Source organism: Nanorana parkeri, unplaced genomic scaffold (genome assembly GCF_000935625.1).
Source record: "Nanorana parkeri isolate BGI_ZX_2015 unplaced genomic scaffold, ASM93562v1 scaffold310, whole genome shotgun sequence".
Taxonomy (NCBI): Eukaryota; Metazoa; Chordata; class Amphibia; order Anura; family Dicroglossidae; genus Nanorana; species Nanorana parkeri.
In genome coordinates, this window is record NW_017306578.1 from 1,040,001 (window position 1) to 1,107,496 (window position 67,496).

Genomic DNA, 67,496 nt, shown 5'->3' on the forward strand with positions numbered 1-67,496 from the left:
CACAATGTGCCATGCGATCCCGTACAGGCGATCGCATTGCAGCTGCAGGGCATGGCTACGGTGCCATTCACTTCAATGGCCCGCCACGCCCCCTCCAGCCGGCAAAAAAGTGAGCGGGCAGCAATGCGGGCAGTGCTTTCCAGTCCGATTATGAACGTACTGCCCTATGGTGTGAACGTACCCTAAAGTACAAAAATGATACTCACCTGATCCTTGGAGCCGGCCAGCTGTCACAGCGCTCTCTCCAGCCTGTCCCCAAATACACAGCAGCAATGGTATGTATCTTGGAAAGTTAAAAGGACAGCATGCCAGGATACAGCGCTACACTTGAGGGGTTAAATTGGAGATATGTTGAGTTTCCTTGTACGGTTTGAGCAGCTTCAAAAGCGCATGGACCGGGGTGTCCAACCGAAGAGTAAGTTAAACAGAGAAGGGAAGTGAGAAGCGCTGCAAGCCGAGTAGGGAACAGGGCGATTTTTCGCTGAACCTTGTAAGGGGGGGGGGGGGCTGGAAAACTGGGAGCTAATATAAGTTCCCAAAATTCCGTGGTTAGTCCAATTAGTGGCGTCTTCAGGTCCAATACACAGTGGGGGGAATTTATCAAAACTGGAGCAGTTGCCTATGGCAACCAATCAGCTTCTCTCTTCAGTTTGTTCAGTTTGAAAATGAAGAGTGGATGCTGATCGGTTGCTATGGACAACAGCTCCAGGTTCTGTCTGCTCCAGTTTTGATAATTTCCCCTCCGTGTATAGGACGTGATGACTCTGGGACCTTAGATTGCTGCAGAGGAGGGTGAGACACTGGAAGGATCGGTCTAAGAAGAAGCCAGCTCAGAGGATTAGGTGAGTATAACTTTGGTATTTTAGTCCCTGGACGAAAACAAGCAGTTACCCCTGCACGGCGGAAGTAGCCCCGCTACAAGGGTTAGGCCAGGTTCACACTTGCGTGATCCGTGACCGCACGGCAATCATGCACAAAATCACGCAGATTGCCATGCAGTCACACACCAGCGCCGTTCACGCTGGTGGTGCCATTTTTTTCTAATGGCACCCCAGTCGTGCTGGGTGGATTGCAAAAAACAGGTACATGTACCTTTTTTCAGCTATTGCCGCGTGGATGTAACCCCATTTAAATCAGTGGGGCCGCGCGGCAACTGCTGTATGCAACTGCACACGATCGCGCATCCTGGATCACCCAGGTCTGCACCAGCCCTCAATAAAAAAAAGTTGCCCGGAGTTCTTCTTTAAACGTATGGCCAGCATAAGAGAGGAATTCCCCTCACTTTGGAAGATTCCTTCTAACTTCCTGCTGCATTTCTGGGACAGGAAGTGAAAGGAAATGCCCCCAATGGTACACTGACAGCAAGCTATATAACCAGACAGGGGTTTAACCCTTCACTACCCAAAACTAAAAAAAACAAAAGTTTATGGCTATACATTCATTTTATTTTACAAACAAGCATGCATAAAACTCGGTGCTGGGATACAGGCAAAAGGAGACAGTTCTCTCCCTCGTGTTGAACACACAAGAGCAAAGGAGAGTGACCAGCGGCCGTGTTCCCGCATCAAAGATGGCCGCGCCGGCCCCTCCCTCGCTCCATGGGGCAGCTCTATCCCTACTTCGTCACGGCCTCGCCTCTCTCCTGCTCCAAAGGGAGGAGGAGAGGCCGGGACGCGCTGCGGTCGCTGTGACGTCGGTGCGGCCGCTCGGTTGTGTTGCTTTGCAGGGCCGGAGAGACGCTCAGTCACATCCTGTGTCCGCGACGCGTCTGGACCGAGCCCGGATGTGCCGGAGCCGCGAAGCGACATGGCGGACAAACAACTAACGGCCCAAGAGGAACGGGTGAGCCGGGAGGAGGGGGGTCAGGGAGACGACGTTAGCGTGCGGGAACCTATCTGGCCAGATGTGCATAGGAGACCAACATTGCATGTCAGCTGGAGCTGCACTATATATGTGTGTTTTGTGTGTGCAGCAGCCATGATTACCAAGTTCAGGATGCCAATCAATGTGTCCCCTGCACAGAATACAATTGTCACATTGCTGCTTGTGGATGGCTCCAGCATCTCTCCTGGTCAATGTCTTCTATGTGCAACATGGGTCATATTCTGGAGTCATCCCCTCCCTGGGTGCTGCCCTCATTATGGACCTGTCACTGGGCTCTTTTAATGAGTCAGGACATATTGATTGAACTGCTCTGCAGGCTTTTATCAATGGATTGCTCCACCGTTTAGATTTTCCTGTGTGCTACCAACGCAGGCACGCTATTTGTCTATGTATACATGTATTTGTGTGTAATATATATCATTTCGATATGTAAACATGTTGCTTCTAGGCATCGAATACAGATGTTTGCCCAGTGACTGAACTTTCCTCTGGCATATTTTGCTTTTCATGCTTACACCTTTCCGCCCTCTTTAACATACTAATGACATTTATAAATCCTTTTTGGTTTTACTATATACCGCTTCTTTTTTTTTTTTTTTAATCCTATTGATTTCACCACTGAGTCTCTGTGCCTCTCTATGCAATGCAGGATGATCATAGCTGGTGGGAGGGGCAGCAGGTTGCTCTACATACACTTTAATACCAAATGTTTTGGGATGCCTGCCTTTACACGCACATGAACTTTAATGGCATCCCAGTCTCCGCCCGTAGGGTTCAATATTGAGTTGGCCCGCCCTTTGCACCTATAACAGCTTCAACTCTTCTGGGAAAGCTGTCCACAAGGTTTAGGAGTGTGTCTATGGGAATGTTTAACCATTCTTCTAGAAGCGCATTTGTGAGGTCAGGTACTGATGTTGGACGAGAAGGCCGGGCTCGCAGTCTCCGCTCTAATTCATCCCAAAGGTGCTCTGTCGGGTTGAGGTCAGGACTGTGCAAGCCAGTCAAGTTCCTTCACCCCACACTCGCTCATCCATGTCTTTATGGACCTTGCTTTGTGCACTGGTGCGCAGTCATGTTGGAACAGGAAGGGGCCATCCCCAAACTGTTCCCACAAAGTTGGGACCATAAAATTGTCCAAAATGTCTTGGTATGCTGATGCCTTAAGAGTTCCCTTCACTGTGGGGCCAAGCCTAACCCCTGATAACCCCACAGCATAATCCCCCCTCCACCAAACTTTACACTTGGCACAATGCAGTCAGGCAAGTACCGTTCTCCTGGCAACCGCCAAACCCAGACACGTCCATCGGATTGCCAGACAGAGAAGCGGTGATTCATCAGTCCAGAGAACACGTCTCCACTTCTCTAGAGTCCTGTGGCGGCGTGCTTTACACCACTGCATCCGACGCTTTGCATTGCACTTGGTGATGTAAGGCTTGGATGCAGCTGCTCGGCCATGGAAACCCATTCCATGAAGCTCTCTACACACTGTTGTTGTGCCAATCTGAAGGCCACACGAAGTTTGGAGGTCTGTAGCTATTGACTCTGCAGACAGTTGGCGACTTCTGCGCACTGTGCGCTTCAGCATGCACTAACCCCGCTCTCTCATTTTACGTGGCCTACCACTTCGTGGCTGAGTTGCTGTTCCCAGTTGCTTCGACTTTGTTATAATACCACATACAGTTGACCGTGGAATACTTAGTAGCAAGGAAATTTCACGGAACACCTGAATCCCAATACTTTTGCTAATATAGTGTAGCTTCCTGGAAACCTCACCTAATGTAAGCAGCGGGCTGGCTTTTTGGAGGAGTTGTGTCACTATCAAAATCCTCCTTGATGGGTGGATGTTGGTCCCGGCAAACTCTGACCCTCCTGCTGTGGTGAAACTACAAATGCCATCATGTTTCTGTCTCTGGTAGTCATGCCTGTGGCTGTGAGAATCTTGCAATACCTCATGGGATTTGTGGTTCCACCCCTGGTGCGGAGGAGTGGGTGTTCCTAGGCAGGCTGTGTTGGCAAGCAGACCGCCCTAGGCAATTTTTACATGTTTGAAAGAATCCAGTGAGTGAAAGTGGTGAGCCAGTTAGGCTGAGGAGGAAAGAGTTGGGTGATTGTGGATGTTCTCTAGCCAGGAAACGAGGTGGGCTCTGTCTGATTTGCTGCAGATTCCAACGCACAATGTGCGAAGTGAAATCAGAGTCAATGTTTTTAGTACAAGAGAGGAGCCGGTGTGAATGTCAGGCCAGAGTTCAGCTTTAAGTCTCCATTCAGTGATCAGAAGCACTTCCACACTTGACCATTGCTCAACACGCGACAAGTACAAGAGCTTCTTTGGGGCATGATTACATGTTTTTGGCTCCAATAGACTTCAGTGAGAGCACCTGGAAAATTTCCATTTCATGCCTAACAGCCGTCTCTTCCTAGTATCTAGCATTCTAGCGACCTAAAACAAAAACACACAGGCCGGAAAGCACCTTAAAAAATAAATAAAACCCTACACGTACAAATGTACAAATTACCAAGCATGCCGCTGCAGACGTGTACCTGGGGGGCTAACTTAAAGAGGAACTCTATGATGTCAAAATAGACCCTTGCAGAGGGGTTCCCCACACACTGCAAGGGTTAGCTGCTAATCATTCTCTATACCAGGGGTGGCAAACACAAGGCCCGCGGGCCGAATCCGGCCCGCCGGACCTTGTAATGTGGCCCGCACAGCGCTGTCTGCTGTCAGGATGGAGGAGCGGTGAGGGGGAGAGAAGCCGTGCCAGCAGCTGTCAGGATGGCCGAGCGGGGAGGAGATCGGAGCCGCTGTCATCCTGTCAGTTTCAGGATGACATTTTGAGGGTAACCATACTGCTGATGTGGCCACCGATGAATTTGAGTTTGCCACCCCTGCTCTATACACTCACCCGATCCTCAATCCCTAGACCTGTCCCCGCAGCCTCTTCTCCCCTGGGCTCTGGTGGTCTAAGCCCTGCCGATGTCACATATAATTCAGTCCATTTACTAGATGTGAGGACACCAAGGGACTTCCAGAGCAAACTGGAGTTCTTCTTTAAACCAGTTTGCAAAAGGATGTCACCAGCACATCATTGAAGTGAAATCAAGGTGGGTTTCCTGATGGAGACTATGGCGGACCATGCTTATATAATGTGTGTTGAAATGACAACTTCATCAGAAGCCAGGGTGACAATGCACAAGTACAATTGGGATACGTGGACAGAACGTTGTCACCCCATAACAAGAAGTACCTGAATAGGATCCTTAATGGAAGGATCGCCAGGTCTGATTTTAATGAAAACGGCAGATTTCAAATGGAACAAAATGACTATTGAAACTACGTTGACATATTAAAGCTCCTGTGTGATATATATATATATATATATATAACACGAAGACTCTTGCTATAAACTAGTTATGTAATGTTCCAATGTGCACATTTTTCTGCCATTCATTGCAATGCCTTGAAGAATCCTATGCATTTAAATATACCACATGAGTTGTTAGTGGGCGGTTTATTAACAGAGCTGAATTCCAGGCACCCTGCTAAAGAAATAGTACAAATGCATATACAGGAGCTGTGAGTTGTAATTGTGTGATGCAGTCCCCCTTCAGATAGCATAGGCAGCTCCTTGACCTGTACTGCAGCCACGTGGCTTGGTCTAAAACACATCCTCAATGTGCTGATTGGACAATGAAGGAGCAGCAATGCACCGATGAGGTCTTTCCTTTTGTCCGCATCTTCCCTGTAAGCACATATGCATTTAATAGAGCTTAAGGCTGAACGCCAGGATAAATATGGTTTAAATAAAAGAGCATCATGCATTCTTATTTGAACCTTAACTTGACTTTGGTATGATTTTGGCCCCTTGGACTTTAATGGAATCATATATAAAAAAAATGTGTGTGTATGCCATAACAGCGTTCTTCTGCTCTACACAAGCTGCAAAAGAGATAGAGAATGGCCTTCACCTGCATGCTCAGTCTCTCTTCTCTATTTGCTATCACCGGATGGACCCAGTATGTTTTCTTGCTCTTCTCTGCCTCGTCGTCCACCAAAATTGCGGCAGTAACTGTGGCGGCTGCTGGCATAGTCTCATAGTGGTCATGAGACAAGATTGAAGCACAACTACTCAAGCAAACAGAGGAAGCGTGATTCTTAAAGGAAGGCTGTGCCTAATGATGTCACAAGAGAACTTGCTTGTCATTAGTCAAGACATGCATTATGAAAAAGGCACCACAAAAGGCAGACACACAAGTGGTAACCTGGCCTTAGGCCTTGTTCACACCAAGCGCGGAGCAGGTGCAGAGCAGTTGGAGACCGAATCAAAACTGCGTCCAATGTATTGCAATGGTATTTTTTTGCTCCAGTTCACATCGCAGCGTGCAGTTCCAGAGCAGGTGAAAAAACTGCAGCAAGCCCTATTTTACCTGCTCTGGAACACATGCAAACGCATTAAAAACACCTGGAACGCACTGAAAGCCCATTTAAAACTAAAAAAAAAAAGTTTAAACTGCCCGCAACGCATCAAAAAACGCGGCGCAACCCACTGCACTGCGTGTGCAGAAACCTGAGCGGATCTGCTCTGCATTTGGTGTGAACAAGGCCTTAATACATTTAATTATTTTGTTTATAAATACACAACTGTATTGTCTTTATTAAGATTCAGCTCGTTTACACAGCGAGCTGGAGGAAACTATGTGATCCTCCACCATGTATAGAGGAGCTCTCTTTGACATAATAAACAAGGGCAGCAGAACTAGCATCCGATAGAGATTCACACCCCCTCGTCTACAAGACATTATTCAAGTGTAAACAGGACAGTAAAACTACCTTAGGAAATGACAATAGGAATATAGAGCATATGAATGGATTTTGGCATTCTAAGTGTATCGGCACACATACTGTATATTGTAGCACTTTATGATCATGGAGATCTTCATTTTTAAGCCCATTCACAGTAGCTCTTGATGTGCTTAAAGTGACACTGAACTCCTCTTCCGCCTCCTCTCCTTCCCCTCATCCTCCTCTTCAAGCTCCACCTCTCTCTCTACTCCTCAAGGATATTGGTCCTTAAAGTAGTATTAATGTCTGGGCATTTCTTACCTTGATGCATTCTCTGCATTAGGGTAAAAACGACCCAGAGGGGTGTGGCCTGCCACAGGGCTGTGTCTGTCTATGGATGCACACAGCCACTGCGGGCATGAGCATGTACGGGTGCCTCATTTAGCCGATGCAGGCACCCGTGCAGGGGGCGGGGGGAAGATTGCTGTGGGGACCCACTTGAAAATGATGAATTCAAAACTTTAAAAGAAAAACGGCAACAGCCTCAATCAAAGCTGGGTCTCCTTGTAGGAAATATTTTGGCTTTAATATCATTTTAAAGTGAAACTAATATCAGGAGTTAAGAGCTTGTTCACACCTTGTCCAGACCAGAACAGTTTATTCCAGGACCAAAAAATTATCCCTATGGCATTTCTGGGCTGTGTTCACTCCAATGCAGTCCTTTCTGGTCCAGATGAAAACAAATACTGCTTGTCACATTTTTTTCTGGTCTGGAATGTACTGGAAACGCATCAAAAACGCAATTAAATGCGGCAAAATCACTGTAAAAATCCACTGCGTTTGCAGATCTGCTGTAGCTGTGGTCCGGACATGGTGTGAACAATAAGCCCAAGTCTTAATAGATTCAAGTACCTTAACCAGTAAGGGCTTGTTCCCACCGAAAGCAGTGCGTTCCATAGCGGTAGCTGCTGCGAACGAAACTTCCCCTCGCGTTCTGGGGCGGGATGTGGCAGTGCATTGAGTTCAATAGCACCACTTCCACGCGATCGGACGCGTGGCAAAACTTTGCCAGCTTGTTCCGTTCCACTGCAAACGCAAAAAATAGAGCAAGGCCTGACAGAAATGTATCTTATTTGTGTATGAAGAGGCAGAAAAACAATGGATGAAAAAAGGTGAATATAGTATTTTATGAAAGCAAAAACATGGTCATGGTGCTTTAGAAAATGTCATCCAGTTACAGTTCACAACTACTTCTCAGGTTCTTAGACCTGAAACAGGTTTTCTAACTTCACTAGAACTTGATTTTCTGTCCAGGTCAGTAGCCTAGAATGAGTTAAAGTAACACTAAACTGAGGAGTTAAATCCTAAAAATACATTCAAGTACCTTATTTGTGTATCACTCAGCGTTAGATCCTCAAATCATCTCTGAATTGGCACTGTCACTGTTCCTCCTGGAGGGTGGCTACTTTTGTTCTCTGTGGTCCCTGTGTGTGTTTAAAAGTAGTCGCCGCTCCAAGCTCACTCCTGTGATGGACTACAATCTCAATACAAATTGGTAAACTAAATGTGAGATTGTAGTCCATCACAGGAGTGAGCTTGGAGCAGCGACTACATTACAACACACACGGGGACCATGGGGAACAAAAGTAGCCACCCTCCAGGAGGAACAGTGACAGTGCCAATTCAGAGATGATTTGAGGATCTACAGCCGGGTGATACACAAATAAGATACATTTTTGTTAATAGTTTAGGGTACTTGAATGTGTTTTTTAAGATTTTAACTCCTGAGTTTAGTGTCAATTTAAGTGTTCTTGATATTTCTATGGCCACGTTTTTGTGCGCATATTTCACCATCGATTATTGTACCTTTTATAGTGAGCATGGGTGTTATTGCTCATTGTTGGTGACCACTGCATGCACCTATATGCCAGGACTGGAAAATTTGAGAGATAAAAATAGGCTCCACTCATACTTGGTAAACATGCCCAAAATTGTGTGTTGTGGTGCCTACTTATCCTAATGGTAACCCAAATGTAGCACGTAAGACCTGCTTTTGTTTTGTTTTTTTAACTCGCTGCTAAAAGTGCTGCATGAGCTTCTTTGGCACATGTAGGACAGTCTATTAAAATGAATGGGCTGCATCTATGTGGACATGTAACAAGCATGCAAAAAGGTTGCGGGTGTTCATGCATGCCAATCTGAATGGTACCTTTATATTTAATTCTTGGCACCCAAATTTTGCTGGACTAGTATCTCATTTTCTGATTTCCTTACTGGTAAATTCTGGTATTACATGACAAGTATTGTGTTTTCTTGGTTGGCAGAGTTCCAGATAGAATATATTCCATATGCTGATTTTTTTTTTTCCCCCCTCCATTTATACCTTCATGTTTTTGGCACCTTGGATTAAAGTGACATTAAACCCTCAGATTTTTTTTAACATAAACCAATACTGTAATGCGCGCATTACTGTAATCCATGGTTGTTTCCCTTCTATTTGCTGCTCTTCCTTTTAAATCCTTATCTCTTATCATGCTTGGGGAGAACTTCCCTTTGCAGCTGAGTGCCTCTTCCTGTAGTGCTGGCTCAGGTTGTGAACCTACACACAGACACCATGTATCCATTCCAGAGACAAGGCAGTCTGCTGCAAAACAGAAGTTCTGCCCAGCATGAGAACAGATACAGATTTTAAAGGAAGAGCAGCAAAGAGAAGGGAAACTACTATGAATTACAGTAAGGTACACATTACAGTATTGTGTTATGTTAAAAAATCTGAGGGTTTAATGTCACTTTTAAGGTAGTCTGTTTAAAAGAATGGGCTGTAAATGTCCAGGAATAACCAACAGAACAGATTTGCACCATTTCCTTGCTGTAGCGCACTGCAGCAAATCAGAGGTTTGTTGTCATTGCTTTACCACAACAGAGGTGTTAATAGGCCCTCCTAGTTTTTAAAGTTGCATGTATTAATGTATATTCTTTGATATATTTGCCCTCATGTGTTGCCTTTTTAGCATTGCTGTAATTTAATATGGCCACAGTGGAGGCGAGTATAATGTGAATGCTAATTTATGTCGTCTTTTTGAGATCACCATTGTGAAATCGGATGAATCTACAAGGCAAGATCATCTATGCACGTCCCTGTAGTAGACCCAAGCTTAACTTTTGTAGCATGCTCTGTGGGTCAGTGACGATACCAGTAATGGGAATTGTTTGCACGGTGTCAACAGCTGGATGACTCGGAGTATGTTTTTCAGTCACCAGGCACAGCTGTTCAGTGAGGCTAAATCCGAACACCTTTTACTTCTGCATCTGTTTCTATATTTTCTTGTTCAGTATATGTAATGGGTGTTCAACAAAAAAGTGCACAAACAGTATATGAAGCTATATTTTTCCTCCTCCTTGCATACCTTTTTATTGTCGTCTGTGCTTCTTTATGCAATGCAGGCAGATCATGGCTGGTGGCTGACAGGGTGCTATACATAGCTTCCTGAAAACATCACAGCACCATGCCTCATACTCCTCTCAAAAGCCCTTACCCTTGATGTAAGCAGTGGACTGGCTCTTGGAAAGAGTTCTGCAAATATCCACAGGCCTGGCCTTGGGCGTTTCAATACTGCTAATGGGTTAGAACTTCGGTAAGTTTTAAAAAGCAGAAGGGTTAGAACTTCTGGGAGATATAAAATGCTGTATGTGACGCCACTGTACAGTCCTGGCCAAAGGTTTTGAGAATGACACATATATGAATTTTCACAAAGTCTGCTGCTTCATTGTTGTAAGATCTTCTTGTCGGATGTTACTCTGATATACTGAAGTATAATTACAAGCATTTCAGAAGTGTCAAATGCTTTTATTGACAATGACATTAAGTTTATGCAAAGAGTCAATATTTGCGGTGTTGACCCTTCTTATTTAAGACCTCTGCAATTCCCCCTGGCATGCTGTCAGTCAACTTCTGGGCCACATCCTGACTGATGGCAGCCCATTCTTGCATAATCAGTGCTTGGAGTTTGTCAGAATTTGTGCAGGGTTTGAGGATTGACCAAGTTCTCAATGGGATTAAGGTCTGGGGAGTTTCCTGGGCATGCACCCAAAATTCCCATGTTTTGTTCCTCAAGCCACTTAGTTATGACTTTTGTCTTATGGCAAGGTTCTCCATCATGCTGGAAAAGGCATTGTTCATCACCAAAACTGTTCTGAATGGTTGGGAGAAGTTGCTCTTGGAGGATGTTTTTGTACCATTCTTTATTCATGGCTGTGTTGTTAGGTAAAGTTCTGAGTGAGCCCGCTCCCTTGGCTGAGAAGGAACCCCACACATGAATGGTCTCAGATGCTTTACTGTTGGCATGACACAGGACTGATGGTAGCGCTCACCTTTTCTTCTCCGGAAGCTCCAAACAATCGGAAAGGGGATTCATCAGAGAAAATGACTTTACCCCAGAACTTAGCAGTCCAAACACTGACACCTGGTTTACAGATAGAACCACTGACATGATATCACCTGGTCCTTTTTGTAGCAGGGCTGAAACGGTAGTGGAAATGTTTTTTTTGGGGGGATGAAGTTCATTTTCATGGCAAAGAGGGACTATGCAATTAATTGCAATTGATCTGATCATTCGTCATAACATTCTGGAGTGTATGCAAATTGCCATCATACAAACTGAAACAGCAGACCTTGTGAAAATTAATATTTGTGTCATTCTCAAAACCTTTGGCCACGACTGTAGATGCTTTATCTCACCTTTTTTTTATTCCTATGATCCCAGAGCAGGAAATGAACGAAACGGGTCACCAGGGCAGGAAGTCACAGACTGCAATAAAAAGCTGTCCAATTTTAATTGAGGTGTTCCAAGTGGAGAGCTTTCGGTTGTAGTTACAGGGGAAGTAAGTGATGGGAAATCCAATGAGACAGAAGTGAAACTTTTTTTTTTTTTTTTTTTAAATAAGCCTGATGCTTATGAGAAGGGCGTAATGAAATTCAGTGAATAGGCTGCCATGAGTAACACCAGGGTGTCATGGGGCTAGTGTTACAGCTTTAGCAGCAGTGTTAAAGGAGAACTCTGGGAAACAAATTATTAACTCCTGCAGGCCCCAGCTGTCAGAATATAATAGCCTGGCAGGGTGATTCCCCCATCCATGCTGTTTAGTGTGGATGGGGGACTCGAGTGTCAAGTGTATGACCAGCTTCATTTTGTAAGGCAGTGCAAGGAGCAGCTGAAGTGTAGATCTATTTTATTTTGCTCTAGTTGGGTTGCAGACCGGTGAATTGGGATTGAGTGCTATGGGTTACTGTGCTTTTTGCCTTCAGTAAACCTTTGCTTCTCTGTGTGTGCATGTTTAGTGCACGTTTTCGGTTAGTTGTATTACAGCTTCTCAGTGATGTATAAGATTTACAATATCAATTTACTTCAGCCACAATGAAGTGTATTCTGGAATGTGGCCTACCTTCTCTTTACCTCATTAGGCTTTAATGAGGATTTGTTCATTCTCATACTTATTATTCCCATATCATTAGGGAGTGGTTGTAAAAATGGATTATCAGTTAAAATTATAATCCCTATAGATAACAATGGAAGGAACTAAGTGGAAGTTCTGGCTCGGATAATTCCTTAAAGCAATGGTTCTCAACCTGTGTAACCTCATAACCCACATCTCCTTCGTTGGTCATTAAGTCGCAGCCCAAGTTACACCTCACTGGAATGCACTGCATTGCGGTACTGCAGGTTCTGGTGCAGGCAATCGGACTGTGGGTGGGAGGTGCATTTGGGGTGCCGTTCAAATGGCAAAACAACGCACCTCCCACACCAGAATGCATGGTAGGTGCAATTCCATGGTACAGTGCGTTAATCGCACAGGACTGTGTGATTAACGCACTGTACTAGTTAGAACGGGCCCTCAAACACACTGACAGAGACACACAACCACTGACACATTCTCACACACTCAGACATACCCTTATGTATGAATGAGTAACTTTTTGTTTTGTGAATGTGTATGTGTTTTATACACATTCCAAAAAAAATGTAATTTTCTTTTTTTGAAGATCCACCCAGTCTCCCTACCTTATGAGAACTGGAGTGGATCCTCAGCCTAGGGTCCAGTGTGGGCTGCTGTGATGTGACGGAGCTCCATCCATACGTGCATTGCTTGTACATCTCCCTTGCACTCCCTGTAAGAGCCAGAATGTGACATCACTCCGGTCCGGGCACCTCTCTACAGGACACGTGAGGGAGCTGTAAGCAATGCAAGTATGGATGGCGCTTCCTCATGGCCATACTTCCAGCCCACCCCACCTCAAGCTGACACTCGGCACTGGGCAGCATATTTTGAATGGCTGTTCGGTGGCAGAACGGACAGTGTTGTTTTGGGGAGAGGCTGAGGAGCCTCTTACCTAGTGCGGTGGTAGGCACGCGGCGACCCACTGAACACGGGGTTGCGACTCACTTTTGGGACGGGGCTCACCAGTTAAGAGCCATGGCTTTAAAGTATATGCATAGCAAAAACTTATTACGTTCATTGATATGTCCTTCCTTCAGTGAACACAAAGAAAAGGATTTCACAATGAGTAATACAAATTCTATTTTTTGCTTAAGTTTTGGATACAGTAACAAATAATAAACAGTTTTTTGTCTTTTATTGCTGCCAGTACTCCTGCTGAGTAGATTCACACTCTATCACTGGAACAGAAAGTGATGAGAAATCCAAAATGTTACAGTAGTCACGAGAACAAGAGATGAGGGTAAATCCTTCCAATTAGGGACACCTCCCTAACCCAATACCAAAATCAGCTTATATAATTTGTTCATGCAATACAAGGCTGTATTAATAAAGGGGCATCACCCTTATCCTTAGAATGACAAAGGCGCCTTTAGAAATGTTTAGTAATGACAATCTACAAACACATACTTCTAGATCATTGCTGACTTTTTATTCTTTACATACCTTTTTATTTCTTTTCCTCCCCTTTCTTCTCACAGTGACCATTTTCACTAAGGGCGGATGACTCCATCTAGGGCTGCAACAACTAATCGACATAATCGATTATTGACATCCCCCTATACTTCCTGGAACATGTGACAGCGCACATCACCCCAGGGGGGAAAATGGTTTCCCAGAGATTTTGCAAACTTTTGTAGTTTAGATTTCCCAAGAAGGCACTGGTGATATAGCCTTCCCAGCGTGCACATGTGATGTCAGGGCTACATTACCAGTGCCACCAGAGCTACATGTTGTTATTTTTTTAATTGAAAGAGGCTAATGGTCAGCTTTAAGAATGGATAGTAGGTTTAGTGTTCTTTTTTATTTATTGGAAGGATTGAAAAATGACGTTACTGTGAGAACCAAACAAAAGACTTGGCAGAAAATGCATTGGGGTTGTTAGCTTTTAATGGGTAGAATAAACCCTTCCTTTCATCCAAGTCATCAGGCCAGGACAAGGAGTACCTCCACAACAGGGACCTGCCATACACATTTAGATCCTGTCCATTCCTACATCCACTCTAAAGTTGGCCATACACCTATAGATTATCTGCAGATTTTCTATGGTCAGATGGGAAAAAGTGCAATAGATTCCTCCATCTACGCTAAACTGTCAGCCGACTAGCAAGATACTGAAGCTTGGCCCAGTGGGAGATTCCTCCATCCACACAGTTTAGCGTAGATGGAGGAATCTTTTGCACTTTTTCCCATCTGTCCATAGAAAAATCTAAAGGTGTATGGCCAGCTTAAGCTGCATGGAAGCTGGAATTTGCCCTGCCGACTATCCTATTCAGACAGTCGGCACCAGCGGCTCATTGAATACCCAAACAATAATCTGCATCTGATTGGATGCAGTTGCTTTTTTAGCTGACAATTTTCCTCCTGGCTGTTTTTCGATTTTTTTTTTTTTTTTTTCTTTTTTTTTTTCAATGGACTCTTTTCAAGCACGGTGATCCACGATTTGAAAGTTTCTGCTGAATCATTCGAAATGCTAGCCCTGTGGTAGGTTCAAACAGTTCTCTACTCCAGGCAAACCTTCTTGGTTTTAGATAGAGTTCCACTTTAGCACTTCAGGGCCCTTGGTTGTAGCACAGCAACCTTTTATTTGTTAAACTGGGTAAGGTTTCGGTCATGTTGGCAGTTATGAGTTCTAAAAACTCCTCGTATATGAATTTCCATTGAGCACAGAATTCAGAAAGAGAAATCTGGCAGGGTTTCCTTGATTTTTGGAGACAAAGCAGGCAGACCGTGAGCGTGCAAGTACAGGAAGGCTAGCTGTACACTAGAAGAATCCGCCTATTTTGACCTCCAGGTTAAGAATTTGAGTTTATTCCAGTTGGCCACCCACATCGGTATCGACTCCAGGTGTTTTGTGACTGGTCTTTGGCTGGCCATATTCAGCCATGATTATTGCTAGCAATGCAACCAGTGTAAGTAAAAATCAAGTGCTGCTGTGTGACGAAGGACAATTGTCAAGCTTGCATTTCCCTTTCACTTGGGAAAGATTTTCTCCCATGACTCTGGAACAGGATGCAGGGTAAAGTAGGGACTTGGCAATTAAAACCAGGCACAAGTTTTACCTGTATGGTTTGATTTATAATCATTTAGAGAAGAGTATTCGGTACAATATTTAGTTCTTGTGCTGGAAAACACCAATGTTCACGGTCATGGGGTTTATGGACTACTCTGTTCATATCATGCTGTTTATTTGTCAAGTCACGTAGTCCATACTGTTTGCCTGCTGCCATGGCAGCACTTCAACTACTAGAAGCTAGTTATCTATAATAAAGGACTATATATCACACCCAAGCATAAATGTTGATTGTGTACCATTCTCATGGCGACAACCTGGCCCCCACTTACCGGAACCTCTGCTGCTTCAAAAACTAAGGTTTTCATAGTTTTATTAATTCCACAGGTACCATTTAACTGATACAGGGATATGACCTAATATTACCTATAGGAAACATACCATTAACTAGGCCTGGACAAATCTAATCCAGAATTAGGAGGCAGCCTAAAAAACCTAGGAAACTCCATTACACAACCTGACTAAAGCAATGACTAAAACTAGCATATACACATAGATTTCTCTTGTTCATGTCGTGGACTGGACAAGGGGAGCCTAATTGATTCCACCACCCACCCACTCATGGTTGAAGGAATCTCCTGTGATTGCCTGTATTCAGACAGCTGCCACCTGCGGCTGTCTAAACATTCAAACAGTAATGGCGTTTGATACGGTCACGCCGCGACCAACAATTTTCCACCAAGCTCTATTCAGTTTTTGGAGCCGGGGAATGCTGATAGGATTCAAAATTCTGTCTTATCAGCTGGCCAGCTGCTTAGGAGACACCCATGTGTACACATTTCCGCACACACAGTATGTGTCAAGCCACACCCAGAAATTTGTAGCGAACAATGGAAAACACAGAAATGTGGCAAAAGGAACTTAAGCGAACAATCCAGCCGGTATTCAACAGTGAAAGATCAAAGGCCTGCCTAATATGCCCCCCAAAGTTCTATAATTTTGGTAGGCAGCTTGGAACCTGTTTGCTAGTGTTGTTAATATATTACTTTTATTATCAATTGAATTTCAGATATGAATGATAACTTATTACAAATGCATTAAAAACATGCCTTGCTTAATCTCATCTGCAGGTTCTTAAATGAAGTAAGATAATTCACTTAAGCATACTTGCTTAGCTGTATTTCAGCAAGTTAGTGGGTTGGAGTTATGATTCTTTTTTTTTTAATTCGTTATATAAAAAACACTTTTTTTTTCCCCTTTTCTGTCTCCTTTTATTTTTTTACTTTACCTAAATAATAGAATTATGTGCCTTTTAAACAGAAGTAAGAGTAATTACGTTTTTTTTGCGCTGTGTGTTTGGCAAGATGTGCAGAAGTTAAGTAATTGAGGTTTGAATGACTAATGGAAGATGCTGCTCTCTCTTCCAGTTTCTGGTTGATTAAATAGATTTTGTAAGGCAGCTATGTATTATGATGTTTGCTTACTTGGGTGTAAATGTGTGTGTAAAAAGCGGCAGTGAAAATTTTTCTTAATGGTCACGTAACATTTGGCCTCAAGCAAGTGGTCAAGTAGAGTGTACTGTACATAGGTTGCCTTTTATCTGGTTATTTCATTGGGATGCTAGCTGATGTGATTTTACTGATGACCTTGTGTGCACAAGGGTGCGGTTCCACCGTCGGCATCAATCCCTACTTGTTCCAGATTTATAGATATAGTAGGCTAAAAAGCTACTCTTGCCCTACATACCAAAGTCAAATAAGTTGACACATTAAGGGCACCGATTTAATTCTTCTGTACGTTGTTACATTTTAGACTTCTGGCTTGCTACACCCAAGTGCTAACTGCATTTATGTGAAGATAATTGTTTAGTGATCCACGACTACTGTATTATAAAAGGAGGTTAATGTGAGTTATTGGGTGTGTAAAGGCTAGATACTATCAGTAAAGCTCAGTTTGAGGCTGAAGATTCCCACGAATCATCCATATTCGAAGGTGTTAATGCAGTTAGTAACGAGTAATGCCTTTTCTAGAAGGTGGAGTAGGTGTCTCGAATATAATTTTTTTTAAAAAAACCTTAAAACAATTGTGCGCAGAAACGGTCTTTATGGGAGAAGAGAGATGCTATGTCTATGACTTGCCTACCTTTTCACAATCTTTTATTGAACATGTGCTTTTGTGCTGATGTGACCGAACTCCAGTGTACATGTGCAGGAGTTGCATTATCAAGATGACTGAACACATGAAGGAGCTTGCTTACATCTTTGGAGCAGAGGTGAAGTATTTTGAGACTTTAGTTCTGCTTTAGGAATTCCAGGAATGACAGATCTGTAATTTGGGGAGATGGGTTGTTATACTTCCATGCCCCAATCCTTTGACTTTGATTCTTAAAGCTGCAGTGCTGCCACACTTGGCTTCCTGTACTCCATTTTATAGCTGGCTAAGATAAGTCATCCACCCTTAAGTCCACAGGGATCTTCTTGTCAACCAGTAGTCATTTATAGCCAAATCTTAGTTTAATCTGTCTCCTGGTTTACTTAAAGGAGACCTATGAGGTGAGCGAGTTTCGCTCATCCTCATAGTTCGAGCCGATGTGTGACAATGAAACTGTCACGCGTCGGCTCAATAGATTGGGAAGTGAGCGAACACATACTGTCGCTTGCTCACTTCTCGATCATCTCCCTGCAGAGAGCGGTGACTGTCAAGTCACTGCTCCCTGCAGGGATTCCCCCCCTCCCCTGCTCCGATCCTCCAGCACTGACTGGCGGGAACGGGAGGGGGCGGGTACAGCTGGATCTGCCTCTGGATAGGCAGAGTCAGCTGTCACACACGCAGCTGGGTGGATCTCAACAGCATTGTCGGGATCCGTCCCCGGCTGCGGCGGTCTCAGTATACCGCAAGCTGTAGCTCGCGATATACTGAGCTTTGAGTCACGGTAGGAGGTTAGTATATGTCCTCCTGTGACCCTTAAGAGAACTATGGAGAGAAACACTTACCCCATAGTTCTCTTTTTACTGCAAGGCTTAAACTTTATTCTGGCCAGAATTCTTTAAATTGTATTTTCACCTGTGCAGCCAAATTTGCCCCTCCCCTACCCCCCCATTATGTTTTGTGTTTCCATTTACACAGCATAACTAATTAAAAATAAGACCGTATTTAATGGCTGCATTTTTCTGCAACTCGCCACAACCCACCTCATGTCATCACTGCAGTGTGAACAGGGCACGTGGCTTGAGGGTGACCTGGATTGTTCAAAGGGTAGACATAGTTGCAAATATATGTTTTACTTTTTTGCTCTATTTTCCTCAGTCATGTTGAATGTGAGTCATATTTTTTTTACCTGCTCTCTTAGGGCTTGTTCACACCAAGCGCGTTCCAGGAGCAGAGCAGTTAGACAGGATCAAAACTGCGTCCAATGTATTCCAATGGTATTTTGGGCTCTAGTTCACACTGCAGCCTTCAGTTCCAGAGCATGTAAAAAAAAAACTTGCGCAAGCCGTATTTTTCCTGCTCTGAAACGCATGCAAATGCATAAAAAATGCATGCAAACGCACTGAAAGCCCATTTTAAACTAAAAATAAATCTAAGAATTTTAAAACCAAAAACGGCCTGGAACGCAGCAAAAACACGGTATATAACGCACTGATCTGGTCTGCATTTGGTGTGAACAAGCCCTTAGATCTTGTGCCGCCCCAATAGGGGCATAGAATATGAGATGCATAGCCTCAGTTAATATTAGCATTGTTATATAGGTTAGAATTTATATAGTGTGATTTGCCTAACTATTTTCTCATAGCTAAATTCATGTGTTATCCTATGCTGCCATCTAGTGGCCTTTTGTTGTAATATACATGTTTTTCTGTAATTATTCCTCATGTGACGACGTATTTCCCCCTAGTGTACGCCCCTTCCTTCTTCCTGTGTGCAGTACTTCCTGTGTCATGGCCACAGTGAACAGCCACATGTAACAAGGACACATATGTAATCTGCACAGTACGTAGGAAAGGCATCATCTTTTGACCGCACAATACTATAACTGTTCATCTGCTGTTCCTATCATCTGCTGTAACCTGATGTTAAAGAATAAACACCTCTTTTGAATGAATCGGTATTGACGAGTTCAGCTATCTGACGAGGATTGTCCGCAGTGAGTATATCTGCTTATACAGGCCAGGCATAGAGCAAGGGATATATTTCGCTATCACAACGATCGGAGTCAGAATAGATCTAATTTGACAACTGTAACGATTTGTAGATTAGCCACTACAAGTATGATTTGGCTACCAATGATGGCTTTGGCTGTTAACTGCGGAGATAAGATATCTGCCACAGATAGTGTACAGATCTGTTGGCCAACTCATAAAATTGCAATGTGAGAATGAGCAGTAATACTATGTAGCAGAAAGCAGAGGCTGCATATGTAAGAAGCTAGCATGGTTGCCCCATGTACATATGTTTGCCAACGATACATGGAAACAGTTTTTTTGTTTTGTTTTTGTGGTTTGTTTGTTTTTTACTGATCTTGCTAGCCACCCACGGAGTGAATGGTTTGCATTTTATTACCTATATAGCACATCTATTGTGTTGTACTACAAAGTAGGAGCCAGACCCTGTGCATGTAATTTGACTGCCTCCAAGTCCATATGGAGTTGCAAACTATGCGTAGCTTTTTTAATGAATATACGTTGATAAAAAGGTTTTACAGCACGCTGAGCTTTTTACATCTATATAAAAATTGTGAAAAAAATACATTGGCTTTTAGCATGATTTTGATGTACAAATGTTTGGTGGTGATGGCGACATCTGCAATAAACTTTTTTAAAGTCAACCCCATAACAAGGACTAGAGGCCACCACCGAAAAATGGTGGAGAAAAGATTGAACCACAAGGGGCGTAGGGGCTTTTTTTTTTTTCTTTTTCAGTGAGATCGGTTAAAGTCTGGAACTCACTGCCACAAGCAGTGGTATCAGCAGAGAGCATTGAATCATTCAAAAAGCAATTGTATACTTTCCTCAGAGACCACAACATACAGGGATACAGGTACTCTTAAAAACTAGACCACACAGGGACTCGTACATACACATGTACAATCACATACACACATGCAATAGGTTGAACTTGATGGACCTGTGTCTTTATTCAACCTTAAATACTATGTAACGATGTAGGTAATGACTTTTACATTTTTAAATACGTCTCCATATTTTTGTTACTGCTGTTTCCATAAATATTGCAGTAGGGGGAGTGAGACTTTGGATTGAGGAAGAAGCAGGCTGTCACAGGCACACCGAAAGGAACGTCTTTTATTGACACATATTGTCACAATGAAAGTGACGTTTCGGGGCCATGCAGGGTCCCCTTCATCAGGCCTAGTATGACCTAGTTCAGCACCCACCTTTTGAAAGGTTTCCGTTGTGGTGGGATACCTATTGGACTTTGTAGGTTGAGGTGTACAAAATGTAGAACTTTTCAGTGTCTTTTGGTAACACTTAGCACTTTGGTTTTGTGCCAGCGCCCAGATATATCATAGATCAGGGCTCAAAATTTCCACTCGCTCCCTCGCAATTTGCGAGTGAAAATTGCGTGGGGGCGAGTGGAAATGAAGCCTCCTCGGGGCGGCTTCTCTCCTGTTCACCGACCTGATGACAGCGCTCCCTCGTCCGTCCGTCTAAGCAGGGGGGCGCAGGAGGGAGCGCTGCCTGCTGTCAGGATGGCTGAGCGGTGAGGGGGAGAGAAGCCGCGCCCGCAGCTGTCAGGATGGCTGAGCGGGTTGGAGATCGGAGCCGCTGTCATCCTGTCAGTTTCAGGATGACCGGCTCTGTGCGTGGCAGAGCGGGGGATCGGTAAATATCAGTGATATTTACCGATCCTCCATGTGAGAAGGACAAACACTGGAGCGATCGTCTGATCACTCCAGTGTTTGTAAATAGCTGGGGACACATAGTATTATGTGTCCCCAGTTATGAATGAACAGGCATCACAGCCTGTTCATTCATGAATTTCTCAATGGGGAGAAACACTCAGTGCAGAGGCTCCTCCCCATTCAGAAACAGCTGAAAAATAGTAAATATTTTACTATCAGTGTCTGAATGGGGAGGAGCCTCTGTGCTGAGAGCTTCCCATTCACTGAGTGCTGAGGCTGCTGAAAAAGAAATTGAGGATTTGGTGTCCTCAATTTCTTTTCTATTTTAAAAGGCAATATTTCCCGAAAGCGCCCCCACAGTAAAAAAATAAATAAATCATAAAATAAAAAATTATAATAAAAAAATTTTAAAATGTTAAAAATTATTTTAAAAAAGTGAAAACTGCTCCCCCCCACATGCATATTATTAGACATGTGCGAAGACTAAAAATTAATTTCAGATGAAATGTGTATGTGTAATGCCCTGTGCGTTGTGCTGTGGCTGTATGTGTAATGCCCTGTGCGTTGTGCTGTGGCTGTATGTGTGTTGTGCTGTGTGCGCGTTGTGCCCTGTGTGTGTTTTGTTTGTGTTATGCAGGGCAACTGGTGGCGAGTAACTTTGAAGGCCTGGCTAGTAGCTCAGGACCTGAAATTTTGAGCCCTGTCATAGATATTTAACAAAAGGCTGTGGTCTGTATTTGGGCATCGGGAAGTTTTGCCACAATGCACAATATAATAAAGTATTATAATAGGCATGATGAAAACCGTTGGTATTGATTTTTCTTCTGTTTTAAAGCTTCTGCCATTTCTAGCTGACTTCCCCTTTCTATTGGCAATTCTCATCTGTCTCTCTTGGTGCCTGCGTATTGAAATACTTGCAAGCAACTCTCTTGTGTATACAAATTACCTATTAAATAGATTTTTATTCATTTTACTGTTAGCATGACTTCCATGGTTATGGAATATTGCTTTATTTTAACTCTTTGGGAGGATATAGTAATACTACTCCACTTATCAATTTTATTCCAGTTGTTTGGGGTACTTAGCGAACCTGTCAGGTTGCAAAACAAATCAAAGGACCAGTTTCCTGCAATGCGGGTGATATCCACACACTGGCTTCTCCAGTGATCTGTGTGTCTTGCATCCTCTATCATCCTCTAAGGCCTGGTTCACACCTGAACGTTTTGTAGCGCGTTCAACGCTCGACGAACGCTCTACAAAACGCTCAAACATCTAAATCCCATTGTATTCAATGGGTCTGGTTCACACCTTGCCGTATTTCCGCCCGCCCGAACGCGATACAGAACGGCCTACACCCAAAAAAGTACAAGTACTTCTTTGGGGCGTTTTGGTCTTGCGTTTCCATTGGGATACAGCCAAGAAGCCCTCGGAAACGGGCGTTTGTCGCACGTTTTTTTTACCACGAATCGCGGTAAAAACGCGTGACGCACGCGCATATTCAATACGCCTAGGTGTGAACCCAGCCTTACTCTTCCCCCTGACTCCCTATGTATTACAGGACTCAGCAGGCAGAATAAGCACAGGCATCCAAAGCTTACAGAAGTGTTGAATGCCTAAGAAGGAGGGTAGGAAGGGAGGCAATGGGCCACCAAAGTATTTAGTATGAGAGCTGTCTCTTCTATTACAGGTGACTGGTCTTTTAACTCATTTTCGGATTTACGGGGTCCCTTTCAGCTGATAGTGGTTAGGTTAGGCTTAGGGAGTGAGTTGCATTCAAGCTCAAATGGACAGGTGTTTTCTGAAGGTTTTTCGAAAACAATACAGACTAATGATTTCAGGACAGTGGTTGAGAGCCAGAGCTAGGTCCCAGCTGCAACCACTACGACCCTTACACCACAGCTTGTTTCCTGTGCTACTACAGGTTGCTGTGCCTTTATTCAGACCTGCCCACATTCCCTGCACTCTGGTACCCCCATCTTAGTAAGTACTTGGCCCCACAAGGTTATTGCCTTTTTAGTATTCTCAGGAATTTTGTATCCTCCTGATAATGATTCTCAGTATTCCCTCTCCCCAAAGGGACTTTCTGAGTTAGTCAATTGAAACCAGTTTCCACTGCTCCCTCCTCTAGTGGTGTCCTCCGCATTCTCTGTGTTCTTCAAAGGCCTCAACTCCTGCAAATTTCCGCTGGTGGGAGCTTTTAAAGGTGTCCAGTGTTGATAACGATTGGTTAATGACCAGCAAGGTTGACCAGCTTAGATCCTCGCTAGAAGCATTGTGCACCCTCTAGGTTAGTGGAGGGATGTCGTCCCCCCTTGTCCCATCAGAAAACACCCAGGATTTGAGAATACTACTAGGCATCCTTTGAATGGCCAATATAATCAGCTGAGTGACTCTTTAGTTTTAACAGCGCAGGGAAGTCATTCAACATAGTGGCTTTATCAAAACCTGGAAGATGCTGTAATACACTGTAGTAGCCGCAGCTACCACAATGTATTACAGGATCCCCGTGGTCCTGCCAGGAAGTGTGTGTGTTCATACTGGGGAATTTCACAATTCTACTGCTTATTACTGATTTCTATCACCATTAAACAATTTGTCCATTACGACCATATCCCCTCTTAATTGCCTCTTGTCCAGAGTGAATAAGTGTAATTTGTGTTATCTTTCCTTATAGCTTAGGTCCTCCAGCCCCTTTTATTATTTCCATTGCCCTTCTCTGGACTCTCCTCTGCTCAAGGACACCCTTTCTGTGCATTGTTAGAAGTATTAAACAGGTTAAACAGCACTGGCCCAAAGTCAGATCCCTGGGACAGGCCACTCACAACGGTAGACAATTTAGAAAATTAGCCATTTGTCAATACCTTCCGGGCATGCTTCCATAGCCAGTTCTCTAAATACAGACTATTTCATCAGTGGCTGTAGACGATAGTTTGTATATCAAGCAATCATTTTTATTTACATTGTGCCAAGCTGGACCAATGTAAATGATTATTAAAGCTGGAGCTCTGCTTTAAATCTGCACATGCCAGTCAGTCATATCACTAAACATTTTGGGACTGCAGTTACCACTTTAGCTACTGGTAAGAAAGTGTTAAATTACTTTCTTACCAGCAGCTCAGTTGGTCATTGAGCCAAAAAATTGTAGAAGGGAACAAGCATAATTTTATTGCATCCTAAACACTTTTCCTACCTTTTCCCACAGTCTTGAGTGCTTGCTGGAATTGGAGAGGGTACACTCACGCTGGCTGTGGTCTTTGCTGCACATGCACCCGTTGTAACTAATGTGGAATGAAGCCACTGTTTGGGGTTGAAGGAGTTGCTGTGTACACTGACTGGGTACCGGTCCCTGCAAGGAAGAAGCACTGCCAGCAAAGACATCAGAGCGGCTGGCTTGGACAGTGTTGAACACAGCCAGAGGAGTGGCAGGAATTCCCCAAAAGCTTAGCAGTGCAGAAGGGAGTCTGCAGTTGTAGTGAGTGCCAGGTTTACCTAACAATAGCCCTGGCATTTTGGCACTGGCCTCTCCACTGGCAATAGCTCGGTCGCCAGAGAGGTTATTTTCAGTCACCCTAGTAATTGAGAATAGTCGAGCCCTACTTTAACGGGATTTGACGTGCTGAAATTTGCCCCCAAAGAGAATTTTTGTAATCCACTAAAGCATTTGTACAATATACACTTTTGTACAGTTGTACTAGTTTAGAGAAAATATTCTTCTGCATGTGAAATACAAAACTTAAAATGTATGTTCTAAATAAATTAACTCTTGCCTTGATAGGTCTTTCTTTTTCATTTCTATTTTTCATGTCATTTTCTGCATTTCCTCAGGGAAGGAATGGGCTTAAAAAGGTATTTAAAAAAATAAAACTGCAAGAAATTTCTGTAATTTGACTTGTATCTCTGTCGGTGTATGCAATTTTCTAGGAAACCTGTGAGTTAAACATTCAATTATATTTGTTTTGTAACCATATAGTGTACAAAATGTCCCCAAGCTGCCGCATGACATGCGATGTGAAATTTTCTATTTTTGACAGTTTTTGGAAATCCAGCAGCTGCAATTTTAAGTAGAAATTTAAATGGGTAATAACCTACAATTACAACATGGCTTGTATAGGTAATATACTGTATGTAGCTTTTTATTTCAGGTATTTACAATAATATAAATGTAGCAGCCTTCTTCTAGGTCAGCCTCATTTTCACATGAACCAGTACCATTTCAGAGATATGCTTCTTTATATTTTCATATGTCCCCTGCCCCAGCGCTGTACAATCCTATTCAGATGAGCTGCCATTCCCAGCGGCTGAGCATTGGGAGATCGGTCGCCGCACTGCCCCTAGAAAGTCTCGAAATTGAGGTGGAGTCCCTTTTCACAGAACCCCACCTCTTCCCTCCCAGCTCTGTCTCTTGCTGATCTGTGTCCTGCAACTCTTATTTGCCTAGGACAGGGGTAGTCAACCGTGGCACTCCAGCTGAGATGAAATTACAAATCCCATCATGCCTTTGGCATTTATGCATGTGGTTGTCAGTCTTGCAATCCCTCATGGGACTTGGTTCCACAACAGCTGGAGTGCCACGGTTGCCTACCCCCTCGACCTTGGAGCCTAGGAAACTGACAGGGCGGTAGGCAAATAAACCATCAGCTTTGCAGGAACTGATTTAAATAAAAAACTGCTCGGCGGCCTTTTTTTTCTTTTTTTTTCTCGCTAGTTTAAACTCTACTGAACACTGTCCTGTTTCTGGCACCTCCTAATTGCCTCAAGTGCAGGACACTGACAGGGAGGTGTATATTATCAGTTGTACAGGTTTTATGTAAAGAAAAAAGAGCTGATCAGCCTCTCTGTTAGCTCTTCAGTACAGTGTTCTCTAGCTCCTAAATGCCAAGGAGCCCTAATAATGTATGAGCTAGTCAGGCTTTCCCAGAGCTTTTTCTCTACCCAATCTTCTTGTCCCTCATGTCAATCTACGTACTTGTCATGGTACAAAATGTAATCTTAACCAAAACTGACTTTAACAGTGCTTATTTGCAAGTGAAATACATGGCAAAGGGCAGCACTGGATGGCAGTATGGGGTACAGATAGTGGACCGAAAATGTTGTGTTACTTTTTTTTTTTTTTAAACAACTTTATTTTATTTATTGCTATCACACAGGAGCTAACAAGTCCCTACGTGATGGCATTTGGAGGAGACAGGTTCTCTTTATTGCACCGGTCACCTACAATACAGGAGTTCTAGCACAGTACTGTGCTGGAACTACTGTAACAGCTGAGATGGCAAGGCTGCGAATGCAGCTCTCCTGCTGTTTACATGGAGTGGAGAACGGTCGTGCTCTGCTCCCCACTTACCAACCTGATCTAATTTGCTGTGGTCCAGTGTCCCCCAAAGACCACAGCGGGGAGGGAGCTGGCGGGCGGTGACACAGTGGGAGGTGACCAAGACGGCTGCCGGGGAGAGCGGCGGTTTGGGACAAATCAGGCTGCTTACAAGTGAACTTGAGTGGCTGTACAGCCGCTCGAGATCATTTGTACAAAACGGCTCCCCCTCTACATTTAGCCCTGCTGCTTGCCCGAAGCAGGGCTAAATGTAGGGAAAAAAAACTACACCCGGAACTGCTTGTCCATGTGGGCGATATCAATTTCACATCCCTGTGGAGGAATCTGTTCTAATTTTTCATTCAGCCCATGGGTTGAATGAAAAATAGAACAGTGAAAGGACAGATATTTACTCTCTAGAGCCAGCCCAACAGGCTGAGGTATCGTGGGATTTGCAATTTTGCAAGGTGCATATGTACATCAACCAGAAGTGATGTATAAAGCCCTGCATATCCTACAAAACTTGTGGCATGCAAGACAGTTGACAAATATGTATTTTGCGGCTTTCCTACACTTTGCATATTTCAGTAAGTGAACTTTGTTATCTTATGCAGTTGTTTTGTTTTTTCTCTTGACAGGCAATTGAAGAATTTCTGGCTGAGTTAAAGAACCGGGAACAACCACAAGTGGTTACCGTGCCGCCAGACACTGCTGTGAAATTTTTAATGGCTCGGAAGTTTGATGTTTCTAGAGCAATTGATTTGTTTCAAGCTTACAGAGTGAGTATACATTTGTCCCACATTCCTGGGCTAAATAAACTGATTCCCAAACTTCAGTGCTAACATACCTTTATTTTCTGCGCATCTATTATATTTGTGTCAACAGCCAGTACTTTTGGCTTTCAAAATGCTATTCAGTAGGGGTTGGTATGTATTTTTAAACGGAATCTGACCTATCCTAAAAAGGCACCTTATAGTGCTTGCAGGTATGTGTTAAGGTCACCGTACACTGCCCAATCTGTCTAATCTCCTTTTGGATTTATCATAGTGTATGTAGTACAAAGGCCTTTCTGATTGGATACAAATTGAAAGTATTGTTTAGGTCTGTCCTTATATTACATAGTTTTGGTTAATCTGATGGTAAACGTACTGAAATTGTACTGTCTGGTAGTGTATGGCCAGCTTTAGACCAATGTCACATTTGATAGTTTAATAACTGGCTTATTGTCAGGAAGAGGTGGAGCTTAATCTAGCCTTGGGTGGAAGTTGGTCTTCCTGTGCAGCCTGGATCTAGGAAGACTCTAAAGGGATTAAAGGTGCCCGCAAGTACCCATGGTTTAGGTTATGTCGGGCTCTCTTTAATATAGTACTTATGGTCACCCGTTGACTTTCTACTAAGTTCCAGTCTGATGCAGCTGATAAGGGCAGTTGTATCCATAGCTATTGAGCATTGCTGCTATTGTACCTGTTGCCAGTCTAGCAATGTAGATGGACAAATGCTTAAAACTCTGAACAGAAGGCAATGAATCTTATTAAACAAGAAGTCTTCAAGAAGAGCTAGTTTTTCCTATTTATTGTCTTAAGTACAGATCATGTAACTTGAAGGCTAAATCAAAAAGTTTAAGACGATGCAGAAATCTTCTTTCAGATAATTATACGTAAAGGCTACGTTAACTGCTGTTTGTCATGCTTTGCAGTCGCAGTGTGGTGCTTAACCACTTCAAGACCAGGTGTTTAGACCCCCTTCCTGGCCAGGCCATTTTTACCTCATTTTAAAGTGGACCTTTACCCCCTTTCACTAAAAATCACATCAGCATGCAGCTCTGCATGCTGATTTAAAATCATTTTACATTCATTAGTTAAACAAACATGTTTTTGATTCTCTTACAAATAGTTTATCTACTTCCGGGTCCACTTCTGGCACAAATAATGTAATGTGGCAAAGCATTGCGTCCTGGGAAGGTTACATCAGGAGAGCATTGCTGGGAAATCTCCTCTGTAATCTCATGCAGATTTGTAATTATGTTAGCATTAAACAATGTTTAAATCCTTCTGGTTTATAAAAACAAAATCTGTCTTTTATATTACATTCTCCTGATTCCCTGTTCATCTGACACTAGGAAGTTATTTACTGTGAGTCAGTCACTGGCAGGTGATCTAGGCACTTGTCTTCTCTCTGTATAATGTTGGTATCTATTGTGGGTAGTAAAAGAAGCATCCTGTAGCATGCAGATGAGTTAAGATATACAGGGGGTTATCTGATGGCTTACTTGTATTGTATATTTCTGTTACTCTAATATGTTTTAATGGGCTTACATGAAGGGGAGAGCTTAGCAAGAAATCTGTCAGTATATTATTCAATTAGGCAGCAGTTTGCCAGTCTCTGAATTATGGTGTCACCCACTCTTCAGGATATAACTATTGCTTAACTATTCAGTGTGGCACGTGTGTGAATCACAAAGGGTTACAAATTTTGTTCGTGTTTAGTAAGGGGAACACAGGAGTTCAGAGTTTTTGGGTTAATTTAGAATGTTGGGTTGGTGAGATTGGGAGAGCCCCGGGAAACTGTTCAACCCTTCCCTAATAGCTTCAAGCCTGTACCCGTTTGGGCAGGCCTTTGTTAAAAAGTGGGCTGCCCCTGCTGTGTATTCAGGCAGTATCCCATCTTAAGAAAGACAGTCAGTCTTTAAGACCCCTAATGTCACCTAGGGACCCCCAGAAAAGCTGATGAAGCAAACACCTGCTTGACCAGCTTCTCTCCGGTTTCTGTACCGGAGAGTGACACTGAATGCAGGCAGTGATGTAGTACACATCACTGCCTGCCTTCCGAAGAGGAGGAGGAGATCAAAGGGAGCTTGTGTTCTGAGCTCTGTTTGTTATCCGGCCGCAGAGCTGCTGTGCTGGTCCCGGGCTAACACCGGGCACAGCGGAGCTCGGGATCGCCGGCGGAGGGGGGGCGCACGCATATTACAAGAGATCGTGCGTCTCTACAGACGCGCGAACGCTTGTATGTAAACAGCCATCGCCGGCTGTTTACTTTGCAGGCTGATTTCCCGCTCGTGCGTGCCGCCTAGCGGCGGGCACGAGCGGGGCGGAATGGGACATTTAAAAATGCCCACCCGCATTCAAAAAATGTTTTTATATTATGTGTAACTTTCCATATTTTTTTTAAACTTCTTTTTCCCCCTATTTTTTCCCCCTATTTTTTCCCCTATTTTTCCCCCCACTAAACTGTATTGCTATTACATATGGTTTTTTTTTCGTAGCCGCCTATGTGATAGCAAAGAGGATGTGACAGGTCCTCTTTATGGAGACATCAGGGATCTCCAAGACCCCTAATGTCACCTAGGACCACCCCAAAGAAGCTGATGAAGCAGAGATCTGCGTCATCACCTTCTCTCCAGCGTCTGAAGCTGGAGAGTGACACAAGAATGCGCAAGTGATGTAATATAAATCACTTGTGCATTCTGACAGCTGAGAGGAAACCGGAGGAAAATCGTGTACCGTTCTCCCTCTGATCCCCTGTCAGAGAGCCACTATGCTGCTCCTGGGCTCACCCCGGGCACAGCGGAGCCTGGGACCAGCGGGAGGAGGTGCCTCGGAGGGACACACAGACACCTGACTGCAAGAATACCCAACTGCACCAGCTGCAGAAGCCTAGGGCCTAAACCTGGGAGGTTCAGCCTGGACTCCTGAAACCCTGGACTTGTAAGTTCCCCAAAACTCTTAGATAACTTTTCTTCAGCTTGGATGGGTGTCTCCGCTTTCCAAAGTGTGTGGGGTGTTGACAATGTTAGACTTGCATATTTCCATTCTTCCAGTGGCCGGTTTGTGGCCCTGACAGTCAGCTTATCCTCGACAACTCCAGTGTTCACCAAGCTGATGGCACTTGTACCACCCTTGCTGCTTTTCCAGGGCATCCCTATTGTGGGATATCTGAGTGACCTTCTGCTCGACAATATAGCTCGAACAGTCCAGACTTTTCAAAGGTTTAGTTTGGTCCTGAACTTTCAGAAATAAATACTGGAGGCAAATAATTACCTGGGTCTAGTCCTAGACACGATCATGCCAGAGTTTTTCTTCCCTGTGAGAAACTTGCAACTCTTCACTCCCAGACTTGGACTTTTCAGTCCAGGAGCTACCAAACTCTTTGCTTCTGGACAGGTCTGATTTACTTGACACTGAAGACCAGATTGTGGCTCTGGAATCCTGCTCTTCATCAAGTCATTCCCTCCATTCTTTTGGGAGAACCCCATGACAGAGGCCAGCCTGTCTGGCTGGGGAGGAGTCCTGGACACCCTGTCGATGCAGGGGACTTGGCTGTCAGAGAAATCTTTTCTCCCAACCGATCAATAGTCTGCAAATTCTAATGATTTGGTTGTCTCTGCAATGCTGGACACGACAACCGGTAGGTCATCTGATCAGCATTCAATCTGACAACGCCACGGCAGTAGTGTACATCAACCATCAGTGAGGAACAAGCATTACCGTCGCTGCAAGAAAAGAAAGGATTCTGTACTAGGCATAGCTTCTTATTCTAGCCTTGTCCACATTTACATCCTAGGTGTGGACAACCGGCAGACAGACTACCTCAGCTGGCAGCGCTTGGTCCCATAAGAATGGTCTGTACACCTGGAGCTGTTCCACGACCTGTGTCACAGGTGTTGGACGCTGGATGTGGACCTGGACCTGGACCTTCTGGCCCCCATGTTCAACAACAAACTAGACGGGAAACAGGTGATGAGAGTGGTGGTGAGACCCAGAACTCGGGTAGTTATGGCTTTTCACCTCAACCAGAACATTCTGCTTTTGCAAGGCCACCACCTGGTTTTCTGTTTGCCAAGCCTTACCAGGTGAATATTCAGGCCTTTTAGTTGGCTCTCTGAGCTGCAAGCAGTCCCTTATTCTGTTGCTTTGTTAGCCTTTTTGTCTTTTGTTGCCATTACGCACCCCTCAGTTGGACTGCTCTTGGATGTCCCAACATTCTCTAAATTCCTGTGTTCCTTAATGAATGCTAAAGAAAGTGGGATTTTTGATTTTGCTGAAAATCCGTTTCTTGTAGCTCATTGAGGGACACAGGTCCCGTCACACTCTCTATGTTTTTGGCACTGCTTTTCTACAAAACTGAGACATGCTAGAAGTTGGAGGGGTTATTCAGGGCTGGCCACAATTTTTGTTTCTCTGTGTCCAAATCCTCATGTAAGCAGCAGTATAACCCAACAATCTCTGAAATCCGGATTCCCTCAATGAACTACAGGAAATTGATTTTATGGTAAGTACAAAAATCCCATCATTTTAGCAGGCACTGCAGTTTGTCATTACATTTAAAATTTCCCATTTGAACAAGAAATATTACTAATATGAACTTCCTGACTACTTTTCTCTGTAACAGAACACAAGACTGAAAGAAGGGATCTACAATATTAACCCAGATGAAGAACCTTTACGCTCTGAGTTATTGAGTGGTAAATTTACAGTTTTGGTACGTATTTTTTTTGCAAACATTTTCACATTTTGTCCACAAAAAATACTATTCAAAAAATTGACCAGATGGACTTTTTTTTCTTTTTCCCCCTCAAATTGGTTTCCTGATATACCCAGTCTTGTGCTTCCTAAATCTTCTTGTGCAGAAATAGTTAAAAACAGAGGGTGGCAGAGTTATGCTCTAATGCACAGATGGACCTGTCCACATCTGCAATTGTATACCTAGATACTGTTATCTAGAGGTGTTTGTTCTGCAACTTGAGGTGTTGGCATACCTACATTCTGCAGGCATCCGTAATTAGAAAAATGACAACCAGACAGCTGCAGAATGGGGTGTAGGTGGGCAGAAGTGTGCCATTATCACAAGATCTCTGTATCTTGGGATTGTAGGTAAGGGGAGTGCATATTAATAAAGTACATGTTCACCTTTTACAAAAATTTCCTCTACCCCACTGAATACACACAGGCTGCTCTCACTTTCTGCCTGTAGCCTGTCCAGTGAAAAATTAAGTTCCAGGTTACCTGGACATGGTCAGCCATTAAAATGGGTGGCAAAATGGGTACCTCAGGAACAACGTCTTATTTAAGTATATGGGAAGTTGGTGTGCCAATATTTTTACTAGCCCGTGTGCAGACAGAACAGGAGGTAAGTATGCACCTAAAGGGGGTGGGGTGCTGTGTCTATCGAGTGAGCTAAGGGAATTGTTTTAAAAGGTGGACATGTACATTAAGCTCCCTTCACCCAGATCGAAGAATACAAGCTTTCCAGGCTTGCTGCTTTAGATCTACCAGTATCCCCAAGATCGGTCTTTCAATACATTTTCCTAAGAAAAGGAAATTATACATAATTAATTTTTGTGTGTTGTCTTTAATTAATTTAACAACATAGTCAAATTTTTGGATTCAGTAGAATCTGTGAAATGGATAGCCCATATGTGAATTGTATTTTGTAATTTGTGACTTTGTTTCAGGCCATAAGAATGTTCACAATGTGCTTGTATGGACAGTGTTCCCATTTACTCCCAATGTAAAAGCCATATTTGTGCTTCTCAATTACAGCCCGGAAGAGATGCAAATGGGGCAGCGTTAGCCCTGTTTACTGCTCGGCTTCATCGGCCGGACGTGACCACGCACAAGGCTGTTCTACAGGCTATTATCTATCAGCTAGATAAAGCAATTGAGAGGTAATTTATTGATGAGCAAAATTAGCCTCTTCCTTCCCATCAGAAAAATCTGATCTGGATGGGAGATATTTTAAACACAGATGGGCGCATTTCTTTAATCTGTGTTGAATGGCTTTTATCAAATGTCCTTTTGAAGTGTATATTTCTAATGTTGTTTTTATGTTTGGGACATTATTGGGTTTTCACTGAACTATAGCTGTGGGATAATTTCTGGACATTTTTTTTTCTTCCTGCAGTTATTGATTTTCAAGTCATTGCTGTGATCTCATAATGTACTCTGGAAAAAGCTCATAACAGACTATTGTTGCCATAGTAAAGTGGAAATATATATTGTAATAGAATGTGGAAGAAATGCTGTAAAAAAGCGAACGGTTTCTAATTTTAGAAATTCCAGTTTATTTTCTGCCATTTCCATTCTCTATTTCTCTCTGATATTCTTAATTTTTTAAATTAAGAATGCGTTTTTATGTACTCAATAAACATTCCACAAAGCACTGGTTTTCATGTAAAGTGGAGAGAAACTCCAATGCAGTTTGAAGGGAAAAAAAATAAAATAAAAACACTTGCAAAGGTTTAACCTTTCCCAATGCTAACCAAAACAAATACATTTTGGCTATAATAATTTGCTCTATAGGGATATGCTTGTTTTTTTTGTGAAACAAAGAACATATGGTCATAGAAAGGTTTTTGTATTTTTATTGCTGTGTCTGTGTTGAGGAAATAATACTTCACTTACTGACTAAATAAGACAGCCGTAGTTCAAACAGCAATAAAAACCTGACAAAGGTTCCAATTCTTCTCTTTTGTACTTTAAAAAAAAATATTTCATGAATGTCTGTGACCATGTTGATACTGCACACTTGCTGACCACGCAGGAAGTAAGAAAAAAAAAATCTCCACAATTGTTTATAGAAGCAACAAAAAATACTTTAAGGAAACTCTAACCCTTTTCCACTGTTTCCAAAACCGCTCGAAAAAAGGGTCATGTAGGAGCTGCAAGCGATTATTGAGCTCCATTGAAATGGATTGGAGAAGCTACATAGAGCGATAACGCGTGGAAATATGAGCGATATCGCTGCAAAAATCGCTCGATAAATCGCTCAGTGTGAATGGGGCCTTACAGATTTGGGGCACTTCCCCCCCCTTAGCTGCTCATCGCAAAGGTGATCTGCTGTCATGGATTGGAATGTACACATATCTCTCCCCCCCCCCATGTAGACTTTGCAGCCAGTTACTATGCTGTTTTGTATTTTTTATTTATAATCCCCAAATCTATGGATACCAACCATACCGGAACTCTACAACAAATAAAAACACACCAAAAACAGATCATTCTCTTTTGGCTGTAGTGGATGTACTGAAAGTAGGATTAAAATCCCTGCTAGCTTGTAGATCTATAGGTCGCCACCACTATGAGCACAAGCGACCCTGGTCATTTAAATGTCTTAACGGTGCTGAATTGCACTTTCGTTTTAATAGTCATGATTTTGGGTAAATATTAGGCTGTCTCCCAAATTTGCTCTTGAAAGAGTTACCAATGTATCACTGTTTTTATACCTCCCCTACAATACCTCTACAGATGGGCTGGTCATAGTTTTGTAAAGATTTATGCTTGAATAATATCCTTTTGTTGTGATTTCACCTTACAAATGTAATCTTTTTGTTCTATAGGGTGGAGACTCAGCGCAATGGGCTCATATTCATCTACGATATGATTAATTCCACCTATGGAAATTTTGACTATGAACTCTGTGTGAAGATTTTGAACCTTTTGAAGGTTGGTTGTTTCATTTTTGTTTCTAATTTTACGGTAAAAAGGTATGCAAGGAGAGGTGTTTTTATAGAGCTGGTTCTTTACTGCAAGCCTTGTCTAGATGTTCATGTTTAGATGTGATTCTTTAAAAGGAAATTACTGTGGAACTTTTAGAAAGTACAAGTTTTAGGTTATAACTGCCTGGGAGTAGTTTTTAATGTTAGTTTTACACTTTACTTGCTGTTCCTATGAACAAATATATATGTATAAAATACAAATGCGTATAAGTGTAGGTTGAAAGTACTTGAAGTACGACTCATAACAAAACAATGGGAGCTGCAATTGCTTTGCTGCGTCCAGAAACTGTTCATTGCCTGGCAGTCTTTCTTCAGTACTTTTGAGTCACATTTCCGACTGACCAGTTCATCTGCTACAACCAGATTAAAACTAAAATTATTTAGATGTCTAAAATACAACTAAAATTAAAAATACATTTTCATCAAAAGACTAAAACTAAGAATAAAATAACATTTGCTGTCCAAATGAACACTGCACAGACCTGAAATAAGCAATGCGTTGAATGAGCGTCAGAATATTTATCTCTTACCTGTCCCAAGTCCGTGCCTCAGAAAGCCTGACAGCCAGGTAACGAACACTCGCAAAAGGAAAGCTCAAACATTGCAATCTACAAGGCCACTTTATTGTGGTAATGTAGAAGTGCAGTGATGATGTATATGTGTACATTTTCATGATTGCTGGCTTTTTAAATGTTTTTTATGGACTTTTTAGTAGGCCTGGGTCCTACAAATTCAAAGTTCCTCCTGAGGAAATTCAATCAGGAGTTGGATTGTCTCCTACAGGCAGTAGAGCACCCCCTTCCTGTGAGTCATCATAACAAAAGATCACTGCACACGAGCTCTGCCTCTCTAGGTCACTCTGCACTGTTCAGGGGGTGTTGCCACTATGAATATTAACCCCTTAGTGACGGGAGACGTACACTGTAAGTCCCTGCCACTAAGTGCCCAAATGACTGTACGTGATTAGCTATTTGGGGCTCTGTAATTCCGGTAACTGCTGAGAATCAGCGGTTACCATTCATTAAGGCCCCATTCACACACGAATCGGCCGACACATACAGCTCCGTGCTACGTGCAGGGCCGTACCAAACAGCTGCCGGGAAGGAAAGGTGCTGCGTGTGATTAGTACGCAGCCCCCGTCCTTCTCTATGGGGTTACGCGGCTGTACGACCCCCCCCCTACGCTCACCTCAATTGCAGGTCCGTAGGGGTGCGGGTGATCGTATTCATACGCCGCCGGAATGGATCCTGTATGCGTCCAGGCCAGAAAACCCGCACCCCTACGAACCTGCAATTGAGGTGAGTGTAGGGGGGTGTACGGCCGCTAGCCCTTTTTAAAAAATATTTATTGCAAATCAAGAAATGTCTAATCTGTGTTCTGTTTGTATCAATGCCTAAAGGTATTTTTTTTTCTTCATTGAGTTACTGGCACAGCAACTACCCACTGCAGAGGAATATTATAACCTTTCCAGAGTACACAGTCCCAGTAAAGTAGCCCTTCTTTTAACCCATATAACTCCAAAAGGACAAATGACTGGAAAGAAGCAGTGCAGTAAGGGTTTGCTTAGTTTATGATAGGAAGTGTGATAGCTTTAAAATTAACCTGTCGTTTTATCCTTTTGAAGCAAAGTAACATGATTTGTTTATAGTGCACCTCTTTTTGGTACTAATTCTTATCGTCCCCAATCTATTTCCATGCCTTAGTATAAGCTCTTTGTGTAGGAGCATAAACAGGGCAAAGGACCTTCCCCCCAGCCGCATGGCTGTGTTAAGTCTTGCCGCTTAGGTGTTAAACCCAGCACCATGAGAGCTATGTGGAGAGGGTCAAATTTGCATTCCTCCTGTTCCAACCCTTACCCTTACACTAAAGTGCTAGGTATGTCACAGGGCACCAGTGAGTGGGCAAGGTAAATCTCTTCAGTGGAGAGTGCAGGCTGTCAGTTGAACCGGTTACTTTTCTTGAATAATCAAGGTATCGGGTTTTCATCCGTTGGGTGTGGCAGTCACTTACAGGTTTGCAATGCAAAACATGGAATTACTGTGTAAAGTCATTTCTCCTCTTGGAGAGGTTATTTGCATAGAATTATTAAGAAAGCAGAAGAGTAAGGTCCGTGTGTATGTACATGCTTCAGATAATTGCTGAATCATCCACTCTTTCTTTTTCTACCTAGGGTGCTTTTCCTGCACGGTTAAAATGTGTTTTTATTGTATCCTCTCCTCTTTGGTTTCGAGCCCCATTCGCTGTTCTTCGTCTCTTTGTCAGAGAAAAGCTGCGAGAACGGGTACAGTTGTTTTTTTTTTTTTGCTTTGTTTGTGTGCTGTTTAACTTACCTGTTATAAGAGTAAATTTTGTTGTAGATAAATTTAAAAAAATACTTTAGTCTAAGCAAAAAAAGGGTTTTGTAGTTCCAATGTTAAGGCACTTTAGATCTCTAAATAAGAAAAACTAACAATTCTCTGTCTGCAAGTGGCAGATCTGCTAATGTCAAAACTAGCCTGATCTCCTAAACCAGACCACCAGAATAATTTGTTGTCTGTGCCTCATCTGCTTTAAGGGCCCATTCACACCACATCCAGATCATCTCTAGACCAGATTGTTTTCGGACCCAAAATGCATCCTAATGTATCCCTATGCGATTTATGGCCTCTGTTCACACCAGCGCTGTCCGTTCCGTACCAGAAAAATACTGAATGTCTCATTTTGTCTGGTCTGGAACTGCAGGCAGGTTCACGCCATTTTCCGGACCAGATCTGGTCCATAAAATGGTGTAAAGCTGCCCTAAAGCCTGCATCCACCTTCTAATAAAAAAGGGAAAAGCTGCAGCAATATGCACCTCATCTATGAAGCTGTTGGTTTTCTTCCATGTTGAATGATGCCCAATGTGGTAAGGTCATCATAGACATGCCAACCTGTGCTCACAATACTTCTGGACAGCATAGCACTTACACATAGGACACTACCAGGAGTAAAACCACTGGCCAGAGGAGCCATGATGTCAGTACAACCAACCAGGAGACTGCAGGGATAAAGGTGTGTCTAATTGACAAAAAAAAACACAAGTGGTAGGCGGAGCCATGTAAAAAATTTGGAGTTGGGTAGGGCTGCAGCTAACGATTATTTTCATAATCGATTAGTTAGCCAATTATTGAGTTCGATTAATCTGATAAATAAAAAAAGGCTCCAGTGATGGACTACTAGTTTGTATTGAGATTGTAGGCCATCACGGGAGCAAGCTTGGCGCGGTGGAAATAAAAAAAAATAAGAGTGGTGTGCATTATAGTACATTATACAGCGGCGCAGTGCAGAATACCAGCAGCTATAGAGGAATGCAGCAATAGTACATTATACTACAATGTACTATTGCTGGGATTTGTATTTCTCTATAGCTGGTGTTGTTCTGCATTGCGCTGTATGTAATGTATTATTGCTGGGATTTGTAGTCCTCTATAGCTGGTGGTATTCTCCATTGCGCTGTATAATGATTATACTGCGCAATGCAGATTACCACTGACCAGTTATAGAGGACTACAAATCCCAGCAATAATAAATTATACAGCGCAATGGAGAATACCACCAGCTACAGAGGAATAACAAGTCCCAGCAATAATACATTATACAGGGTGTTTAATCTATTATTGGTGAGATTTGGTGTTCCTCTATAGCTGGTGGTGGTCTACAGTGTGCCACTTTTTTTTTTAAAATCAGGAAACATTAAAACGGGTCCCCCTTACCTGTTTCTGTCGCGGCGGCGTGCTCTGCGGGCGTGTGTCTGGCTTGTGTGGTGGGCGTGGCGTCCGCAGAGTAACTCGTACTCCTGTTCACAACGGCACCCTCACACAACTATTCCACCATTGCACACCCATACACCTGTTCCTCGCTGCACCTTCATACACCTGTTCCACCGCTTCACACCCATACAACTGTTCCACACAGCACCCCCACACAACTGTTCCACACAGCACCCCCACACACCTATTCCACTACTGCACCCATACACCTGTTTCACACAGCGCCCTTGTACACCTGTTCCAACACAGCACCCCCAAACACCTATTCCACCACATCACACTCATACACTTGTTCCACACTGCACCTCCATACCCCTTTTCCACCACACCCCTGCACACCTATTCCACCACTGCATCCCCGCACACCTGTTACACACTGCACCCCTATTCCACCACTTTACAGCCATACACCTGGTCCACACTGCACCCCCTTCCACCTATTCCACCACTGCACCCCCATCCACCTATTCCACACTGCACACCTGTTCCACCACAACACCCCCAGACGCCTGGTCCACACTGCACCCCCATACACCTATTCCACCACTGTATCCCTGCACACCGGTTCCACATTGCAGCTCCGTACACCTATTCCACCACTGACTTGCTTTCAGAAGGTGGGCCCTCGATTGTCGGTGTGCCAGCGACGAGTGAGGGAGCTCGCGGCGAGGAGGAGAGCAGCGGCGTGCGCGGCTTCAGCGTCCTGTGCGGTGGGCGTGAACAGGTGGGCACGGCGGCCGCAGCGTGTGACGTGTAGCTCAGGCCGCGCGTAGAGCCCCGAACAGGCAAATCAATCGATAGCCAACGAATCGACGATCGAAAACGTTGACAAGGTTTTCAATCGTCGATTTTAATCAACTAAATCTGTTAACTGTTGCAGCTCTAGAGTTGGGATTCAACGTCAGTGGAAGCCTTGCTTTCTGCTAGCCTTGTCCAGCCATTGAAAACTGTATAAAAGGGGGAAAAGAAGCCTTTCATGAGAGAAATACAGGGGATGTCATAAAAGAAACTGGTCACTTATCAGATTCAGTAAAGGGCCTATTGACACCATAGTGTTGAGCTAAAGGTGCGCTGGTGTATTGCTTTAATAATAATTCTGAATGGCAAGTCAACACGCCTTCAGGCGTGTGTTGCATTGCCATGCTGTGAAATAAAGTACAGGGGCTGCCATGACTGAACGTTATTAAAGACAGGTTTCCTTTAACCCCTTCATGACTGAGCTTGTTTTTAGTTTAAGGGACTATTCACACCATAGCATTGCGCTAAAGATGTGCTGGTACGTTGCTATTTATTCTGAATGGCAGGTGTGCGTTGCTGTGTGTGGGGAAAAAAAAATAATGCATTCACTTTTTGCATATATAGTATGAGCTTGAACAACCTCAGGAAATCTTGGATTGCCTTTCTACATGAAATTTGTGACCATATACTTTTTTGACGCTAGTCCAAGAGAGAGGATTCTAGGTTGCTTTTTTAGACAGTTTTCTCATGCAACAATTTGCATAATTTTTTATGTTCGACTGCAAACAACGCCTTGAAAAGTGCCTTTCATTACACAGCATCTTTCAGGGATGTAATTTTACAGTTAAATACAAACACCTGTGCTCCCGTGCTAGTCTGGTAGATGTTACCAGTTTTTTTGTTTTTGCATATTAACTTTTATCAGTAAAGTGCTTGTAAACATATCATACATAGGGATACAGAACAATAAAGGCAGTGACACACTGTATGCAAAGCAGCGTGGAGCGGTGTCACACGGACCTTCACATGCATGTGTTGTAATTTTCACTCTGGCTCATCGGCTTGCTAGAGCTCGCATATCTGAGAGTGCCGAGATGAAAAATGTAATCTTCAGCCAATCGGCTCACATGTATAAACTCACGCGTCAGGATGTGAAGTCCACGGAGTTGGTACATGCTAGCCAATTGCCTGAAGATGGAGTCTTTCATCTGGCCGCTCTGCTCTCACACACTGCATGTGAACTGTGACAGACCACCTGGTACCCCGACTGGGTGCCTCCGTCACTATGTAGCTTCCTCTCCACTGGAACCCGAATTCCAGGGTGCTCAGCCCAAACCTGCCTAATTATTGGACGGAACCAATATATGAGGACTGAAAATTAAACTCCCAAAATAATAATAGGAAATCAGTGGATCCGATCAGCAGGGATCTCCAGTGACATAATTTACCATATATGGACTTTCCCATTTGCAGTAAATGCTGAAGAGAGAGAGCTCCTTCCCCTCTGTCATCAGCGATCCACGATCATTTTGGTATGTCAGTGTCAGCAGGGAGAGAGAGAGAGGGGGGAAGGAGCTGGCACACGGGGACGTGCAGGTAAGGAGAAAGCTGCTGCGCATGTCCATATATTCGTGGACACGCAGCAGCTCTCAAGAATCAGTCAGTCATCAGTGGGGAGGATCCCGTCAGATACGTCGGGATGTCTTCTCATTGCGGCGCTTAGCCCCGCCCACCACCTTAAATAAGGTTTTACAGCCTTACTGTGCATTTTGGCTAATTAGAGTAAATTACATTATTTACTTATTTAGCCTAAGGAATGCATTAATAAAAAAAATATTAGTATCGGATATTGGAGTCTGGGCGTTGGACTTTTTTAGTGGTGTTCATGACCCCAGTCCCTCTCCGGGGGCATAATAATATCCAAGTCTAGCACCGATGTCTCCATTGTGTTGGCATAAGAGACTAGGTGTGGCAGGACGAGTGGGTGCTAATTAGGAATATATAGATTCTGAGGAAAAGTGACAAGTATTTGCCGTACTGAGAAGGGGATGAGCAGTAGAGGGAGGGGTAGGATGAGGATCAGGGGGAGTTACTTTTTTGTTTAATTAGATATGTTATTCATATTTAATGAGCTTGCTAATCCATGTTTTGTACCTTACAAAATATTTGCTCCTTCCATGACAGGTGCGAACAGTAAAAGCCCATGAGCTGGTAAACCATATACCGAAGGACTCTTTACCAGAACATTTGGGAGGTACATCAAAAATAAGCCATGTGGCATGGATTCAGGCATGTGTTAATTCCAGACAAGGGCAAGAAAATGGAGACTGCATGGACCATCTGTTTGTTATATACTCATCTGAGCAAAACCCTGTGAGTGATAGACTAAACTCTAATTGCACCCAGCAGAATGTGACTGATAACACCAGACTTTTACACAATCATTACCATGAAAACAGGACTAAGAATTACGCAGAGGCACACAGAGTAGGCAGCTGTGTGCACTGGAATGGGTCTGCCGTTAGCGGCAACTACGATTGTTGTGACAAAAGCTCCAGTGCAAATACAAATTGCAGGAGGCCGCCTCCTCAATCGGAGACTCCTCCGGACACTCCATTGTATAAGCAGCCTGCTGACAATCCTTCCATCCCACCTTTACCCCAGAAATCTCGACCACTGCCTGCAGACACGGAGGTATCCATACACATGCCAGAAGAAGGAGGTATGACGGTACTTGGTTTGGTTCAACATGTCAAGCGGATGAAAAAGAGGGGCATTTTTCAGGAGTATGAAGAGATTAGGAAGGAGCCACCAGTTAGCACATTTGATGTATCAAAGTAAGTCAAGTTTTTCTTTCCATATAAACACACTGTTAGATGGGGCTTGTCAAAGCATATGTAGAATTCCAGAGTCTTGTCAGTCTAAGAAGCCAGAAGGCACTTCTTCATTAACCACTGCAGAAAAGGCTGCTGTAAGGGACGTGTAAGACTTTATAGGCTTTCTAAAGGTAGCACATCGGAAAATATTTGGTGTCCAGACTCTGAAACTCTGTACACTATGTCTGAACAGGCAAAAGAGGGGAGAGCGAGAGCAGTGTCACTCTAAATCATTCAGTTGTGTGTATGAATTATAGCCTGAGCTATTGAGCTCTGCAAACAGGCTTCTTTCAGCAAAGTGAGTAGCACTAGTCTGACAAACATTTGCAGCGGCACCAGTTAGCTGAAAATTACAGCAGTGAAATGACAATGAGGGGAATTTATGAAAACTGGAGCAGACAGAATCTGGAGCAGCTGTTCATGGCAACCAATCCGATTAACTCTTTTTTTTTTCATTTTCAAATCTTACCTAAACAAACTGAAGAAGCTGATTGGTTGCTGTGCGCAGCTGCTCCAGTTATGATAAATTCTGCTTGATGTATGTTGGCACCTGGTGAGGTAACTTCAGTAGTTAACATTTAAAGGTTAGGGTTTAAGCAGTTTGTGTTTTTTATAAAGATAACCACTCACAAATTAGCATTTACAAGCTTCTGAATCTCCACTCTTAACGTGTATCTCCACATTCAAAGCCAAATTTGAGAACTCAGCCCCGCCCCCGCCCCTATAAGTCTGTGTTCCCATTATTAACACAGCGAACGTAAATGTTTGTTGCCTCTTTATAGTTAGAATAGATGGCAATGTGCAGATAAGGGACAATTTTAAGTGCATTAACATACGATGTACCACCCAAGCCTCAGATCTTTAACCCTTTCTTAGGAGAGTTAATCCTGCTAATATATTCTACAATGATAATTAAATCTTCCGCCACAGATAGGAACAGGTTTATTTACGCAAACGGGTAAGCTGCAAATTGTATTTGTTTTAGTTTATGCTATATGAATGGGAACATGTAACACAAAGTTACTGGTGTTAGCCCAGTTTGGCTGCAAAATAGAAATCCACTTGAAGTTACTGATTAGGGATGCACCGCTATATCGGCCGAAAATGGCACTTTTGGCAAAATGCCAAAAGTGCAATTTTTCTGGCCGATGTAGTGGTGCATACGTTCTTTCTTTCCTCCCCGCTTGACGCTGCTCTGTGTCCCAGAGGAGAGAAACTGTCAGAGGTGGCTGAGCGCTGTGAGCGGTTGGAGTCTCTCCTCCCCGCACTGCTCAGCCTCCTGTCACAGATCAGGAGAGTGGTGTGGGTGGAGACTGCTTGCAGTGCTGTCACAGGAGGCTGCGCTCCGCTCGCTAAGCCTCCTGTGACCGCGTGTAAGGATGGAGAGCGGAGTACAAACACTCAGTGATCACTGAGTATTTGTACATAATTGAGGACATGATATGTTTACTATATCCTCAATTATGAATGAATGGGAGGTGAGCTACATCATCTCCTGTACATTCATGATTGTGGATATACTAAACACACTATGTTCTCAGGTTATGAATGAACAGGAGCACTCAGTATAGAGACTTCCTGTTCATTTATAACAGGGCTGCAGAAAAAGAGATTGAGGACTGTGTCCTCAATCCCTTTTTCCATTGTAAAAGGGAAATATCAAGGGTCTGTTTAGACCCCCGAAGCCCCTAAAAGTAAAGTAAAAAATAAAAATATTTTAATGAAAATGAATAAATAAATATATTAAATTAGCCTCACCATTTATTTTTAATTTCGGTTTTGAAATTTTCATTTGGGTGCACCTCTATTACTGATCCTACACTACCATTTACAGAGGTTGAGATGAGTTACTACATTATGCACCTTGTTTTTGCATTGCTTTATTGAATAAACTCAGTAAATCTGAATAAAAACACGATTAGAATATTGGATTTTTTTTTTTTTTTTACGTAGTTTCCCTTCTTCCAAGTGTACAGTTGATACTAGGGATGCACCGATACCGTTCGGTATGGAGTGCGAGTACCGCTACTTACGTTAGAATGGCGCCAGCTTCCAGGGAAATCAGGAAGCCAAGTGGTGTGTCATTACCCGCCGCCTGGCTTCATGATTGCTCGGGAAGTTGGCTCCATGCTGTTTGGCTGGCGTGATGCTAATTGGCTGGGAAGCTGGCTCTGTGTTCCCTCGCAATACTGCTGGTCAGAGGAAATCTCCCACTGACTGGAAGTTCCGGTATCAAGGGAAGGTGTTACATCGCGGCACTGCCGGTCAGAGGAAAATACTCGCCCAAATACTCTGTACCGGCACTGATACTGGTATCTGTGCATCCCTAGTTATTGCCCATAACACCTTCCTTAAAAAAATAAAAAAAACTACACTTTAGTTGGAATGCAGTGGGTTGCACTTGCCTATGTCTTCTTCCGTACACACTGTTACAGATTTATGCACACTTATTAGTCCTGATGCATTAGAGAGAAACATTGAAAAGCAGGGAAATGCATATGTACAGGAGGAAAGGATTTACTGAATATACTGAAGGGAATTGAACAAAACTGGAGTAGACAAAATTTGGAGCAGATTTGCACTGCAACCATTCAGCTTCTGTCATTTTCAAATCTTACCTGAGCAAACTGAAGAGAAGCTGATTGGTTGCCATGGGCAACTGCTCCAGATTCTATGTGCTCCAGTTTTGATAAATTCTCCCTAGAGCTGTAATGGCTGATGCATGATTTATTAGAAGTTGATGGTTCCAATAGTCTTTATTCTTGGTCGGAGAACACAATGCAAGTGACCTGCTTGTGTAAGTCCTAAATGTAGCAAGTAGAACCAGCCGTCACTACAATGTTTAGGGAGCAAGATGAAAGCCCGGAGGAGCATGAAGGGTGAGTAGAAGAGAAGAGGACAGTAAAGAGTAAGACATTGAGTGCAGAGTAAGAGAAGAGGAGTGAAGAGAATAATGGAGAAGAGATGGAGAATAACTGAATATGAAGGACAGGAATAGAGATGCATAGTAGAACAGAGACATGAGCGAGAAAAAGGATAAGATATAGTTTAGTGTATCCTTTAGATTGGACTAATGAGAACAGACTAATACTGGCCAAGATGACGCTTATCAGTACTTGTAACAGCCATCTCAAATCGAAGTGGTTGCTGGTTCCTATAGTCTTAATGTGAGCTTTTCATTGAGCAGCCTTGTACATTTTTAAACAAAACCGAATATTGAGATATTTGTGATTGTGGGTGGAATGTGACAAATTGCTCTAAGAATGTTTAACTCAATCCCAGTGCAGTACATTTAGCCTACATACTCCTGTTTCCAAGGCAATGTATGTGCTCTGTTTCACATGTACAGAATGACTTAATATTGACAGTAAACAAAATTGTTTTTTGTTTTTTTTTACATGATTTTGGTTTAGGATTACTCGTACTTTTTTTATGCAGGAATAATGTGTATGACAGTTTTTCGTATAATGTATGAGCTCTAGTCAGGATACAACCTGTTTATCTTTAATATCACTTGCATTGGAAATGTCTTGCCTGCTTTGCGTTCATTTTTTTTCTTTTGCATTAGAGTGTCAAAAAAGCGAGCCTTATTAACAGTAGCTAAAGGGTAGATTTAGTGGTTTTATGAGTAGCTACAAAGTGTTCTGTGCTGACAAGCCAAAAACAAACTGGGTTTCTTTTATATTATCCATTATATAGTTAACCAGGTGGTATTAAAGTGAACCTAAACTGTACAGTATATCAGGAGTAAGCAACCTATGAATCATGACCCCAAGCTGGATTGCAGGCTCTCTATCTCCCACAACATTTTAATAGTAACAGATATTTGCAGTAGACAAGCACATGCCATTACTAAGTAATGCCTCACTGTAGGAGAGTCTTTGGCACTGCTGTGTATAACTATTGCGTGGGATCTGGAGTGTAGCACTTGGGCATGATATGTCTGCACCCTTGAACTCCAGGAAGTTTTTTTTTTTATTGTCCATTGAGGGAAACCGCTTGAAGATAAGCAACCCAGGTTTCACCTCTGTCTACGGGTAAAATGCACACAAGGCACATAGCTGAAGACCAGCCTCTTAGATGCTATAACCCATCTCATCTGCTTGGTGTCCTTAGGAGAATGGATGCCTCTTTTCCTTCTGCTATATTTTTTGCTCGAGTTGAAAGCTTTTTTTTTTTTTTTTTTCTTTTCCTCCTATTAGCAGATGCTTGTAGATTTAGGCCAGATATTGGAAATTCCTTAAGTCTCTCCAGTCAAGGATTATTAGAGTTATTGGGACCAGAGCTATGGCAGTTTTGTCTGTCCCTGTCTGTGAATGCTCACTTACCGTGAGTGTCTAAAGCAGATCTCTTGCTAGGTTGGTGATTTTTCCCTTCTAATGTACCTGAGGTTTTTGTGTGCATAATGTGGGGGAGCAGATTCCTTTAGTGAATATAAGTGGCCCAAACTGCCATTTGAGTTTGAGCTCTGTTGTGTGTTCTGGTGGCCAGGCATGGTTTTCATGCCTGGACCAGTATTTGGATTTCCTTGCACTTCTTAGGCTGGCACTTCATGAAGCAGCACAATGACTAAAGCACACTTTCACAAACTTCTCTTCCCACATTTTCCCTCCTCCACAGCAGCTCTGTAGGATGCACACAGATTAGTACCTGATCTGTGATCAGCGAAGGGAAGCTTGAAGAGGAAGTGCCTACAAATCAGCAGTAGAATGGTGTAACACAGTTCTCCATTTTACTCCTGCAACAGCCTACACTCAGGGACACAGTGGGTGGCAGCAACACAACTTGTAGTTATTGCACTCCCGTTCCAGTAACAGTGCACCATACCTGCTCAGCTGGTCCTTGGTTATTGCTGTGCAAGTGAGGTAGCTATTCCTTTTACCACCTTCTCCAGCAGAATGTGATGCAGAAATGCCTAATATTTCTGATTTTGTCATGGATCCTCCAAATGACTCATTACCAGATGCAAGTCCTTTCTTTAGAGGAAGAGACCCCACAAGCTATATTTCAGTAATTAGTTGTTACACCTAAATGGAAGGAAACCGTTTCCTTTTTGATTGAGTCTGTGCATTCCACTTTAACATTAGAGGATTACATTATTCATTCCTCTATTTCCTCATCATCCCGTTTGATGACTTTATATAGATAAACACCAAGACAAGCAATTATCTGTCCCTAAACAGTTTCTGGCACCCTATTCCTTTGCAAAGGATTTTGTCAAATGTTCCTCGCCTCCTGTAATCGACACGTGTGTCTGGCTTTTGCAAAGCTCTGACCATCCCTATGGAAGACTCTCCAGCCTTTAAGGACCCTATTGACCAAAAAATTAGACACAATTTCTCAATCCATCTACTTTTTGGGATCTGCCCTTCAACCAATGCACACCTCCTGTCGTTTCACTGACTTTGCCGGGCTGGTCTAATTTACTAAGCCGGAAGCTAGTAGCTGCTGCTGTTGACACCCAACTTATTGATTGCACTGACCAGATGATTATGGCATTGAATGCTAGCTGTGTTATGTTTTGTGTAACTCTTCTGTCTGGATCCACAGGATGATCTGGCTTGCATACTGGTCGGCTGAACAGTAAAAAGGCTTTCCTTGGGCTAGTTTTCGCAGTAGATTGTCTGTCTGCCTGTCTCTTCACTGGGTAAAATAATTTAAAAACGTAACAGGTTAAGGATACTTTTACCCCTGCTATGTAAAAATAAGGATCAACTGGACAGGTATACCTACCTTGCTATCCTGCATCAAAACATTCTATTTGTTCCTGCAAGTCAGGTTCAACTTCCCAGACCCACAAGTCCACTCCATTTGGCTTAGGGGGTTCTAAATGTCCTTGGCTAAACAGTGGATGTAAGCCTACAGAGAAATCCTCGTCCACATGACGGTCTACCCCCACCAGTTCATCAGAGGTAGTTGGATGCTTGAAGGCTTTTGAGGAGATTTGCAAATCTGGCATAGCAGATGCATGGGTGTGGGAGGTAGCATCCAAATGTTACAAAATAGTTTTGCCATTGTCCTCCACCTTGATTTTTCCCTTTTGCATCTTCCTGTGCCTCAGCAACATCAGACAGACGACATTCAGTAATTCCTGAACTAGGGCTGCAACAGCTAATCGATCATAATCGATAATAAGAATCATTGTCAACAATTCTCATTATCGATTTAGTTGAATCCGCAGCTGCTGCTGCCGCTGCTCTGCTCCTCCGTTCTTCTCCCTGCTGGTGCTGGCTGCAGCTGTCTGTGTCCCTCTCAATCCCCACCTGTATTGGCAGAGGCAGCGGGGACACAGACCGCTGCAGCCAGCACCAGCAGAGAGGAGAGACCACTGTTCCTCTGCTTGCCGTGCCCCTTGTTCTGCTGGTGGTGGAAAGCAGGTCATTATGTGCCTCCTGGCTTCCTGATTGGTTAGGAAGCCAGGCTGCTTAGCAACACGTGAAGCCGGGTTCCTAGCTAATCAGGAAGCCGGTTCCATGCTCTTTCGGCACTGCCGCTCAGAGGGATATCTCCCTCTGACTGGATGTTCTGGTATTGCAGGTAAGTACTCGCCGAAATACTTTATCGGTGTATCTCTAGTTCTGGGTCTTCATTTCAGAGGCATTCCAGGCATCAGATACATGGATGATCTGCTGCTGCCAGAGCAGCAAAGTGTTAACGTAAAGCGCAAACTTTTGAAACGTGAAAGAAAAAAAAAAGGGGGTTTTAGGAGTTTTGAGGATCAAAAGTAAATAGTTTGGGAAGCATTGTGAAGCTATATGGATTTTAAATTGGAGAGTATGAGTGGCATCCTTAGCTATTTAAAAGAAGAAATTAGATTACAAAATGGGGTTCTGTAACATCTTCCAGATTATTTTTGGTTTTGAAAAGATTGGTCACCGCTGCTATACACTTGTAGTTAATGTAAAGCTATATTAACAGTGTTGCTGGCATGAATAAATGAAAAGCAATCTAAGGGCTAGTATAGGAGTCTTTCCTGGAGTGCTGCTCACTTTACCAAAAGCCTAAGCTTTTCATCACATGATCAGCACTGGTGGAATTTTGGACCAGCATTTTCTTCAGGATAGTTTAAGCATTTTATTATTTCAGTTACTCTTGGTCTGGGCTATCCCACAACGCTTTTATTATATAGCTTTGTTAACATTGGATTATGGGTTTGCCACATTATGTTCTGTACTAAAGTCTATTTTCAAAATTTGCCACAGAAAGAGCTTAGCTGTGCAACTACAAAATCCTAAGTTACGCTGGCCAAATCTGTAAAACTGCAAGAGACTTTCGTGATAAATATTGCCGGTGGCTTACGTTATGTGCTTTTATTGTCTTATTTTTCCCCAGAAAGCCTTACAATCAATCAAAGAATAGATATAGTGATGTTTTGTGCCTGGACCAGTCAAGAGTTAAGCTAGGTCTCATTGGAACTGATGAGGTAAGCTCATACTAGTAATGAAATCCTGCGTTGTCCTATATACATCTGTCTTTTACATTGCTCACAGTGCAGAGGTGGTCTCAATGTAGTCAGAGTGTCTTGTTAACATTTAGTTCAAGAAGGTATGGTATGAAGGTATGGTAAAGCAAGCAACTTCATCTACACAAGAAAAGTAACATCGTAAAGTTTGTTCTGACGTTTGTTAAAATTCTTAATTCTTGCAGTGGGCACAACTGACTTTTTCCTCTGCAAAACTAGTTCCCCTTTTGTAGTGCACTAAGTCTGCCACAAGGTGGCAATAAACATTAAAGAAATTTCAGAAGTCAAAGTACTAAAAAAAAAAAAAAAGTACTTCCTTATATTTATTATTATTATAGGTATTTATATAGCGCTGGCAATTTACGCAGCACTTTACATAGTTGCACATTCACATCAGTCCCTACCCTCAAGGAGCTTACAATCTAAGGTCCCTATCTCACATGCATACAAAGAGGGCCAACTTAGAGAGGAGCCAATTAACCTAGCAGCATGTCTTTAGAGTGTGGGAGGAAACCAGAGTACCTGGAGAAAACTCACGCAGCATAGGGAGAACATGCAAACTCCTTGCAGATATTTAGCTGACTTTTAACAAAAGCGAATTCCAGCTACTTGATTTAAATTTTATATGTAATGCTGACCATTTAGCAGCCTAAAAAAAAAAAGTGTGTGTATGTATATACACTGAGTGGCCAGATTATTGTGGCCACCCCATCAGTACTTTGTTGGGCCACGAGATGACTTGGTTGGGCCGCCTCGTCACTCCACGAGATGCTGAAAGGTGATGCGAGGAATCTGACACTGCACTGTTGCCCTTCTGTTGTCTCTTTACAAGTCTTGAGTGTACATTTGTATTTTGTACCCGTAGCTGGTCCTGGAACCAATAGTGCGCATTTTACTTCCAAAACTTGTGATCACTGTTTGGCTATCACATTGATTGCATGATGGGGAGATGGTCTTCCCAGCTCCCGATCAGTAGTCCAAGACCAGAGGCCATCAGTGACATATCGGTCCTTGTGCTGGCCGTGCGCAAAAGTGCACTCCCAGCACAAAAGCATGCCACATACATATGCGGTGCCACAGAAGGAAATGACTGGATCACCAAGTCTTGTGATCTATGCACTCCTGCCATACAGCACAAATGGGTCCTGCCACTTCATGTATACTACACTACAGGACCATACCAACTACAGGAAACACCACTACATTAATGGCAATACTTCAAGAACGTTAATATTATACTAGTCGTATACGTAGGTACACAATCACACAAATGCCTAATCAAAGTATATAGGAAAATCCTCTCCAAACTGGTCAAATCTTGCCAGTGTTCAGTAAACTGTGCTTGTGCTTTCAATGTAGTCCCTGGCTATTATGTCAGAAAATGGTAAACTGATGCGTACATGAACTGTCTACTTTTTGTGCAGATTCAAACATTCCTTCAATGGAATCAACATCAGAGGCATTGGATTACTAAAGTACAGAACAACATACTAGATACTGCCAATTATTATGCAAATGTAAACAAGAAAACTTTTATGCTTTAAATTAATCATATTTTATGTAATCATGTACTAATAGTGGACATACAGTATATTGACCCTATTACCTAACATACACAATCTAAACTAACCTGACATACACATGCAGAGTAAACGGCTTCTTAATCTGTAGTGATCAATGTTACTCCAGCTGGTCTGTGATCAACTTTTCAAATAGGTTTATAAACCCCTTCCCGACCGATGACAGGATTGTTCCGTCACTGTCTTTTAGTTCCTTAAAGACCGGTGATGGAATAATGCCGTTGTGCTGTATTATAAGCGCTGGCCTGTGAAGGGACTAGCGCTCATTGAGTTAATGCTGTTGCTGGGTCCTCCCAGGGTCTGAGACAGACCCTCAACATCAAATTAGGCGTCCCAGCGCTGTGATCGCAGCAACTGGTAATTGCTGTGATCACAGAGCTGTGAGCCTGTTTGCAGCTCACTGTGTTGTGGAGCTGCAAGCCGGTTCAGTATATTGCAAAACTGATAATGTTGTTCTCCTCAGAGATTTTTATCTCCTCAAAATACTTGGCCCCTGTAAAATATATATTTTTTTTAACTAAGACACTAAGGGGTTAATTTTTTTTAAAACTGGTTTTTTAACATTTCACTCCCAGAATAAACTGAATACCCAGACATATAATATACCCTATAAATCAGGACAAATATAAGAATTTTTTAATTACTTTCTGTTGGCTACACTAATTATGTACACATTTTATATTGCTATAAAACTGTGAAAAATGTTTTTTTGTATTAAAGAAAAAAAAGGGGGGGGGGGATTTTATACACCTGAAACACGAATAATTAGAATATCGTGCAAAAGTTCATTTATTTCACTAATGCAACTTAAAAGGTGAAACTAATATATGAGATAGACTCATTACATGCAAAGCAAGATAGTTCGAGCCGTGATTTGTCATAATTGTGATGATTATGGCTTACAGCTCATGAAAACCCCAAATCCACAATCTCAGAAAATTAGAATATTGCGAAAAGGTGCAATATTCTAGTGTCCCACTCTAATCAGCTAATTAAGCCATAACACCTGCAAAGGGTTGCTGAGCCTTTAAATGGTCTGTCAGTCTGGTTCAGTAGGAATCACAATCATGGGAAAGACTGCTGACCTGAGAGTTGTGCAGAAAACCATCATTGACACCTTCCATAAGGAGGGAAAGCCTCAAAAGGTAATTGCAAAAGAAGATGGATGTTCCCAAAGTGCTGTATCAAAGCACGATATTCTAATTATTCAAATTTTCACCTGTATATGCATATGTCGCATCAAATTAAAGCCCATTTTGTCCTTTAAAAAATTGTATATATTATGTGTAGGTGCAGTGAATGAGGAAGATGGAACTTATGGTTAAACAAACACATAGCAGAAATGCCAAAATTCCTCCGGTCCCCAGAAGTGAAAAACATTTCTGAAGCTGTCATGAAGGGATTAAGTTGCCAGTTATTATTCTTTGCTGGAATCTTTAATTTAAACTCCTAAGCATCATCATTATTGTCAATCTTGCCACAAAAGCCATCATTTTATTTGTGTCTGACAGTCTAATGGGTCCAATAAACTGCGTAACACTTTGATTTTGCAGACAACAGACTATATAAACGCCAGTTTTATGGATGGATATAAAAGAAAAAATGCCTACATTGCAACACAAGGTAAGATGAAATAATGCTCATCTATCATTTGTGTGTGTGTGTTCCCTTTGCTGCATTTAACAGATCTTCATGTCTAGGTCCTGGTACCTTCCTTACTGGTGTTGATCTCTGTAAGAGACTTTTTTGTTTTTCCCCCTCGTCATTTGCTTCCTGACTAGCCTTGCACCTTTCAGTGTCTCAGCCCTGTAAGATCAATTTGCCTATCCATTCTAAACCACATGAACTCTTCCTTGCCGGTTTTTGTTCTTGGCAGCCAGCAGGACCTGCGGCTGCTGAATACCAAGAAAATGGCTGCATCTGATTAGTTGCAGTCACTGTTCAGCTGACCCATTTTCCACCCGACTTCTCCACCAAAAGTTGATTTGAAAAATCTGTCTGTTGGACCAGCACGGTCACCCACAGCAGAATTTCAGTTCAGCAGAAATCAGCCAGAATGCGAGCAGACCGGGGTATTCATCTTCGTGCACTGATGAGGATCTGTGGATGGCAGCAGTTACCAGCTCTATGGGCCTGGGGTTTAACTAAAGTCTTATTTTATTTATTGATTTGTTAACTTGTGACATAAACTGCACTTCAGTGACATACCAACTCTTGCTAAATTTATTTTGTTTTTTTTAATTAGGTCCGTTGCCTAAAACATTTGATGATTTTTGGCGCATGGTTTGGGAACAGAGAGTTTTAATAATTGTTATGACAACAAGGTAACATGCACCAATTTCTGAACAAGTACATTCAATGATCATTAAATGTCATTTACTATTGTTATTACATTTCTCTTAACCCGTAATTCTATAAAGATAACCTTACTCTGCCCGCTGTCATACATGGCGTAATTCTATACAGATAACCTTACTCTGCCTGCTGTCATACATGGCGTAATTCTATACAGATAACCTTACTCTGCCCGCTGTCATACATGGGGTAATTCTATACAGATAACCTTACTCTGCCCGCTGTCATACATGGGGTAATTCTATACAGATAACATTACTCTGCCCGCTGTCATACATGGGGTAATTCTATACAGATAACCTTACTCTGCCCGTTGTCATACATGGGGTAATTCTATACAGATAACCTTACTCTGCCCGCTGTCATACATGGAGTAATTCTATACAGATAACCTTACTCTGCCCGCTGTCATACATGGGGTAATTCTATACAGATAACATTACTCTGCCCGCTGTCATACATGGGGTAATTCTATACAGATAACCTTACTCTGCCCGTTGTCATACATGGGGTAATTCTATACAGATAACATTACTCTGCCCGCTGTCATACATGGGGTAATTCTATAAAGATAGAGCTGGCCTTGCCAGACCAAGAAGTTCCACGTTGCTTCTTCCTTTCTAAGATGTTGTTAATTCTTCTCGGTAGTCTTTTGTATTATTACGGTTGTAGTTGTAAATGTTTTATGCCTTTTTGTCAATTGACTTGGCTCTCTGTATGCATTAGAATACATATTCATTTCTTTGGTAATTAAATAGGAACTGAACTCTGGAAACAGCACCCAAAAAGGCAAGCAGATGGCAAATGACTAGTGACCAGTATTGCCTAAGGTCTCCTTGCTTCTGATCTTTACCCATTACTGCCTTACCATGCCTTGTTCTGCACTGCACTTAGGAGGAATTCCACACAAAATGTACACTTTCAGGGTACTGCCTTTGTGTATTTCTAAATCTTCCCTTTAAACATATGAAATCTTCACCTTTTTGTATTCACTTCCACCTTAATTTTATACTTCTCAATTTGTTGTGCATACAGTAATCGGTAAAATGTTCCAGCATGTTGATTTAAACTTGATTCTTTTAAATCTCTCAATAGAGTAATAGAAAGAGGTCGAATAAAATGTGGACAGTACTGGCCCCTTGAAGCTGGAAGAAGTGAAGATTCTGGGCACTTCATCATCCGGAACATCCATATAGATCTTTTCCAAGACTTTAAACTAACGCACTTGGATGTGTATAATAAGCAGGTATGTGAGCCAGTCTTTTCTGATCACGGATAACATTATATTTAATTGTCTCTCCTTTCCAGCTTATTAGGTATGTTTTTTAGAATAATTACCCATTTAAACTCCAATTGAGGGGAATTGTCTTTACAATGGCACTAGCTATAAATCACCCATTCACAGTATTTATGGCTCATCTCTGGTCTATTGTTTTCCCTAGAATCCTGTATGCTTGTAGGAAGAGATTCCCATTTTTCCCAAAACATATGAAATGATTAGAGGTGCACCAAAATGGAATTTTCAGACCAAAACCGAAAATAAACTGACATTTTTTTTTTTTTTCCCCTAACCTTTTTTTAAAGAAATTGTTAATATTTTTTTACGTTGCTGCTTGGAGCTCATGGAAAATATTGGGGGTCTAAACAGACCCCTGATATTTCCCTTTTTAAAATTGAAAAAGGGATTCAATTTCTTTCTGCAGCCCCTGTTATAAATGAACAGGAAGCCTCTATACTCCTGTCCATGCACAAGTTGAGGGTATAATATGAGTTACTATGGCCACAATCATGAATGAACAGGAGGTGATTTAGATCACTTCCTGTTCATTCATAATTAGGGGCACAGTAAACATAGGTCCTCGATTTATGTACAAACACTCAACGATCAGCTGAACGCTGACTGCTTGTGCTCCGCTCTCTATTCTGATCTGTTCAAAGAGGCTGAGCGAGGAGGATAGCTTAGCCCCATGTGACACGCTCACAGTGCTCTCCTTCCTGCTCTGATTGGCCTCCTGAAGGTTTCTCTCCTCCATGCTGGACTCTGCTCTATGTCAGAGGGGGGGCAGGGGGGGCAGAGCAGCACTCAGCAGAGAGAAACCAGGGATGCACTGCAATTTCACACCAAAAATGGTGCTTCCGGCATTTTCCACAAAGTGCCATTTTCGGTCGATATGTTTCGGCTACCAAACTTTCCGTGCATTCCTAGAAATTATGTGTTTTAAAGTAAGCATTGCTTGTGGGAATTATGAAGGCTGCTATTGCTGACCATGTGAAAATGCTGATATTCTGACTGTTATGCTGACCCACTAGCTAAATACTTTGAGTCACTCATTCAGAACATGTATGCTTATCACAAAAGTCCGTCCTTATCTATATGCTTATCCTGGGCTAGTGACTCTGAGAATCGAAATCACAGGGTCAGCCTAGCCGCCAGGAAGCTAGTATTTGTAGAATGAAAACTCGGCAGTGAAAGCCTCTTAGTGAAGGTTTCCTTTGGCAGCTCCAAATTATGTGATGGTTCCATCCAACAGATGCCAGCTTAGTACACAAATACTAAAGTAATAGGTAGCAACCATTACGATTTTCCTTTTATGTGGGTATAGCTTTAAAAAGTTGCTTTTTGATTGGTGCACATTTCTTTGTGCCTTGTTGGAAAACCCATTTTGAGGCTTAAAAGCCACAATGAAGACAAGTTATTGCTGGACTGATCCTATCATTTGAGCTGGAATTAGTGCCATTGTAGGCTGGGTAATCTGTTTTTACATTTAGAATTTTATATATAATAGATTATTTTCCTGTTGCTGTTCTGCTATGTTTCTAATAAACTTTCTGGCTTACAGGAATCTTTTTTTCTGTTGCTTCTGGAATTTTTTAAGCCTTTTTTTTTTTTTTTAAAGTGATGGGGACAGCTTACCACTGTATGCATACTGCAGCTTCATTGCAGTAACGGCATGCATCTGAAGTGGCCTATTCAGCACAGGCTGAACAGATGTTTGAGGCTTCTGAATATGATTTATCGTGGACTTCAGGAAGTGCTGCCGCTGTATACATGGTGGCAGACAACTAAAGAGTAACACAAGTGGACAGAACCTTATGCATACAGTAGCTACTTTGTGCATAGGAATCCTAGTTTCTGCATGCTAAACCCCTTTATAGGAACATATTAAAGGATAACTATACTTTGAAACAACCTAGGCCTTCGAGTTCCCCCTCACCTACCATGCTATGTGTATCACATTGGACATACCGGAGAACAGAAGGCAACCTGGTACTGGAGATTTGGCCTTTTGCCAGGCAAGGTGGCACTCCATTCCTCTTTCTGAGCTGCATTTTTATGGCTTCTATTTTCCAAAAGCTGTCTAATTGCAAGTCTACAAGGGGAGAAAAGGCCACACATGCACAGCCCCTCCAATAGGAGTGCTGCCCACTGCATTTTCACCATGTCTCCTATTCATTTGTGGTATGTAATTGCATGTACGAAAAGTTGACTAAAATGTAGCAATGTGAGAGGTTACAACTTTAAAAAAAATGATTTATTTATACAGTAGGAGTCTTCCATTGGTTTACTTTCATTCTGTTTTTCTAGACTGATGAAAGCCGGAGTGTTGCGCATTATCAGTATATGAGCTGGCCTGACTTTGGCGTGCCTAAATCTGCATCTGCCATGTTGGACTTTAGAGCCCAGGTAAAGCAGCACCAGGCAGTGGCTGTGCAATCCTTGGGATCTGAATGGACTGGACACCCTGCAGGACCTCCAATAGTGATTCATTGCAGTGCAGGCATTGGGAGAACAGGTACATTTTCTCTACAGCTTGTATGGCTTATTATCAGTGTGCTGGTTAAACAGTGCTAGAGCAGGACAGCATAGAACTGAAATTATACCTTTTTAATGTCATAGTCATTGGAAACTACAGGCCTTTATGACAGCTGTGTCTAGTTCAAGTTCAGTGGTGTGACTCATGAACTGTCTTGAAAGTTTGCAATATTTGACACTCCAGTAAAAGGCATAACTGTACATTTTCTTTCACAAGACCACACAAGCTCACATACTGTCTAATGGAAACTTATGTAGATTATATCTCAAAGAATATATGGGAATATTAGGGAACGTTTAAGGGTTTTGTGAAAGATGACCTGTCTCTTTGTTGTATACGTGTGTATATTTTTTTAGATGTGACCGCATTAGAGATGTGCGTAGGCCACATACATGTTCTCATTAAATTTGTATCTACACACTAGAGAGAACTGAGTAAGCTGTATGTAATTGAAACACATTCGAAGGAGGAGCTTTCATTGCACATAGAAGACTGCTGAGAATGAATAAAGTTTTTCAGCTTGGATACTTTGGTGTGTTGGCCCTACTGCAAGCCGAGGGTTGAACCATCACCTGTATTGGGCGTATGCGGTGTGCAACTGACCTAGATGTGGATCTGTGAAGTGTAAAGGTGCCAATACACTGTACGATTATCGTACGAGAATCGTGGGAAATCCCGCGATTGTACGAGAATCGTGCAGTGTATGGTAGGCGTGCGACTGTTTCTACTGTACGGTCGCACGTCTTCCATCGAACCAGCATGCTAGAAAACCCGCCGGGAATCGCACGATTCTTGGCAAGTTAGTGGCCTGCTGGTTCGACAACTCTTGCGAGGGTTGTAAAGGTGTATGGCCACCTTTAAGCTAAAGTAAATATCTGAAAAGATCAGATTTATTCTCCTGAAGACAAAAGTGTATATTTATACTTGGGTTATTATACGTTATTAATCTGGGTTAGTGGACCTCCACCCATGAAGATAATATGGTCATCATAGCAGTATGGAGGAATAAGCCAGTGGCCATGGGCTCTTGTATGCACTGAAACTGCATTAAACAGAAATGACAGGTTTAGGTATGTGGGGGGGGGGGCAGTAACAATCAGATCACTAGGACAGCACCAGCAATGCTTGCCGATCAGAAAAGTATCTTCTAACACAGCTTACCACTTCTTGAGAACTAGCAGCAATATACTTGTTGGAATCGAACTCCATCTAAAAAAACCCCCAAATAAATCGCCCAATAATGGTAAAAAGAAGGAGCTTTTGCTGCAATGCCCACACAATCCAGAGGTGGCCCCTGCAGCTATTTTCCACTACTAGATGTAATCAGTCTTTCTGGTTGAATGACAGACAACCTCATTCAACACCCTTCCTCTGAGCCCAGGCTATCATGCCCCTTGAGGCAGCTTCATTGCTTAGTTTGGGTTTAAGTGTCATTAAGTAAATGCTGCAATAAGGACTACCCACCCCTGGATTAGGAGAGTAAGAACCTGTAACATCATCAGGCTCTTGGCAGTTTATTTTATAAGCAGATTTTTGGTTTTTAAGTAAATACGTGCTTTGCCTATAAAAGCAACAGATATTTATTTAAATGTCTTCCTTTCAAGCACCACATACTGCACTTTCCTTCACTACACCCGCCATTCAACCAACACACATAGGGCTGCAACTAATGATTATTTTGATAATCCATTCGTTGGTATTTAATGTTTTTTATCCGATTAATCAAAAAAATAAATAGGCCATCTTTAATTTAAACTAAAATACACAAATTCAGTGTTGCAAACATAATGTTTACTTCAGAATAAAACTGCATGTACAATTTTTCTCACACGGCATTGCGTTACCATGCGTTCCAGTGCGGGCGATCACAGTATGGGTGGGAGAAGCGTTTGGGGTACCATTGAAAGGAATGGCACTGCAGCACGCCTCCTGCAGCAGAATTGGTCAGTCCGAAACTGAAAATTACTTTTTTCCCACCTCTTTGTAGTTTAAAAAAAAAATATTTATATTGTAAGCACATGGAGCTTGAATAGCTTCAGCCAGGGAATGACAGCTGCCAGTGGCAAGATTCTGCAGACGGCAGCTGAATGTAAATACAGCAGATAGTGGGCTGGTGCAAGAGCCAGCCTGCTACTGGCCATTTTAAAAAGCAATACCAGATTGGCCCTCCTCCCAGCGAAGAGGAGAGAGCTAGGGGATCCAACCAACTAATTAATCATGAGAATAGTTGACAACTATTCTCATGATCGATTAGTTGGTTGTGACTGTAAACACACACCGTTGCCAATTTAGACTTTCTATAATCAGTTATGTTTGTATACATCAGGACTTAGGATTTTGAGATGTAGTGGCACTGTTTCCAGCGTGTAGGATATGGTAACCCCCCTTTCCCAGCTTTTACAGGGCAGCAAAGTGTACAGGTTAATATTTATCTGCATTTTTCTGTCACTAGGTACCTTTTGTACTTTGGATATATGCCTGTCCAGACTGGAAAACATTGGAACAGTGGATGTGTTGCAGACAGTGAAGAGAATGAGAACTCAGCGTGCTTTCAGTATTCAAACATGGGATCAATATTATTTTTGTTACATGGCGATTATCGAGTACGCACAAAGGAAAGGTCTCCTTGCTCCTGTGGAATGGTCCGACACTGAATTTGAGACGGATAGTGAATGATGATTTCCTCTCCACGGTACTAAGAAATGCTATGTGGGTGCATCCAAGGTCATAGCTGGTCCAGTAATAGTTGGCAGTGCTGGATGTCTCTGCTCCCATGCTGCCATGCAGTGACGTGCAGGCCCCTTCCGTACACTGCTTTGTTTGAGCTATTAATGCACTGGAAAGTGTCATAATTTATTGTAGCATGAATGCAATGGGATAACTTGCACACCGTTTCCGAGACTTGAACTTTAAGTGTACTTTTTTTTTTTTCTTTGCTGTTGTGCGCTGGAAGAATTGCGTATATGGAATGTGTCACAAATCCCTTTTGTAAAGTGTGTAGTAACTTGTAGATTTGTTTAGTCCTTTTGATGAACTTTATGTAAATTCTAATGTGTTCTCTAAAGACGGCTTCAAATTCTACATACAATCAATGACACCAAGTAGAGGTCCACATACCTGGTCACTTTGGCACTGTTGTAAATTTCTGTACAGCCTGTTTAAACACGATACAAAGGTCACCACAGCCGTAAGAATGACTAGCGAAAGTTCTGTTCAAGCGAAATCATGAAGTGTTATGCAAATTCTTACTAATTTACCTTAATTCTCTCAGCAGTGAAAGGGTTAAGATAAAGGCCTTAAGCTGTGTCTGTTTGATTTGTTTCTGTGTGAATGTTTCTCTCCACCCCCCTCTCCCTTTTAAGGTATATCCAATCAAGAATTCATTTAATCAAGACTTTTTCTTTCCTTTTTCTAATGGAGGGCAGGCTCAGATAACCACTGAGGGAGATGGCACAGATGTCTTGTGATTCCCTGCGCTGTGTCTTGTGTCATCCACAAGTGTAGTCATTCAATGCAAAGCTTCAGATGCCTCCACCCACTGGGCTTTTCTCAGTTGTAGAGGTCCCAATGAAGACCAGAGTTTCACCAGACAGGAAGTGAGGGAAAAATCTCAACAGCAGCAGAATGAGGGACTTCTAGAGCAGTGGTTCTCAACTCATGGGTCGCGACCCAAAAGTGGGTCGCGAGCCCTTCTGCAGTGGGTCGCGGCGCCATCACGGCAATCACGGGTCGCCATCACGGGTCGCGGCGCAATCACGGCAGGCTTGTATTAATGGATAGAAAGCCTGCCGTGATTGGCTCAGCGCTGAGCCAATTACGGCAGGCTTTCTATTCATTCATAATAAAATCGCACCTATCGCAAATTCTGGTGTGGGAGTTGTGTTGCATTGCCATTCATTTGAACGGCACCCCAAACGCATCTCCTGTACACAGTTTGATTGCCCGCATCGGAACGTGCGGTACCTCAATGCCGTGCGACTTGGGTCGCGACTTCATGACCAAGGACAAATGTGGGTCCTGAGGTTACACAGGTTGAGAACCACTGTTCTAGAGCTCCTATCAGCGTTTTATTTGTGTTATTTATGTTGCAGTTTCTTCCACTTCCTGGCTGATGTTGTCCATTGCTACTGGAAACGAAAGTGAGGGAAGTCTATCTAAAGCTGGCCCACATACTACAAATTTACAGCTTTCTGCTCCGCAGGCTGAAAGAGAGGAATCCCTCGATTCCCCCATCCACACTAGGCAGCATGGATAGAGGAGTCTCCACTGCCGGCTATTGTATTTAGCAGCTGCTGAATTTGGCTTAGAATTTTCAGACTGGCTCCTTGAAAAGTCGACTTGTTTAGCAGAGGAGGCGGGGTTGTGCCAACAGTGCCACTGACGTCGATTCAGCAGGAGTTGGCCCAAATTGGAGCAGTGTGTGGTCAGCTTACACATGGATAGTTTAATCCTTCCCCTGCTCTATCCAAACCCAAAAAGGTTTTGGCTGGAATTCAAACAGCTTTTAGTTCAGCGGTGGACAAATTAATATGAAAGTCAGGAGCTGGTCTGTAAAATCCAAGTGCCAGCTCCATTGACAACAACTAGAGGGAACCTCAAAGGTTAGGAGCCAGATGTAATTTATAAGAAGCATTGGCTACCTGGCTTCTGGGATTTGGCCAGCCCTGCCTTAGGTTATGCTACAAGTCATCCTGTGGGTGACTACAGACTCCTTCCCTTAAGCAGGCCTTTTAGTCTACTGAAGCCTGTTGCGTTTGCGTGTTGTAGCAGATCTCGAATCACTGGAAAAATGGGACGTGACTCCCAGGGTGAAGGGTTTTTCTATATTGCTGGAAAAGCCTGCATCTTTTTTTTTTTTTCCCCACAATTTAATTTCTCAGCATTGATGACATGAAAAAAAAGATTCAGTATGGTTTTGCGTACAATATAACACTGCCTGCATTGATGTGCCTTTTTAATGTATGTGTAGCACAAAAGTCATAATTTATCCAAATTAAAATTCAAATGCTTGCGTTTATATTCTCAGGGGCCTCTATTTTCCATTTCTTCAAGGAGAAGGAGTGACCTGTTCTCCCCTCCCTCATCCCTTCCATGTACTTGAGTACAGAAAAATCTTAAACAGTTTTATTTTTGTTTTATATCAATAATGTATTTTTTCCCAATTTTATTTAATGTTGTGTACTTAAAGTATATTTTTTTTCTTTTCCTTTTTTTGGTACGACTACATGACAGTGGCAGCATTATACTAAATGGATCCAGCTACTGTATTTATAAATGTGCTTACTCAATGTAAATGTTTATATAAGCTCTGGGATTGCAAAAATAAAATGCATTTATTTCCTTGCCATATATAAGATTGTAGGACCTGTTGGTACGAAACTGGTAATTCAATAGAAAGCTTATAGGTTGGACTTCTGTATTCCAGATTAAATATTTCTTTAGCTTTTATTATTTTATTGCCTTTTGTCTATTTCTAAACTGTGTTAATACAAGTAATTTCCTAAGGGGCACATTTCCGTCTGTGGTTGCCAAGAGGTGATGAAGCAGAAATTCACCTTCATTCACAATACGGCAAGGCTGTAAGTTCCTAAAAGGTAACTCCATCTTTCTGCACTTTGGGGCTAAGCTATTATTGTAACACAAGGGAGAGGATGTATTACCTAATGTGTTCCATTATCAACAAGGTCTTGAAAGTTTTACTCTGCCCATCAAGCATAGTCAGATTTTGCTTGATACTACCGTGTTTCCCTGAAAATAAGACACTGTCTTAGTGTGTTTTTTTTGAGCCAAAAAAAGTCTTATTTTCGGGGTAAGTCTTCTTTTTTTTTTTTTTTTTTAATATACGGCAATCCACACTTATGTAAAAAAAATATGGTGATCAGGGCAATCGGGGGTGCCGTACCTTTCCAGGAGCAAATTGGTAACCAATCGCTGGCCAGGATGTGCGAAGCGCACTTTCACTATCGATTCCTCCCAGGCGGAGTGCATTTTGTATCACTCCGCCTGTTACAGGAGCCGGCGCTATAGAGGAAGCATCAGCTTAAGCGGCTCTGCTCCCTCCGCTGCCGCCTCGCTTCCTCTAGCGCTGGCTTTGTTGGCACCGCTGATTCTCTCCCGCAGCTCTTCAAGTTCCCCCTTAGGCCACCACCGGCCCTGGGAATGGTCCCAACTAGGTCTTATTTTCGGGGAAACAGGGTATGTGAGCACGTTAGAAACAATTGTTATGCGTTGTCTGTGTTATGCGTCTGTGTGAACGTTTAAAGAAGTCGCACCTTGTATTTTTTTCACAGCTCAGTTCTTAGTGGATTATGCTTTTTATCCCATGCTTCTGTGTACAGTAGAGGCAGAGATCCAGATGGTGACAGTATATCCCCCTCAAAGTCTCTGGATTGACAGCCCTTTTCTCACTGTCTCTGCACATTCCAGGCACAAGTGAGGTCACAGGTATACAGAGGGAGGGGGTACGCTATTGCATGAATCAGTACAGACACTAGAACTGGAACCTTGATTTGATTTCTGTGATAGCGTACCCTGTCCCTCTACACTTTCCAGCCACAAGTGACATCACAGGAGTGCAGAGACAGTGAGATACGAACTGTCAATCAAGAGACCATCTCCTTTTGTAGAACGTGGCCAGGAATGGATGTCACTATCTGGATCTCGGCTTCTGCTGCATACAGAAGCATGGGATAAAAAGCATCATACACTGGGAGTTCGGTGAGTGAGCTGTAAAAAATACAATGTGAGAATTCTTTACATTAAAAAGACCGTAATCGTACCTCACTTTTTAAATAACAACCTTGCAGTAGTGGAGAATAATAAGCATTTGCATGCTTTCAAATTGTTGCTGATATTGTATGGGGATAGGGTCTTTATCTCTGCCCAGCTGGAATCTGACCCTGCAATAGACCATTTTCAGCAGGGGCAGTGGATATTTGGAAAAGCATGTAAAGACTTAAATAAAATATAATGCAATCGTGTTTTACTTCCAATGCATTACAAACTTTGTAGGAGTTTTATGTCACAAAATACAGTTTACCTGTTACTCTTGTGTTTTTCTCTCCCAGCAAAAGAACAAAAACCTTTGCAAATACATCTTTGTATTTCAGTACATTCTATTCTCACCCTTCCATGTACAGAATGCTGTGTCGGTGCATACCAGAAAGGGGCAAGTGTTCTATAGACAGAAATGTGTTCCTGGGCCATTGGAGAGACTTTCCTATTTCCTGTTAAGTGCACTGAATCCTCTAATAGGCTGTTCATGTATAAAAGTAATAGTAGTTAGTGTTTCCAAATCTCAAAAATGATCTATGCCTAGCCCTACCAATAGAAATACAAATCGCAACAAAGTAGTTGTTAGCAGCAGAGTGTCATTTAGATCTGGTAGAAACTGATTAAACATATCAGACCAGTGCTTATGATGTGAGCTTTTCTGTGGCCATCGTGGTGATTCCCTACATTTTTCTTTTTCACCTTCTTAATAATGAGTGAAGGGAGAAAATCAGACACAGGGCTGAAAAAGTTGCTATTAACCCCTTCGTGACTGACTACGTACAGTGTATGTCGCCAGCATCGGGGCTGTTTAAACAGACTCCCGGCGACTTTTGCCGCCGGGACTCTGTTTAAACTTGTAGTCAAGCTAAAAATCTTTGTTCTAATGGAGTGGAACTTTTGTCAGGTTTAACTGCAACCTGGGGCTGTTTTAGAGAGATTGATCGTCACTTCCTGTCCTGCTTACAGGACGTGTGGGGAGAAACTGCAACAGGCAGAAATAAAATCGGAAAGCATCTAGCCTTTACCTACTATACTAAAGAAAAGGATCTCATTTTATCTGCACTTCCTGTCAGGTAAAACATCAAGAAGTGAAGGTAAATCTCTTTAACCACTTGCCGTCCGCCCGTAGTAAAAAAACGGACGGACGGCACTGAGCTGCCCGGGATCGGCTAGGAGGGCGTCAGATCAGCTCCTTGCTGATCCCCGTCCGGGCTGTGAATGCAGAAGTGATGTGTATTACATCACTTCCGCATTCACCTGTCAGTCATCTGGCTGCTATTGCCAGAGAGAAGAAGCTGATGAAGCAGATCTCTGCTTCATCAGCTTCTTTTGGGGTCCACAGGTGACTATAGGGGAGACCCCTAATGTCTCCATAAAGAGGACCTGTCAGCGTGCCTTTGCTATTATAGGGGGATTGTTATTCCCCTATATAATAGCAATAAGTGCAAAAAAGTAAATCTAAATAAAAGTAACATATAAAAAATAGTCACATAAAAAAGGGGAAAAAAAAACCCCAAAATGTTTAACTCCCCCACGTGCCTATAAACGTAAATACGCGTCCGGTGCCCCAGTGCGCAAAAATTACAATTGCGCTACACATGTTACATATCGCCGCGAACGTCGCAGGGAGAGCAATCATTTTAGGGCCATCAATCACTGATAACACTAAACTGATGAGCGGGAACAGCTTTTAAAGCGTCGCCTATGGCCAATTTTGGGTGTTATCATTTTTTGAGGTTTCGCGCGCACGCAATTTTAAGGCTTGACATTTCTGGTGTTTTTTTTTACCTGACGTGACCCCGTCTTTTATATTTTACCAAAAAAACCGCGGATGTCAACTGGTTAAAGGAGAACTATGGGGGGTGAGGGCTTTTCCCCCATAGTTCTCCCCAGGGTCATGGGAGGACACGTGTGTCGCACGTCAGCTCGAACTATGAGGCTGAGTGATTTTCACTCAACTTAGTTCTCCTTATAATTGTGCCTTGGATAGCAGTGAAAAGCTGCAAGGAATTCTAGTTCTACTCCAAAAGTAAGAGTAAATAAATAAATTGGCTAAGACATAGGGGCTGATTTACGAAGCCCAACACGCGCAGGCTGCGTGCGCGTTTTAACCCGCAGAAATGCATTTACCAAGCGAACACGTACATCATGGCGCGGTTTCACGCAGGCATGGCGCGTTTTTATGTATTTACTTACAAAACAAACATGACGGCCATTCCCAGGCAGGATGAGCTTTGTAGTTTTACTACAGCTGGAGTGCAAGGTTGCTTACCACTGTGTGTACTTCCATTCAGAATAAAGCACCAGATTCTCTTTATAGACCACCTCCTCTGCTGTTAAAATTTACATTCCCCATTCTCCACTGCAGGCTTTTCAGAGCCCCGAGTATGAAGCCCCAAATCTGTGTTGGTGCTTACACAGAACTAAGACCTTCACTTCCCCATAAGACAGAACTAAGACCTTCACTTCCCCATAAGACAGTGTTCAGGTCTCTTAAATGGCTGCTTCAGCACTGTGCATGGTAAGAGAAAGAAAAGGAGGCAACATGCTCCCCCTACCCAGAGGTACCACATCTATCCAAGATCATTGACTGGAAAATGGGGCAACAAGGAAGGTGTACATTAGTAGCAGAAGGGACTGAATATTAAGAGAACCCATTCCCTGTGCCTAAATCTCTCTCCATTAAGTGATCTCCTGACCACTGGTTAGCCATTTGTTTACATGACCCGCTTTAAAATGATCCAAGAGCAGCAGTGTCTAGGAAGGGTTTAAAAATGTAAAGTAGTCGAATTATAAGAGAATCACAGGGGCTACCATCCTGAAAATTCATATCTGGCTCCAAATCCAGAACATGCATGCTGTAAATATGTCAAGTGTTTGAATTCCCTCGCTTGATACCTATTCTAGATCAGTTACTTAGAATTTTTTTAAAAAAAGCAGTGCAGAGCACCAGTGTGGAAAAGCCCTGAATACTATAAAAATAAAGGGCATGATAGAGCCACAAGCACAGCAAAAGGGGGCAACAAGTCAAACACCAGCTCCCCTCCCTTGCTGTGGCCAGTGACTGGGTATCAGTTGGTAATGATCCTTGCTCAGGTATCAAGGTACTGCCATGCAGGAAACTCATCAGGCAACTGAAGATGGCTCTTGCTGGCATCACCCACTGTCTGTCTTTTCTGGAAGAGGCACTTTTTTTGGTAGCTGAACACGTATGGGTTGTTTAAATTGCCAAGACAGTTGCCAGGTTTACTGTAAGTGCTTGAGGGGGGG

At 42.7% G+C, this 67,496-nt stretch overlaps 1 protein-coding gene across 2 annotated transcripts; it reads left to right on the plus strand.

Annotated features, from left to right (window-relative positions):
* The first annotated feature begins 1,564 nt into the window (after nucleotides 1–1,564).
* LOC108788189 (tyrosine-protein phosphatase non-receptor type 9-like) lies at nucleotides 1,565–60,740 on the plus strand. Of its 2 annotated transcripts, XM_018557924.1 has the most exons (14): nucleotides 1,565–1,842; nucleotides 26,980–27,120; nucleotides 31,733–31,822; nucleotides 32,884–33,008; nucleotides 34,680–34,785; nucleotides 37,009–37,119; nucleotides 41,549–41,737; nucleotides 42,029–42,201; nucleotides 49,573–49,663; nucleotides 52,836–52,905; nucleotides 53,528–53,606; nucleotides 54,733–54,883; nucleotides 57,224–57,431; nucleotides 59,905–60,740. In XM_018557924.1, exons 1-14 carry the CDS (start codon nucleotides 1,807–1,809, stop codon nucleotides 60,126–60,128), a joined length of 1,794 nt encoding a protein of 597 aa, XP_018413426.1. In that variant the 5' UTR covers nucleotides 1,565–1,806; the 3' UTR covers nucleotides 60,129–60,740. The 2 variants fall into 2 exon arrangements, with proteins under 2 accessions (XP_018413426.1, XP_018413425.1); XM_018557923.1 differs by having other exon boundaries at nucleotides 41,549–42,201.
* Nucleotides 60,741–67,496: the final 6,756 nt, after the last annotated feature.

Coding starts and splice junctions, on each gene's coding strand:
- LOC108788189 (XM_018557923.1), top strand. CDS start 1,807: ATGGCGGACAAACAACTAACGGCCCAAGAGGAACGG. Junction 1,843..26,979: donor TAACGGCCCAAGAGGAACGG/GTGAGCCGGGAG, acceptor TTCTCTTGACAG/GCAATTGAAGAATTTCTGGC. Junction 54,884..57,223: donor TGGATGTGTATAATAAGCAG/GTATGTGAGCCA, acceptor CTGTTTTTCTAG/ACTGATGAAAGCCGGAGTGT.